The 72,089-nt window shown below is 37.0% G+C and overlaps 1 long non-coding RNA gene across 2 annotated transcripts; it reads right to left on the bottom strand.

The window, feature by feature from the left end:
- Positions 1–18,544: 18,544 nt before the first annotated feature.
- On the bottom strand, positions 18,545–62,464 carry LOC129658507 (uncharacterized). Of its 2 annotated transcripts, XR_008717375.1 has the most exons (4): positions 61,978–62,464; positions 23,393–23,466; positions 21,575–21,684; positions 18,545–18,923 (listed from the first exon to the last, which is right to left on the bottom strand). It is a non-coding gene; the product is annotated as an uncharacterized LOC129658507 (long non-coding RNA). The 2 variants fall into 2 exon arrangements; XR_008717374.1 differs by lacking the exons at positions 23,393–23,466; positions 61,978–62,464 and adding an exon at positions 21,939–22,193.
- Positions 62,465–72,089: the final 9,625 nt, after the last annotated feature.

The raw sequence follows: 72,089 nt of genomic DNA, 5'->3' as shown, positions 1-72,089 counted from the left end.
TGTCCATGTTTCTCAGATTAAATGGAAGGGAGGTTTGCAGTGATTTTTGATTCAATGTGAGTTACTTAATAATTAACACATAAAAATCAAGTACACAATAAAATACAGAGTAATAACTCATGAATAAAGTTAGATTTTTTGAAAACTAGTTAAAAATCCTTAAATTTCTGAGTTTATCTTACAATAATCCAGGTTTATTATGGCACATTTCTGAGGATTACTGGATGCTCTTTGTAAGAAATATCTGGCAATAAAGACTAGCTAACTCTCATGAATGTCTCTTGAATGCTCCCCTCCATAGGAAAATGATAGAATATATAGTAATTTAGAAATGGCTCTGTGAATTTACAAAAATAAGCAATTTTCATATGAAAGAATTGAGGACAATAATGAAAGCAAAAGTAGCAAGCTTGAACTGATACACTGGAAGCCTCTGGGAATTTTAGACCTGAAGGGAAATGTCATGGACCAAAAAACTCCAGAACTGCACTTTCTATGATGCAGATTAGAACTGTTGTCAGTAACCAAGAAAACTAGCATGTATCTGCCACACTGCATGAGGAGAAATGTTGTTTTCAAGCTAGACAACTGTGATGCATGGGAGTGGGGTAAAAATGAACTTGGCCAAAAGAGGGAAGGCAGTCCAGGCTAGGATATTAAACTAAACACCAGTTTGAGACAACACCAAAGCATACTTCCTTTCTATATAGATATTCATAATCTCTACTGAAGACGAGTTTACAACAATAAATTACTGTGTCATAAATTCTATCACCATGAGAAAAATTCTGAAAATCCAACAAAAGTTAGTATATATCCTGGAGAAACAGTGTTGAAAAAGATTATTAATTTTTTTTCCTCAAAAACCTTAAAGGTATGTTAAAGAGAATAAACATCAAGGTAAAAAACAGCATGAAAAAAAGAACAGGTGAGTTTGAAAAAAAGCAAAATGGAATGTTAGAAATTAGAAGTATGGTCATTGTTATTTTAAAACACTGATTAGATAGACTCCTCTTAGAGTTGAGAAAACAGCATGTGAACTAGAATAAAAATCTGAGGAAATGCATAAAATACAGAACAGAAATATGTGACGCGAAATACATGAACTGTTTTAGTCATGAAGGATAAAATGTTCTGATGCATTTGTTAAAGTGTCTTTCAATTCTATTTGTCAATTACAACTCAATAAAGCTGACAAAAGGTTTTAGAGGGGCTCATGAAGTATATGACTACCCAATCAGCTCAACTCAGTCGCTCAGTCGTGTCCGACTCTTTGCGACCCCATGATCTGCAGCACACCAGGCCTCCCTGTCCATCACCAACTCCCGGATTTCACCCAAACTCATGTCCATCAAGTCGGTGATGCCATCCAACCATCTCATCCTCTGTCGTCCCCTTCTCCTCCTGCCTTCAATCTTTCCCAGCATCAGGGTCTTTTCAAATGAGTCAGCTCTTCGCATCAGGTGGCCAAAGTACTGGAGTTTCAGCTTCATCATCAGTCCCTCCAATGAACACCCAGGACTGATTTCCTTTAGAATGGACTGGTTGGATCTCTTTGCAGTCCAAGGGACTCTCAAGAGTCTTCTCCAACACCACAGTTCAAAACATCAATTCTGTGTTGATTCTTCTCAGCTTTCTTCACAGTCCAACTCTCACATCCATACATGACCACTGGAAAAACCATAGCCTTGACTAGATGGACCTTTGTTGGCAAAGTGATGTCTCTGCTTTTCAATATGCTCTCTAGGTTGGTCATAACTTTCCTTCCAAGGAATAAGCATCTTTTAGTTTCATGGCTGCAGTCACCATCTGCAGTGAATTTGGAGCCCAGATAACTTAATTAGGGGTCTAGTTAAGAGAAGAGAGGGGTATAAAATGACTCTTTTTTTAACCTGCTGTCATTTCTTTTTTTAAATTTATTTTTAATTGGAGAATAATTGTTTTACAATTTTAATAGAAGTGTCAGAAGAGTAGGCTAAATAAAGATGCAATTTTCAATAGAAAAGTGGCAGAGAATTTTCAAGAATTAAGGAAAGAAATGATTATTCTGACTAAACTATCACATATTATACTTTTAAAAAGAGTAGCTCTTCAATTAAACATACTGTAAAAATTGAAGAAAATATTTCATGTGTATTTTATTTATTTTGGTAAAAGTAGTTCAATAAAAATATGTAAGGATAAGAATCTTTAATATATCTAATAACACTTTGAACTATATGAGTAAAAATCTGATAAAAGTTAATTTTAAAAAGACAAAAACTCAATGACATTCTTTTGTCACATTTCTGTCAACAATGGACAGATTAAAAAGGCCAGATTGGGAGTTTGGGATTGATATGTACACACTGCTGTATTTAAAACAGGTGACCAACAATGAACCACTTTAAAAAAAAAAAAATGCCATTCCCCAGCAAAAAATAAAATAAAGATAAATAAACAAACAATTAAAAGGCTAAAAGAAAAAAAATACTGATAATTTGGACATCACAATTGATAAACTTGTGATGGTTTATATGTCAGGGGCTAGTGTGTATAAGTGTGTATGTTTACCAAGGAAGAGAGGTAGAGTAGGAGAGAGAGAGCAGAGAGAGAAAGAGAGAGAATGAAAAATGAGAACTTTATGTCTAATATTCTGCAATCAAATATAAATCGAAGAGTCACTAAAGCTGACTGTGCATTATGAAAAAAGAATTTCAATAGATTTAAAAATTTGGAAAATAATATATCACATTATTTGATCAGATTCAATTTAAAAATTATTTTTAAGGATTAGAAAGCAAAAATCTACAACTGTCCACTTTAAAAAATTGAAACACATTTATAAAACTCAGATTTAGTATAATATTAAAATCAAAATCCTAAGTAATATAGAAAAGTATGAGTATGTTATAATTTGAAAATTGTGAGATGCAAACATGTGTACTCAGTAAAATTTGTATTCAAAATATAGATTGTATAAGGAATAGGTACAAAATAAATAAATGAGCATATAATAAAACAAATTCAGGGAAAGTTAAAAAATAAAACATAAGTTTTTAAGATGACAAAATTAATGTATTTCTTGCAATGTGAACAAGAAAGAGAGCAGAGATAAAAGGTAAGAAGACATAACTATAGAGATGTCTACATTATCAGAATATTCAACATATAATTTTATGTGCATATATTTAAGTATCTAAATGATATGGATTATGTTGCAAAATATTATTATCTAAACTGTTAGAAAAAAATATAAATGCTACCATATAATAAGTATGTTAATGGTTAGTTGAATAAATTTTTAAAAATTCCAAAGAAAAAGAAAATGTTACAGATTCTTTATAGAAATTGTTTATAGAAACATGTCAAGAAATTTAAAATTTCTATGTGTAAATATCTAGAACACAGAAAAATAAAACATACTTTCATGTTTATATACTTAGTAGAACACTTATAAAAAAATACATATACATTAGTTTCTTTCTAATCCTGCATCTAAATGTAAAGGCAAAATTCTAAATAAAGTATTACCAAATGAAAACAAGTGATTTACAGAAAGAGTAAGTATAGCTTGCATTATTAGAATAATAATTCCAATTTTCACAAGTGTCATTCATATAATTGAATTATAGCACAAGTAAGGAAACATAAAATAAAAATACATAAAATTAAATATATTAAATTAAATACATTAAATTAAAATATTTAAGGAGGAAAACATGATAATTTTAATATTTAAAAAATTATTAATTCATCAATGAAGTGAAATATAAGGCTTTAGGAAGTTAGAAAGTTTTAGAAAATTACTTCTGGAATTAAGAATATCTAGTAGCACATAGATTAGATATCAAAATAATTCCTATTAAATATAATATACAATTAAGACTGCTGTTACTGTTTCACATCATATAGCAGATGCTTGCCAAAGTTAATAAAACATGAAAAAGAGTGTAAAGGGCAGCACTGTTATCACTTTGCAGACAGTACGATTATCTTCTGGGGCAATCAACACTAAAACATTTTAAACTATTAAGATGATTCAATAACTTGTTTATATACAAAAATTTTCAAAGAAATAGCTTTTTAATATAACAGTGATAAACAGCAAAAAAATATCATTTAATGAAAACTATAGGATTCCTGGGCTTCCCAGGTGTCTCAGAGGTAAATAATTCACCTGCGATTTAGAAGATGGAGGAGATGGCATGGGATTGACCCCCGGGTTGCAAAGATCCCCTGGAGGAGAGCACAGAAACTCACTCCAGTATTCTTGCCTGGAGAATCCCATGGACAGAGGAAACTGGCAAGCTATACAGTCCATAGGGTCACACAGAGTCGGACAGGACAAACACAACTGAAGCTGCTGAGCCTGCCTGCATGTATAGGATTCTTAATAAAAACCATGTAATGTCTAGCCGCAAACCTGAGAAGAAATACACAACATCTGCATTAATACAAGTATGGAGGATTTTATAAGAAATTTAAAAGCTAATTCTAAATTTGATAGAAGGAGAAAGTCCCCAGTAATTTAAAAGTATAGATTTGTCGGAGAAGCATATATTATCCCACCAGATAGCAAACATGTCAAATATATTTCTCAGAAATAGCAATTAAAATGTGTACTGTAGATACAGCTAAAAATATTAGGTCAAAGATAAATAAAGTGTATGAAAACTCATTTCTATTTGTATAGGGTAAATTTAGATTTTGATAAATTTGACTTTATGATTGAGAGTGCTGCTGCTTCAGTCATGTCCAACTTTTTGTGACTCCATGATCTGTAGCCCACCAGGTTCCCCTGTCCATGGATTCTCCAGGCAAGAATACTGGAGTGGGTTGACTTGCCCTTCTCCAGGGGATCTTCCCCACCCAGGGATCAAAACCAGGTCTCCTGCTTTGCAGGCAGATTCTTTACCATCTGAGCCACCAGAGAAGCTGAATAAATGGATTATTCAACAAGTAGCCTAAAGTAATTTGACAGCTATATGAATAGACAACCTCATGTCATGAACAAAGATTTCCTACACATTTCTTCAGTTCAGTTCAGTTCAGTCACTCAGTAGTGTCCGACTCTTTGCAACCCCGTGGACTGCAGTACAGAGGCCTCCCTGTCCATCACCAACTCCCGGAGCTTACTCCAACTATGTCCATTGAGTTGGTGATGGCATCCAACCATCCCATCCTCTGTCATCCCCTTCTCCTCCCGCCTTCAATCTTTCCCAGCATCAGGGTCTTTTCAGATGAGTCAGTTCTTCACATCAGGTGGCTAAAGTATTGGAGTTTCAGCTTCAGCATCAGTCCTTCAAATGAATATTCAGGATTGATTTCCTTTAGGATGGACTAGTTGGATCTCCTTGCAGACACATTTCTTAAATAGTTTTAAATTATTTTAAAATAGCCTTGAAAATATTCAAAGAAAATATAAGAATTTTCTCTTTCTTTTAAATGAGGAAGATATTTTGATTTAGAAGGAAATTGACAAATGTACACTTATGAGACAAAACAAACAAACCTTCATAAAAGCAGAAATGATCAAAAAAATTTTAAAAATCCTATCATTAAAATGTAAAAGTTAATGAAATATTGGGGTAAAACAACAAAAAATAAACAAAATACTTAAAGAGCTGTTAAGAGCAATTTAGAAAAAGATAACTATATAGGCAAAAAGGCAAAGGACATAAAAAAAGACAAAGAAAAAATCTGAGAAACATTTAAATTATGCTCAATCTCACTAGCAATGAAAGAAATGCAAATTAAAAGCAATTAGTTATTTTTCACATGAGACAAAATATTAAGAAAATTACAATCTCAGTATTATCAAGAATTCAGGGAAATAAGAATTCTTCATATAGCAGGAAATCAAAAAATGGTGAAATGTTTTTAGAAAACTTTTTGGTTGAATATTCTAATGTTTAAGTTTTAACTACTTTGATCAATTAATTCTGCTTTTAAAGATGTCTCTTAAACTAATATGCAAAAGTAACTCCAAATACTTTGGATGGTTAGTGCAAAATTATTTAATGAAAAAAATGTATCAATTTAAATGACCATATATATGATAGTAGTAAAATTCATTTTTATATGGATTTTTCATAGAAGTCTATGTATCAATAAAAAGGATAGAGTGATCTGTATATATAATGTCATGAATCTTATGTATGTTAAAAGAAAAAAGATCACAAAGTATTCTATTATTGAAAAAATATAGTTTATGAAAGGATGCACTCTTGAGTATGGTTGCCTCTTAAGTGAGGACAGGAATTTATTCAAAGGAAAAATCATTTTGTTTTAATATATTTTACATTGTTAGGAAAAATAATGGTATTTATGCTATAAAAATGAAAAAACAAAAAAGGTATATAACTTTGACATTCATTTAAATCATTGCTTTAAAGACAACATGAACTATTCTTATTTTTATTTCCTGTCAGTATACAATCTTGAAAATACCTTTAAAAAGTAGAACAAGATTTTTCATTTTACCAAAGCAATGTAGAAACAAAATTAACAACAGAAAATGAAAGAACTTTTGATCAATAAATTTAGTCTCTTTAATGATCTGTTTGGACAAAAAGTAGATACTTTAAGAGATTATGAGAGAGTAGAGGCTCTGAGTCAGAGAAAAAAATACCCGTAAGTAAAATCTTACATAAGAATATCAGTTGTGGTTTCATGTATTATCTGCTTTGAAGCCAATAATATGTATAAGTAGTTGGTTGTTTAGTTGCTAAGTTGTGTCTGACTCTTGCAACCCCGTGGACTGTAGCCTGTAAGGCTCCCCTGTCCATGGGATTTTCCAGGCAAGAATACTGGAGTGGATTGCCATTTCCTTCTCCAGGGGATCTTCCCAACCCAGGAATCGAACCCAGGTCTCCTGCATTGCGGGCAGATTCTTTACCAACTGAGCTATGAGGGAAGCCCATAAGTAGGTAGAAAATATGAATATTAAATTTATAAAATGTTAACTTGTTAACTTTATAAACAAATCTGAATGTATTAATTCAGTAGTATCTTGGGTCTTGTATTTAAGAAGACTGTTTATAACTACATTTAAGCAGATTCTTTAGAAGTACTGTGTAAACTTTGGTCATATGAAAATTCTGCTCTGACAAAACAGTCAAGTGAAATGTCAAACTATCTCTAGATGGTCTTAAGAAATCTAGAAACAAGAAAGTAAAAAAAAAAAAATTTATATATATATATACACACACACACACAAACCAGATTTTAAAGCTAGAAAGAGAGACTCAATAGAAAACTCTTGGCCAGTGGTTTTAAACTAGGATTTACAGACCTCTCATGGGGGTCCTTGAACAAAACTGAACATACTAACCTAAAATTAATGAGCTCATCAAAATTTCTAGTTGGAAATTTATACAACTAGACCTCTTAAGATATGTGCAGTTGTATATTTCATTTTGCAGGTATTCAGTTTCTAAGATCGGAGAAGGCAATGGCAGCCCACTCCAGTACTCTTGCCTGGAAAATCCCATGGGCGGAGGTGCCTGGTAGGCTGCAGTCCATGGGGACGCTAAGAATCAGACACGAATGAGCGACCTCACTTTCACTTCTCACTTTCATGCATTGGAGAAGGAAACGGCAACCCACTCCAGTGTTCTTGCCTGGAGAATCCCAGGGACAAGGGAGCCTGATGGGCTGCCATCTATGGGGTCGCACAGAGTCGAACACGATTGAAGTGACTTAGCAGCAGCAGCAGTTTCTAAGATACATCAAACTCATCAGGTAATTAAATCATGGAATTTGAACATTTGAAGATAGTAACAATCAACTGAACATTTACTGTGCCCTTTGAGGGGAGAATAGTACCTTTCTAATTTGTGGTAGATCAAATAATTAGATATGGTAATATATTAAAAACAATTCCTTTGCTGAAATATCTTAATTAAATTGTTTGAATGATTATCAGTGGCATTTCAATGATCTAATAAGAAAGTGATAGTGAGGGTCATGATTAGAGAATTCCATAAAGAACTAGCTGCTGGCCACCAGTCTAGGTGAAAAGTACGAAACGTAATCATACTTACGGGAAAAGAAAAGAGTAAGGCTGCTTTTTATACCAAGTTTCTGTTTGAACGAAAGAAATCCAAAAGTTAGCATGCTTATACTTGATTAATAATTCATATTTATAAAGTGCTTTCACACACTTAATCTTGTTTGATCTGAGCAAGATTTTGAGGCAGGCAGGGCTTATTGGCCCAGAGTACCAGCAAGGAAGCTGGATCAGAAATGTCAAACAACCTGTCCAAATTCACAGTCCTCCTAGGAAATGGTGAAACCAGAATAGCACTCATACGTCCTGAGACTTAATCTCTTGTTTCCCAGCTGTTTGTGTTGTGAGGCTTGATGAAGAAAGACACTGGGAAAAGTGTAAGAACAGTTACAAATGAGAGTAAATTCACATTTACTTCTCTCTTCTGTTTGTTCAAATATCAAATTTGAGGGCCTACTAGGCAGGCATGCTTAGGTGCTCAGTCATGTCCGACTCCTTGCAACCCCATGGACTGTAGCCGGCCAGTCTCCTCTGACAAAGGGGTTCTTCAGACAGTACTGGAGTGTGTAGTCATTTCCTTCTCCAGGGGATTTTCCTGACTTAGGGATCGAACCCACATCTCCTGTCTCTCCTGCATTGCAGGCAGGTTCTTGATATTCAGAGCGATTAGTGAAGCCATAACAGGATGTCAAAATAAGACTCTTTCAGTTTTGGTTTTGTTGAATTCCCAAGAAAATATGCACCAGTTACTCCTCCATTGCAAAGCAAGGTGCTAAATAACCATGTGATAATGACAAAACAAATATCCCAAAAGCTGTTTTAAGTCTCCTAATAACTTGTTCTCATAAATGATTTACATGAAGTGATGTCAACGGGGTCAGGAGGTTTGCTGGATGTTGGCTGGCCCTTGAGAAAATTATGTTTAAGAGCTGATGGAGGCTATACCAGCTTCTCTGTAATCTTGACTATGTCAGAAAACACAACTGCTCCAGGGTGGAGAGGAGTGAATGAGGGAGAGAGAGAACGCAGCCACACATTCATCCTTTCATTGCTGGGTTGATATGGTGGAACAAGAAGCTGGAAGTTTGAAAGAAGTTTAGTGTTTTGAATATTATCTTGTAGTGTGCTTGTGTGTGTGTTTGAAGCACTCAGAGGATTTGCTTTTAAGTCTGAGAGTGACTAGCAAAGTTTTAAAAATCTCTGGCAAATAGTGGGTTAAAAAAAAAAAACTTGGAGTGTGTTTGAACAGGTAGATATTTGCTGCAGGTTATTGTGGGAAAATGAATGTTTCTTTCTGATGATGTCTTACGAACCTTTGAACTCAAGGCAATGGTTATGATTACTTTACAGGCTCAAAGGCAAAATAGCAGACCTGCCTTCCATCATCCCTAAATCTTTTTTTCCCTTTAGTCTCTCCCATCATTAATATTGATCAAATTTCTCAGTTCTAAAAGCATAAGTGTATACCTTTACTCCTTATTTTCAATACCGCATGCTATCAGAAAGCCACATAGTTACCTAAAATTTGAATCCTAACTTCTCACCACCTAAGTCACTGATGCCCTATTCTGAGGCCTCCCAACACTGTCCAACGACTGGAATAGCCTCCTCCCTGGGATCTTTCTTTCAGCTAAAGGCCTTTTCTGTATGTACATTCACCAAAATTACCTCTTGAAACACAAACCACATCACAGCACCACTTCACTTAAAGATCTCCAGCTGTTTTTTTAATTTTACTTCAGTAAGTCCCTACATTTTTCCCCATTGCTTACAACCTCCTTATGAGATCTTTGTCCTGCTCTCTAACCTTGTTTCTAACCCTCCCCTTCATACCTACCCTTTAGTCACACTGGCCTCCTTCCTGTTCCTTTGACAGACTAAACCCATTACATCCTCAGGCACTTCCCATTTGCTATTTTTCTCTGCCTGAGTTTGTTTTACTAAAATATTCTTATTGTTGGGTGCTATTCACATCTCGGGCTTCCCTGGTGGCTCAGTGGTAAAGAATCTGCCTGCAATGCAGGAGACATGGGTTTGATCCCTAGGTCTGGAAGATCACCTGGAAAAGGGAATGACAACCCACTCCAATAAGCTTGCCTGGGAAATCTCAGGGACAGAGTAGCCTGGAGGGCTATAGTCCATGGGGTTGCAAAAGAGTAGGACACGACTGAGCAACGCATAAACAACACATTCACGTCTATGTTCAAATCTCATCTGCTTAATGGAGCTGCTTTGACCACCCTCTTTCATAGTCATTCTTTATCCACTTGAACAGTGTTCTTCTCATACCACTTGCCATTGTATTAAGCATAATTTTTTTTAAAGTATATTGTTGCATATAATCTTACTTCCATGCTAGAATGTAAGTTCCATGGAGGCAGAAAATTATTCACTGATCAGAGTAAACCTGGCTTACAGTTTAATAATCAAAAATAATTTTTTGTTTTTAAAGGCATGACCAATGATAAGTAGTGATTTTTGAAGTCACATTGGATCACAATGGAATTTTAACATATCAATGGAAATCTTAACAGGACATTGGACTATAACTACACAAAGTAATATAAGTTAATTTTCATAGAATTGGTGCTTCATAATCTACAAAAATTCCAGATAACTTGTTTTGGCTAATTAATGACAGAAGAAATATTTGTTAACCTTCCAGTTGGCTATGAAATTTACAAATTCTTCAATAAATTTATTCTTTGCCTAAAACAGAGGAACTCCTTGGTAATCCTGTATTTCTAATATGTCATTTGGATTTGTCAAACATCTGAAATTATACCTTGATATTCCATGGTGCAAAACAATGGAGTATATTGAGATAAACAGAGGTCTACTGTTTCTCTTAAACTTGTGTCCTTGAAAAACCAGAAAAATGTTGGCAATCCTGCCATCAAAGTGCCATAGAACACTCTGACAATTAAGTTACTCAGGGCTGAGAGTACAGTGAAAGCTGACCCATTCAACAAATACACACTCTTCCTGGGAAAAGCAGGTGTGACCACAGTAAGAATTGCTGCAAATCTGCTGAAGAAGACATCTTTTTGGTATTGTCTCAGAGTGAGGAGATGGATAAGAAATTCAATAGTCTAGATAAAGGATAATGGTTTAGTTACATTTAGAAAATCTTATAGTCCTGCCAGGAAGTAAGCTCCTACTTTAAGATTACACAAAGTTAACCCATTACCTGATCAAGGGAGTAATTTCAAATTCTGACATAACAAATTTACTTTGTGAAGTATTAACTCTCCATGTGATACAGAAATACACAATATATGTATTAGAGAAACCCACTCCATTTTTATGCGCCCAAAACTTAGTGAAGTTGGCTCTAGTTTCAGTTCAGTTCAGTTCAGTCGCTCAGTCGTGTCCGACATCTTGTGACCCCATGAATCGCAGCACACCAGGCCTCCCTGTCCATCACAAACTCCCGGAGTTCACTCAGACTCATAACCATCAAGTCAGTGATGCCATCCAGCCATCTCATCCTCTGTTGTCTCCTTCTCCTCCTGCCCCCAATCCCTCCCAGCATCACAGTCTTTTCCAGTGAGTCAGCTCTTTGCATGAGGTGGCCAAAGTACTGGAGTTTCAGCTTCAGCATCATTCCCTCCAAAGAAATCCCAGGGCTTATCTCCTTCAGAATGGACTGGTTGGATCTCCTTGCAGTCCAAGGGACTCTCAAGAGTCTTCTCCAACACCACAGTTCAAAAGCATCAATTCTTCGGCACTCAGCCTTCTTCACAGTCCAAATCTCACATCCATACATGACCACAGGAAAAACCACAGCCTTGACTAGACAGATCTTTGTTGGCAAAGTAATGTCTCTGCTTTTGAATATGCTATCTAGGTTGGTCATAACTTTCCTTCCAAGGAGTAAGCGTCTTTTAATTTCATGGCTGCAATCACCATCTGCAGTGATTTTGGAGCCCAGAAAAATAAAGTCTGACACTGTTTCCACTGTTTCCCCATCTATTTCCCATGAAGTGATGGGACCGGATGCCATGATTTTCGTTTTCTGAATGTTGAGCTTTAAGCCAACTTTTTCACTCTCCACTTTCACTTTCATCAAGAGGCTTTTTAGTTCCTCTTCACTTTCTGCCATAAGGGTGGCTCTAGTTAGGTAAGGCAATTTCAGTTCACCATATATCTCTCAAGTGTCCACTGTTCTAGGCCTTGAGGATACAGGGGCAAATAATGCCATGTCCTTGCCCTGGGGGAGTCTTTCAAAAGGGGCCATTTAACTATAGTACAGTGAATATTAAAATAAAAATTTGACTCTTCCAAGGAACAATAGGCCTGCAATGGAGGGCTCACAAAAGACATCCTGAAAGAGTGGCTATGGAAAATATGCAACACTGGAGTTGAACTTAACATCCGTGAATACAACGTTAGTCTTGAGGCATAAATCAACAAAGAAGGAAAAGGATATTATAGGATGTGCAGATGATATGATTAGATGCCTTGTTGTGTCAAATGTGTGATGCCAGGAAATTAAAAGCCTCCAAGGTATTGAAGTATACAGTTCTAAGGAGAGTTCTGTGGAAGATGAGCCCTTGACTGGTAATCTCAGGTCAGTTCCAAAAGGCCACTTCACAGTAGTTGGGATCAGTGGGAGAATCAGAAAACCCTTCACTTTGGAACTTCTGTATGCATCCACTTGTAATGCTGTATTCTAACAACTGTTGCCAAAGACAAAGCTGCATAGAAGAAGAGGGTCTTAATTTAGAGCAAAAGGAGTAGAAAGAACAGGCAGTCATAGTTGGAAAAGCAGGAGACAACAGGGAGGGACTAAGATTCAAAGGCATAACTCCCTCCTACTATTCTGTTGGTTACTAGCAAGTTGAGTTCCCCACCAAAGAATTATACAGTCAGCACAGATTTTATAAGATAGTATTTCCAGAAGACTCAATATTGGCAAATATAGAAAATGCTATATTCTTTAAGAGGAATGAAAAGTCATTGAGAGCAGAGACTGTGAATACTTTGATCACTATTATATGACCCCAAACTACAATATCTAGCATATTTTAGTTGCTTAAGGATTGTTGAATGAATGAGTGAATTGAAGTGAATTGAATGAGTGAATTGAATGAATGAGTGAATTGAAGACTTTCTAGTTTAAACTAATTTAAAGTTATAGGCTATATAAAGAGACAGATGACTCTATGGTAAGAAACAAACCATGAGTAAATTTCTGGAGGTGAGAGACAAAATCTTATTGATGGAACTGTGAGAGCAGTTCGGTTTCAGCGGCCTTGAGCACTGTAGGTGAAGGTGAACTTAGTCACTCAGTCACGTCTGGCTCTTTGCGATCTGATGGACTGCAGCCTACCAGGCTCCTCTGTGGAATTCTCCAGGCAAGAACACTGGAGTGGGTAAACATTCCCTTCTCCAGGGGATCTTCCCAACCCAGGGATTGAATCTGGGTCTCCCTCATTGCAGGAAGATTCTTTAGCGTCTGAGCCACCAGGGAAACCCTGGTGGGAGAAGTTAGTATGTTTGAAATAGCCCATGTGGAAGGAAGAAGAAAGCTTCACTAAGGAACAGAGAGGGGTTGGGACTGCTGTGTTATAGTGGAGGGCTCCAGGAGATAGCAAGTATGGATATGAACTAATCCTCATAGATATATTACTTTTTCCATAATGCTCATAAGCCTAGATATGGAGCAGAGAGATATTATCACTAACGGTTTGACCTTGTTCTAATACTGCTTGCATTTTACAATTCTAAAATGTGATTATCAGAAACATTTAAATGGAAATATAATTTTACAATCATGTGTTTTCAGTTGATCAAATTATAAAATAACTCAGAAAAAATTAATTACTTCTTTACAGGTGATTTACTATTAAAAATAATTTTTAGGGGTAAGAAATTCATCATTAAAGATCTTAAAGATTTCCTTGTACTTTTATTTTGCTTATTTGTTTTTAATCTATGGTTTTATTCTTTGGAATAAAAAAATAATATTTCCTTGAAAAATTTGAAATATTTTTATATATGATAGATATACAAAATATAACCTTGTTTATAATTATTTGGGTGCAACATTTTTTATCCAAATGATATATTTATTTTATATACTGTAAAAATAGACATAATGATAGGAAGATGTATATGAGGGTTTTATGTATTTTTTATGCAATTGTATTTGTACTTTGATAGTTTTTAAAAAGTTGTCCTGTGGCTTACTCATCTCATAAGATTTAATAGTGAATTAATCATTTGTATACCAGGGGAAGATGGTTTGATCAATATCAGAAATATAGTCTCTATAAGGAGAATGTTTTGATGAGTACACTTTGAATAAACCTCTTTTATGAACTGAGTCATATTTCTTAAACCGTTAAACCAATAAGCATTAGATTTGGTTTGGAATAAGAGTGATCTCAGAAGTACATTTGACCAGCCTAACCTAAAGCATGTCCATCTATACATCCGTATCTATCCAGTAAGCCCATCTAATACATTATTAACACAAACTGCAAAAAATAATGGACCAAGGATTAATTTTTTATGTGCAATATGAATCTTTGATCTTGTAAGGCCAAGAAGTAAATGAATTTATCCAAGCTGGAGAAGAGTTTGGAGGCAAAACTAATGGTAAAAAAACAATCTAATTTCAAATAATTTACTGATTTAAGTCAAATTATCAAAATGGTTCAGAACAATAACTTTTAAAAATTTATGACAAATAGGACAATAAGCACAGAAACATCATTCCATGAACACTGATTTGCTTCTTGAGTAATTCACTACGCTGTGCTTTATTGAATCTTTTATCTTTCTAATACAATGTCTATTTCTCAAAGTTCTTCACGGAAGTAATATAGACATTGGAAGGAAGCTCAGAAATTTCAACTAGGTAGTTGTCTGCTATTTTAAAAAGAGTATTTTGAAAACACATCTCTCTCTGTATTTATTTTTTAGCAAAGTAATAAGTAGCACATGTGGCATAACCCAAATCACCACTGTGGCACACTTCTTGAAACACAGCAGATATTGCTTTGCATTGTGAACTGAGAACTATCTCCATTGTCTAAACAAGAAAAATACATGCATACACAGAAAACGAAACCCCTAAACACATATACAGAGCTTCCCCCATAGCTCAGCAGGAGAGAATCCGCCTACATTGTAGGAGACACAGGAGATGTGTGTTCAATTCCCGGGTTGAAAAGATCCCAGGAGAAGGAAATGGCAAGCCACTCCAGTGTTCTTGCTTGGGAAATCCCAAGGACAGATAAGCCTGGTGGGCTACAGTCCATGGATCCAAGAGCTGGACACAACTGAGCAACTGAGCGGAGAAGGAAATGGCAACCCACTCCAATATTCTTGCCTGGAGAGTCCCGTGGACAGAGGAGCCTGGAGGGCTGCTGTCCATGGGGTTGAAAGAGTCGACACGACTAAAGCGACTTAGCATGCATGCATGCATTGGAGAAGGAAATGGCAACCCACTCCAGTGTTCTTGCCTGGAGAATTCCAGGGACGGGGGAGCCTGGTGGGCTGCCGTCTATGGGGTTGAACAAAGTTGGACACTGAAGCGACTTAGCAGCAGCAGCAGCACAGCAACTGAGCACACATCATCGTCATAAACATATATGCAGGCTACTTAGGCAAGTTACCATTTAACCTTTTAGAGCCTTGGTGTTCTATTTTTAAAATAAGAAAATATGGAGACTTGTTGTTGTTGTTCAGTCACTCAGTCAGATCTGATTTTTTGCGACCCCATGAACTGCAGCACACCAGACTTCCTTGTCTTTCACCATGTCCCAAAGATTGTTCAAACTCAGGTCCATTGAATTAATGATGCCATCCAACCATCTCATCCTCTGTCTTCCCCTTCTCCTTCTGCCTTCAATCTTTCTCAGCATCAGGGTCTTTTCCAGTGAGTTAGTTCTTCCCATCAGGTGGCCAAAGTATTGGAGCTTCATCTTCAGAACCAGTCCTTCCATTAATATTCAGGGTTGATTTCCTTTAGGACTGATTGGTTTGATCTCCTTGCAGTTCAAGGGATTCTCAAGAGTCTTCTCCAGCACCACAGTTCAAAGACATCAATTCTTTGGTGCTCAGTCTTTTTTATTGTCCACTCCTCACATCTGTACATGACCACTGGAAAAACCGTAGCTTTGACTATATGGACCTTTGTAGGCAAAGTAATGTCTCTGTTTTGTAATATGCTGTCTAGGTTTGTTATAGCTTTTCTTCCAAGGAGCAAGCGTCTTTTAATTTCATGGGTGCAGTCACCATCTACAGTGATTTTGGAGCCCCCCCAAAAAAAGTCTGTCAACAATAGATTGTTTCTCCATCTATTTTCCATGAAGTGATGGGACTGATCCAATGATCTTAGTTTTTTGAATGTTGAGTTTTAAGCCAGCTTTTTTACTCTCTTCTTTAAACTTCAACAGACTTTTTAATTCCTCTTTGCTTTCTGCCATAAGAGTGCTGTCATCTGCATATCTGAGGTTATTGATATTTCTCCCCACCATCTTGATTCCAGCTTGTGCTTCCTCTAGCTCAGCATTTCGCATGATGTCCTCTGCATATAAGTTAAATAAGCACGGTGGCAATATACAGCCTTGACCTACTCCTTTCCCAATTTTGAACCAGTCTGTTGTTCCATGTCCAGTTCTAACTGTTGCTTCCTGACCTGCATACAAGTTTCGCAGGAGGCAGGTAAGGTGGTCTGGTATTCCCATCTCTTTCAGAATTTTCCAGAGTTTATTGTGCTCTACACAGTCAAAAGCTTTAGCAATAGTCAGTGAAGCAGAAGTAGATGATTTTCTGGAATTCTCTAGCTTTTTCTATGATCCAACAGATGTTGGCAATTGCATCTCTTGTTCCTCTGCCTTTTCTAAATCTAGCTGGTACATCTGGAAGTTCTTGGTTCACAGACTAATTATTAGCTCATTTTTTTTTTAAATACATGCCATGTACTTTGTACCATTTTCAATAAAAATTAGCTATCCTTTTTCAGTTTTACCACAAATTTTCCTCCTATTTATGTTCTGTGTTGCTAAACCTTCTCTGATGATTCAGAAGATGAATTATGATAAAACCTGATGATGAGTGTCATATTAACTAAAATGTGATATGTATTCTTTGTTCTAATGGATGTTTCTATGATTATTAATGAGAATATTTTACATACTTATTTTTGTATGTCTATATATGTTTTTATTTTAAATTAATTTTTTCTTTCTGTGAGCTTTTTTTCAATACTAAATTTATATGATTTACAGTGCATATCTCTGTGTTAATGATATTGAAAAGTTGCCTGCTTTTTAATTAGCTTCGCATTCTCTTTGCTTTTATACATAGTCAAAAATTTTTGAGTGAAAACATGAGCATATTTTATGCCACCAAATCCACTTCTGTCTGTCTTTACTGTCACTTGGGAAGGCACTCTCTAACCTAAAGGTCCCCAACCTCCAGGATGTAATGCAGTTGAATAATCCCAAAACCATCCCCCCACTAATCTGTAGAAAAATTGTCTTCCACAAAACCAGCCCCTGATGCCACAAAGGTTGTAGACCACTGCTGTAATTTCTATACTTCCTTCTAGTGAGTTTATTATTTCTTTTTAAATATTTAATATTTAAATCTTTATCTTCCTAAAAGTTTTTTAGTATATGTACCATATAAGTATGATAAGTCATTTTTGGTATAAATATGATTTAACTTTGTTTTTAAAATTGTCAGTCATTGTTTTAATACCATACGAAAATCATATTTTCCCATGAATTTGAAAAAAACACATTTTCTTATAATAAAATCTTTAAATTGTAACTGCTTTTGTACTTTAGAAATTTTTTTTTTGGCTGTATCTCTGACTATGCTGGATATGTTTTATTTTCATTCTGATAACTGTTAGAATATGCCATTTTCTAATTTCTCTTTTCAAAATGTATTTGATGCTGTTTGTATATTTCAATTAAATCTTAGTTATCCTACTACATTTCAGTAAAACTATGATTATTTTAACTAGTTTTGCAAATATTCATAGCTTTACCTGAGATAAATTAATATTTTTATAAGGTTGTGCCTTCTCAAAGGAAAGAATTGATCATACTTCTCTATACATGTATTTTATAAATAGGATATTGGTTCTTAATTATTAACTAAACTTTGGAAGAGTTTTCTTTAAAAAATGATACATTTTTGGCTCATGTATACTAATATGTTCATTATATGCTTAATTTTGATTTAGTATATTTTGTTCCCAAAGAGAAACTTGCTATAAAGCTAAAGGTTATATTATTTTTTTGAGGAATATAATTGTTTTCATATCTTTAATAAAACTAAAATTTTAATAAACTAAATCATAGAATTTTTAAAAGTTATTAAGAAAAGAGTGAATCAATTCACAAACACTGTTTAAAATGTCGCTCATCAATTTTTTTCCAATATTAAAAATTTAAATCCTTATTCTAGGAAACAGTAGGCTAAGAGACATAAATATGTGTTATTTAAGATGTTACTCTCCAGACTACTTTCTGATCATTGATTCAAGAAGGATTCTGGGTCTTGCTTTTTTAGTCTTATTAATGTCAGTGATCTCATTATCAAATACACTTGTATTAACAAAAACTTCCTACTATTTGCTATATGAGACTGTCTAAATAAAAAGTATAATACAAATAATTCACCAATAACTTTACCATAGAACATTTAAACACAATCTTTTATTCACTGATTCCATCCTTATTATACAGAAACATAAAATGGGTGTGGCTTGTCCTATTTGTAAGATTTGTAACTTCTGAACTACCCATGCTTTTTCTGATTATAAGGATGATTGAAGAATTTGTATTTTGAAAAGCAATGTTATTACACCCATGAAACTATCTGCTCTTCAGGGATTGCTTTGAAATGCTTGATTATTTCATGTTCCAGCCATAGTTTCATTTTTTCAATGAAGTTCATCCTTAGAATTAAGGAAAAAAAACAAAAAAAGATGTTCAATACTAAAATTTGGGGATCCATGTAATCTTGTATATATCTGCTATCTTGTATATATATATTGTATAGAATCTGCTATAGTCTTGTCCTTGGAGATGAATTCACAAATAGATATAACCAACTTAATCTGAAGTGTTTTAACCAATTCCATGTTTCCTGCCTTATTTATCTTTTCCCAAGTTTATATGAAGCCATTTGGTGGCTACAGATTTTAAATTCACAAACCACAAAGTTCACTCTGGTGTACACATATTATCACTTCATAAAACTCATTCCGCTCCATCCTTCCAGTAAAGATATGACAAGGCTGTTTATCAGTAGGTAATAAGACAGATAATTTAACTGTACAAGCTCTAATTGGTCTAATTCACTAACTGACCTCTCACCACTTGATTCACTAGTACAATTGAGCTCTGATAAAGCCTTTAATTGTAAATTGCACACAGCTGTGAGCTGCTTCTCACGCTGGCACAAAAACACTATCATCGACTGTTTCATCTCGGCGACCTGCTAATTTGGAGCATATGTAACTGTTTTTAATGCTGAAGGCTTGACATACCACAAACAGCAGATGTTGCAGCTGCCCCTGAGACGCTTTATTTAATTCAATTACGTCTTTTGGAGATATGTAAAAAAGCCAGGCGAGATGAGAGAGGGCAGGAGAATGTTAAAAATGGAGCCCCTGGTTGAGGCCCAGGTGGCTCGATAGGCAAATGATTGGGTGAATGTCTAAATGATCTTTTTAATTGAGTAGACTGACGGCTAATCAGGGTCATGAAGTGTTATCACACTGATGAGCTGAGTGGAGCCCTGGGCTGCTCTGCAATTAATGCCGCTTTTGTGAAAGGAGGAAAAAGAAAGATAATATATACCATCTGGCAATTGTTTATGATCAAAGCAGCAGTTTGCTGCAAATTCAAGTTAAATGCTATTCATAACATTATTTTTGCTGCTGCTGAGGGCAAGGACATGAAGCCCAGGCCTTTGTCTGACTTCTCATTCTCCTTCTCAACCAAAACATTCATTTTCTTCCACGTGTGTTATTATTAATTACTTGGCTGCTTGCTAACGTATGGCCTGAATGGCTCCCTGTTTGATATGCCAATAAAAAGCCCAGCATATACTCCTTGGAATCTACTTCAACTTTCATGCCAGTGTATCTGATTACAATAAAACAAAGCGAGGGCTAAAGTCACAGCCAAAACCCAGAGAAAACAAACCAGTTTTGCTTGTCTCTTTGGCATCTCTGGGATTAAAAAGAAGGTGGGTGGAGTTCTTGACAGCAGTGGCAAAATGAGTGATTTTTTCCCCCTGCCTCCAGGAGATCAGCATTTGCAAACTTTAAAGCAGCTAGAGATTATTCCAGAGATCCCTAATATTTTCATTGTTTGTCACCTAAGGTCATCAAAATTAATATAAAGGTATAAACTGAAAATAAAACCTGAAGATAATTGTTAACATGAGGGCTGTTTACAGGTTTCTCAGACACAATCACACAAAATATAGTCTTGCTTTTCATCCTGAGTCACTGGCAAGACTATAAAAGGTAAATAAGCAAAAATGGAGACTTCCAGTGAAAGCTTTGAAAAGCTCGCCTATGATTTAGGAAAGGAAGAAAAATATAATTTCTTTTAAGTGCATAAAAATAAAGTGTCACTCTCACTTTAAATTATTGAAGCACGCAGGGACATACATATTCAGGAGTATGTAGTGTGAAAATAAAACACAGCCGAAAATCAAGGAATTAGCTTTAGAGTAGTAAAGTGAACTTAGAAGGCAAAGCCATAAATATGGTTTATGCAGCCAGATTCCATCACTTTGAACTTTTTGATCACTTTAGATGTAGTTGAGATGAATGCTGACCTTAACTCTTATTTACTAGTAGTACCTGATCCAGAATCTACTTTTGGAACTACAAAGGTATCACCTAGTATAATGTATCAGGCATTTTTGGAAACTTACTACATTCTGGGCCCTGTGCTAGGTGCTGGGAATACAATGATCATAAAGACATCGAAACTCCCCTTAATGACATTAAAGTCTACTGAAAGAGACAGATACATAAGTGGAATTTACCATGGAGTGTTGAAGACAAATGCTGTAACTTACAGGTGGGAAACCCAACCCAGACATTGGGGAGGCACAGGTGGCTGTTATAAGGTCCTTCTGGGACAAGTTCTTTGTTATTGTTTAGTCACTAAGTTGTGTCTGACTCTTTTGCAACCCCAAGGACTGGAGCCTACCAGGCTCCTCTGTCCATGGAATTTCCCAGGCAAGAATACTGGAGTGGGTTGCCATGCCTTTCTCCAAGGGATCTTCTCGCCCTAAGGATCAAACCTGCATCTCCAGCCTTGGCAAGCATATTCTTTACCTCTGAGCTACCTGGGAAGGCTTAATAAATATTTTTGCTGAATAAACATGGATACATTATATAAGTGCAACAGTCATGTGACTTAGTCATGTGAGGAGTATTTCTACCCACAGTCCTCATCTAGGTATGGAGAAACACATACCCCAGAAAGATGACAAATAGATTAGTGAACGTAATTACTCGACAAGCAGAATTATTATAGATATGCAGTGAGTTAGTTGTCTTGTCTGTGTCAGTGTTGTTACCTTAAGTGCAGATCATGGCCTTATTGAAAGCAAGGATGATACTTCCATTTCTTCAGTTGTTTCTGAAAGAATTTCCAAAATATCAAGGTTGCAGACCAATGTCAGGGAACCTAGTTGATGAAGGAGCAGAACACTGTTTAGCCAAGTAAAGGTTTTTCTCAAGGAAGTGTTTTTATTTGATAATAAAATGGAAAGTGAAAGGAAAAGGTACAAATAAAGAACTTGTATAATGATTGCAAAGTTAACTAAGACAAATCAGATCTACCATTGTAAGAGCATTGTAATAGAGCATTTTTAGAAGACTCTCTATCCAGCTAAAATTTAACAATCACAACAAAACACACACACACATATGCATACTCACACTAAAAAGTCACTTTAGTTTGAAGGAAGCATTTAAGCTACCATTTTGTATGTAGAGATGAAGGAAAACTAAATTTGACTTTCCTAGAAAAGCATGCTGAACAGGCCCTGATTATTAGTAGCAGAGTCAGCTTATAGACCTCAAACACTCTTTATACAACAGGATGTCAAAGGAAAAAGTTCTAGAATAAAAGGTATTGAGGTTAGAAATCAACTTTCAGTGTCTGAACTTTAAAAAGACTAGTTTATTTTAAACATTCTGAGAAAATGTAATTCTAATAAAAAATAATTGGTCCTTATCATTTGCCAAGGATTGTGCTAAGTGCATTTTACATATATTATCTAATTTGATCTTTACAATAGTCTGTCAGATGAATGTTATTATTTCTATATTTCTAATGCAGAAACAGGGACACAGGAAGGTCCTATAACTCAGTCAAATTTATAGTTAGCAAGGGAAGAATACAGGATTTAAGCCAACTGCTGACTCTAAAAATCTCATGCTCTTCAGTGATAATCTTTACCTCTCATCCTGGGAAAAGTTTAGGGACAAGAGAATTATTCTTGAGATAAAAGTCATTTTTGTTCACTTTATACTGGTTTAAATGAATAGTCTGTAAATTCTTTTAATAGTTTACTTTATAATGGGGCTTCCCAGGTGGTGCTAGTGGTAAAGAACCTGTTTACCAATGCAGGAGACATAAAAGATGAGGGTTTATTATATTCTTTTATTATAACTTTTGGTAATAATTATAGGCTAACTGTAAAACACTAATTTATTAATAGTATTCAATAGAATACTATTTAATATAAATAGTATTTCTCAGGCAATAAAACTTCCAATACAAGGTAACTCAAAGACTATCAAAGAATCCACTCTCCCCCACCTTACCACATTTATAAAAGGCTTTTTAAAAAGTCTTCTGATGAGGAGTTGGAATACTTATTCTTTCACTGATAAAACCCAATAAATTTTATTCTACATTTCTTCATACCATCACATATTTATTAAATATTTATTATGTAGTAGATGTGGAGAGTCCAGGTAAATAAATGAAGAATTTTTTTCCTATTTTCAAGGAGCATCTAGTATAGTTTAGGAGACAGATGCCTGAAGTAATCACAGTGATTACAAAGTTTATCAGTTTTTCTTGCCTAAATTAATTTGATCCCTGGGTAGGGAAGATCCCGTGAAGGAGCATCTCCTTCACACACTCCAGTATTCCAACCTGGAGGGTCCCTTGGACAGAGGAGCTTGGTGGGCCACAGACCACAGGGTCATAGAGAGTGGGACATGACTGAAGTGACTGAGCACTCATACAAATTCATTTGAAAATCTAATGGGAGACAAGATTCCCCTATGAGCTGATTTTGCTCTTCAAGCAAAGTTCCTGAGCCCTGCTGGAGGAAATGTCAGAGCTGTGCTCAAAGCAAGCAACTAGCAATGAAGCACACCTGCAGAAAGAGTAGAGCTGGAGAAGGCTCCAGAACAGCATCCAAAAACAAACAAGCGGCCAGTCCAAGGCAACCTGTATGGGAAAAGTACATGAAAATAGATTTCATGAATCGCAGGGTCAGTCAACCAGGTGATAGAAAGAAGGAGGAAAGGAAAGAGAATTTACACAACATTTTAATGTTATAGTTCACTGCAGAGCATTGACAGGGGAGCACAATATTGAATGTCTCAATGAAACATCACAATAACAATGGAGACTCTATGAGAAAATCATCTCAATTGAGACCTAATGACAGAAGACTCTTCTCACCTTTATATTACCCTTCTGGCATTACTAATCCTAACCAACAGTACTGACTGTCAATAGGCACATTATGTTCAAACACAACAGGGTTTCTTTCTCTCTCTTCTCTTGTTAATCTTTACGCGAATTTGAGGTGACTCTGAAAGACTTACATTTTGTTCATAAAAAATACTGTGGGAATTAACCAAGACTCAACTCTGGTAGAATGGTATTAACATCTCAGGAAGCAGGTAATTATTTTTAGGCTATGCAATATACAGAGCCCTTTGACACTGGGAAAGAAGATGAGAAAAGGTCTTACTCATGTGGAGTAAAGTTCAAAGGGGAGGTAGATTTGGGGTTTGCTTTGGAAGACTGGTAGCACAGTGGGGAAGACCAAAGGGTTTCAAAGTATCGAGTTGGCCAAAAAGTTCATTCAGGTTTTTCCATAATATCTTATGGCAAATCTGAATGAACATTTTGGCCAACCCAATATTCTTGCCTACCTTCACATTGGTTCTGCTACACCCATGCTGAGTAACTTTGAACTGGACATCAAATCACCTTTGTCTCAATTTCCTGGTCAATAAAGTAGAAAAGATAAAATACCAACCTCACAAAGTTGTCTCAAGGATTAAAGATACGGAGGCATTAAGACTTAGCACAGAGGCTGGCAAATGTTAAAATTCAAATATTAGTGCTTATTTTTTTCTTTCTATGGAACAACATGAAAAAAAAAGAGGCTGGTGGAGGTGGCACAAATCATACATGCAAAATTGTTAGTGCAGAATGAGATTATGATCTATAAAATTCAGAAAGACCAGAAAAACTAGTAGAGGGACTTTGAGATAGATTAAAAGAGTAAGCATATTGAGACTTTATCCTAGATAAATCTTAAAGACATAAAGTTATCATAAAAGTAAGTACTAGGGACTCCTTGTCTCATAGCAACATGGGGAGAAATGGAGCTCATTGTACTCATGCAACACGTACTGAGTGAAGATTATGTATGAAGTATTTGGAGTTCAGTAGAAACTAGTTGAGCAGATAGGAAAATTAAGAGTTTGGAGATCTTATGGCTACAGGAACATTTGGCTATATGAGAGTGATTTAAAGTCTTTAAAAATCTAAGTGTGTCTTTTCCAAAGAACCAGGTATCCAAGAAAGAACCTTAGATGTTCACAAATCCCAAGTGCTAATAGCTTTCTACAAATGAGATTACAGTAACTGTGATTATATGTTGTAGGATATCAATAATTACCAATAACAAGCCAGAGGGTATCAAGGCGGTAAGATTAACAATAAAGGAGAAAAGAATAGGATTAAACTTGGGTACAATGGGTTGGTAGATGCCAAGAGCAAGAGAAGCCAAAAGAGTATTATTCAGAAAGGAATTAAAAAATAGAGGTATACACTTTCAAAGCAACAAGGGAATAAAGCATTATTTTAAAGATGGAAGGGAAAATTAACAGTCTTATGTCTACATTTGAAAGGGAAGATTAAATGCAACCAACAAATAAAAGAGGATGGGAATTGAAAGATCCCTTGCATTTGGAAAAAATGAAGGAAATGTTAAGTTCCCAGGGAACAGTTTCCATAAATACAGGAATCCATGAAATCTGCTACCATAGAGCAATAATGTTGATTTGTGATACTGTTTGAAGACTATTTCTCTCCAAAACTCCCTCTTCCTCACACAGCTCGAGACCTCGGTGTCCTCCTTTCTTATTTTACCCATCCTCTCAACTCACTTCCCCACTTATGGCCAGGAAGCTAGAATATAAGGTCTTGAAAATCAAGGCTGCTTTTTTTTCTTTTCATTATGCTTGCTGCATCTAGTAGACATTTAACCTAGAAATGAATTCAAAAAAGGAAGTCTTAACTTGAAAAAAAAAACTTTCATGATCTCTTTATACAGAAGACTATTCATCTTAATCATGGGAAACCAGCCAAATTATGACAATGTTAATTTTATCTTCAATGTAGAGTCAATGTATCTACTATAATTATATTAAAAATAAATGTAAATATCAGGTTTTTCAGATGTTGTACAGACAGAGTCCCTGGCCAAGGGTTCTAGACACTGAAACTCCTCTTCCTTCTATCCCTTTTTCCCTAACCCTAACCTTGAAGATACAGTTTCACTAGTGGTATATTTTTTCATGAACTAGGAGAGCCTAACATATTTAATGATTCCCCTAAATGGAACCCATAGTTTATAGTGTGAAATTTTCTGGAATGGTTACATAACTTTGAGAATAAAAAAGCAGTGGTTAGCAAGAATTTAGTTCCTAGACACAGGAAGACCTTCTCTTGCACTGGCAGGTGTATTTCAGGCTATTAATAGAAGACCTGAGGCCAAGAGAAGCTATAGTGAGACAGGCTGCATTTTCTCCTGCCATAGTCACACTTCCTGATATCCATATCCTTTGGGCACTGTGCTTAGTCAGTCACGTGATTTGTTTGACCAATGAGATATGAACAAGTGTGCCATAAGCTGAGGCCTACATGTTGAGGCTGGCTTCACTAAACCCCTGCCAGTTGTCACATGAAAAAATCTGGTTAACTTCCTAGAGGATGAAAACTTTATTTGTATTCATAGGTAATGAGCATTCTGAGTTCATGCATTAGAGTCCAGTGTACCCATAAACTTGAGAGAAATAACGTTTAAAATCACTGAATTTGGGTAAGACTTGCCAGCTAGCAGTAGACAGCTAACAGAAAAGTGGCCATTTCTCTTTAAATATTTTATATGTCAAGCTATTTAAAGTAGACACGTTCAGTGGGCAAACTCACAACCCACCCTAAACTCTCTAACAGCTGTCCAAATGGACTTTTCCTTTATGAAGGACTGCGAGGAAATTTTACAATATTTCAAGAATGTCTCAATCCTCCATTTATTTGAGACAATCATTTATTTTACACCACATATATTTTAGATACTGTAACTACAAAAATGAATGAGACTTTACATTTAACAATGGCCAGATACATAAATAAAATAACTTCAGAGAGTGGCAACCGCTATGAAGGAAATAGAGGTTATTGAAAATAGGGTAACTGGCAAATGAGGGGAAGCTAGGTAAAGTAGTATGGTCAGGGGAGATGCTTTTGAAGAACCCATTCTCAACTTACATCTGAATAATGAGAAAGATCCAGCCATAGAATTATCTGGAGGGTGAACAATGCAGGAAGATGGGTCAATAAGAGCAAATGCCTGGAAGGGAGAAAAAACTTAATATGTGAATAAATAGATCAATGTGGTGTCTGAAGAAAATGAATAACCCGGAGCGTTGAATGAGATAAGGTAAAAAGAGGTAGGCAGGGATCAGTTTATATGATATTTTTATGTATACAGGAGGGATTGGGGGCAGAAGGAAAAAGGGAGGACAGAGGATGAGATGGCTGGATGGCATCACTGACTCGATGGACGTGAGTCTGAGTGAACTCCTGGAGTTGGTGTTGGGCAGGGAGGCCTGGCGTGCCGCAATTCATGGGGTCGCAAAGAGTCGGACACGACTGAGCGACTGAACTGAACTGAACTGATATGTAAAATATATATCTATAGATTATAAATACATACACATGTAAAGACAGACGGATAGAGAAAGAGAGCCAGAAACCAGAGAGAGCAAACAGACACATACATACACACATACATACAGTGGGGGAGACCTTAAACATTCGAAAAACTAGGATGAGAAAAAATATATATAAATTTCATTTACTGAGCTGTCACCATCTGACAGTCAATCTACAAATGTCTCATGGAAGCTTTTTCATATATATATCATATCAACACCATGAGGTAGTATTATTTTCCTTCTTTTACAGTTGAGAAAACTCACCATGTAAGCAAATTTTGTAAGCAGATTTTCTAAAGTTACATGTTTACTTCCAAATCCATTTCTCCAAACCAGGTTCATTTGACTCAACCTATAGGCAAAGAGTAGCACATCCTTTTTGATTAGTTGCAAACAGTTTAATCTGCTCCCTTCTGGAAGAGTTCCCAACTAGCATAAGTCACCAAATGTTGATGTGGTTGTGATATGACTTTAGGGAACAAAGTGATACCACAAGCATGTTTTATGTCAATTACAACAAAGGTGTAAGGCACAACATAATCTCAGAGGTGCAGTCACGGAGCATGTGGGCCTATTGATATGCTAAACCTTGCCAGCTACCTAAGAGATCTTGCTGACCTGATGGAGCCATGATCCCAAATATTTCTGACACTTTTACATTAACCAGGGACTGAAAGAAGTTTGAATTAATCCAACCTATGTTAATCTGGTTTGGGCCATAAGACAGAAATTTGGTAATACATATTTTCGGTTCCCCAAATAACAAGGAGCACAAGTAGGTTTTAAAAGTCCTTGAGAAACCAACACGAGGTCTCTCATCTTACACTTGTAAAGTGTTAGTCGCTCAGTCATATTCAACTCTTTGCAACCCTATGGACTGTAGCCTACCATGTTCCTCTGTTCAGGAGATTCTCCAGGCAAGAATACTGAAGTGCGTTGCCATGCCCTCCTCCATGGGAATCTTCCCAACCCGGGGATCAAACCCACTCTCCTGCAGGTCCTGCATCATAGGTGGATTCCTTACTACTGAGCCACCAGGGAAGTCCCCACCCCCCAGCCCAGTACCACCCCCCCTCCCGCCCCCACCAAGAACTAAGTTTTTTCAAGTCAAAATCACATAAGCTTTTCATTTTATCATTTTACTGAATAAGCTTTATCAGGACTTTTATTAAAACTGGAAATCTTTCTCACTGTTTTTTGTTGTTGTTCTTTTTGGTTTTGTCCTGTAAGAACAGAAAGCCACCACTTAATTCTGCTATTAAGGCAACAAAATGTGATTATAATTTGAATTGATATCAGGAAGATTGTACTAATTATCAATTTATTGCCCCTGAGCTCCAATTCACCCCTTTTGCCTGCTCTGTAAAAATGGATTTGGGCCTTTTTACTGCTTCTTCATAGCAAGATGCACAATGCCGGGCATTGACAGTAGAGGGCGATGGAGAGACACTGAAGAAGAAAAGGATTTTCTCCGTGGTTCTGATATGTTCACTTCTTCAGCCTCAGACTCTTACTGAGTAGGGGGGTTGACAGTCTCAGGCTCCTGCAGCTTCCCCAGGGCCCTGCTCCTGCAGTGCATAGCAGCCAGCAATACCCAGATTCCAGAAGTTCTCTAAGTCACCTCATTAAGGTTTTGTGAGATGCGACAGCGCCACGTGGACACTTTTCTCAGTACCCTCGGGAGCTGAATTCCCACATGGTCTGGTGGGCAGGTTTCCAGCAAGTCCTGTCAGTCACCCCAGAGTGGTTTCTCTGTGGCTAGTACGTCATGACTGTGTCCTCAATGTCAAGGCCTTAATCTCAGTCCTGGGCCAGGGTGGGGAGGGGCTTTTTCCCAGGGGTAATATCTGCTCCTTATAATCAGCTCTTCCTGTAATCTATATGGAAATAGATTTTTCCCTATTTCTTACTAGCCAGTCTCTCATTACTCTAGTTGTGTGCTATAGTCATTAATTCTTTATAGTGCACTTTCCTTTTTGTTTACTCTTTTCAAATTTCACCCAGCCTGATTTGACTCAGACTAATACAGATACATATGTGTATCTGGTGTGTGTGTATGTGCTCAGTCACTCAGTCCTGTCTGACTCTGTGACCCCATGGACTTCAGCCCACCAGGCTCCTCTGTCCATGGAATTTTCCAGGCAAGAATACTGGAGTGGCTTGCCATTTTCTACTCCAGAGGAACTTCCCCACCCTACCTGGGAAGCCCATACACACACACACACACACATAAGTTTTAAAATTGAACTGTCAATGTAATTTTAAATTCTCTTGCTAACTAGAGTAAGTAGAGTGTTCCTAAGCATTGCTCCGTACATCACAGACATCCTCTTATTTACTCATCACAATATACAGTTGTTACTTTGGAGTGGATCTATGTCCCTAATTGCTATACTTCTAAACTCAAAGAGGGACATAGATTTACCCCCAGAGTAACAATTTTGTATTGTGATAAGTACTATAGGAAAATCATATAAATTTTTATGCTACTTAAGTGACTTAAGTTTTATTATTGGTTTGCTTAAGCATATCACCTATAGGATATGAGAGGTAGTCTGGACTAATGGAGAAGCCCTGAACTTGGTGACCGAATACCTGAGTTCTAGCTCCAGACTGTGTCAACTTAGGTAAGTTTTATTATTCTCTGGCTTCCCTTATGGCTCAGCTGGTAAAGCCTACAATGCAGGAGATCTAAGTTTGATGTCTGGGTTGGGAAGATACCCTGGAGAAGAGAAAGGCTACCCATTCCAGTATTCTGGCCTGGAGAATTCCATGGACTCTACAGTTCATGGGTCACAAAGAGCTGGACATGGCTGACCGACTTTCACACTGGCTCTTTACTAGGTAAGGGACAGGGTGAACAATACATCAAGAAAATAAAATCAACGTGATATCATACAAAATAGAAATTACCTACCACAGTGTCTGCCTGCATCTTCAGTAAATGTTCACAGACCTATCATTCCTTATTCACATTCACTTTTGTGAGGCTCAAACTAAAAATAATGATAATATATATCAAAGTACTTTGAGTAGTATGAAACACTCTATGAAGGACAAATGTAGTTATTTCATTTTCTCTCTCTCTTTTTTTTTTGTTACCCCCCCCACCCCCCGTATTTTGAAAAGCCATTTTTAATGTTAAATAAAATCCAGTGAGCACATGGCTGTGGCAGGACAAGCATAGGGGACAGATGAGAGCAAGATTAACTGGTAACTGCCGCATGACAAGTTAAAGTGTCGTGACAGAAAAGAGGTTAGAGAATTTGTTCAAAGGCACACTGAAGTGCAGCTTCAAAGACAGAACAGGGATGTGAGTGGCCAGGAAAAACAGCAGCGACAGACAGCTCACCCTGGCATTTGGCAATCAGTGATGGGTGACTGAGAACAAGGGCTCTGAAGAGAACAGGAGGCAGAGGCATAAATAGTGCCATGCTCTGCAAATAGCAGCTGCAGCTGCAAACCCACGTGCACCTTGTCGAAAAGATGATGTGTTGCATGTCAGTCCCTCAAGTCCGCGTGCACTGGCTGTTACCATCGTAGTTCCACACAGCAACATAACGGTGCTGCTTCTTATGCGCTAACATTATTTTCAATGATTTTTAAAAAAATGATATCCTTTAATATTGAACATTTTACATGAAACTTGAGGACTGATTAAACTTCTCTTAGTATTTTGGGAGAAGTCAAGAAATGTGTTGCCTGTTTAAATAAATTTGTGGTTTGACCCTATGCTTCTATTTTTGATGTGAACATGAAAGTGAATTTGTAGAGGAGTTGGTTTCTTACATATATACATCATGTATGTTTGTGTACATAATACAAATATGTTGGTTGAGTATAATAAAAAATGCTCTGTGTGTGTGTGTGTGTGTTTAAATGACATAAAAGTTACTTTGGAGATAAAACACTGATACAAATACAATCAATGATTTTCAAATTTGGTAAATCTCATTTTCATGAAGAAATATAATTTTCTACTATTTAAGAAAAAACAATAGAATATAGATGAATTACCTGAATAATATAAGGTAAGTTTTTTTTTAAAAAAATAGGAAACTCAAAAAGGGGCTCTGTAACAACCTAGAGAGGCGGGATGGGGAGGGAGATGGAAGGGGAGTTCAAGAGGGAGGGGATATGGTTGAATCAATCATATCGATCAACCATACGTATGGTTGATTCATGTTGATATTTAGCAGGCAATGGCAAAATTCCATAAAGCAATTATCCTTCAATTAAAAAATAAATAAATTTAAAAAGAAAATAACAATACAAAATCTACCTTTTGTAATTTAATAAAAAATGGAATCACGCACTCATACACAAAATAAGCTTTATTATTGAATCACTTCTTTGGATATCCTTTGCACTAAAATAGCCATCTCAAAAGTCACTAAAGAACCCCGATGTGTGTGTGTGCATGCACATACTCAGTCATGTCTGACTCTTCGCAACCCCATGGACTCTAGCCCCCCAGGCTCCTCCGTCCATGGGATTCTCCAGTCAAGAATACTGGAGTGGGTTGCCACTTTATTCTCCAGGGGATTGCCTTGATCCAGGGATGGAACCCATGTCTCTTGAGTCTGTATCCTGCATTGGCAGGCAGATTCTTTACCAGATGCACCACTTGGGAAGCCCCAAAGAATTCCTAATCCACATATTAAGTGTGATGTTGCCACCTATCCCTATAAGACTTTCTGCTACATGTAAAATTCTTGAAAATCACCATCCACTCTACATCCCCCTCCTCCAACCCATTTTGATTTATGCTCTATGACCTTTGACGTTAACATTAACATTTCCTAGTTTCCCAAGACAAACTGTCTGAAACAAAGCTTTCATCTGAAGTATTGGTGGATATGATTCTAGAGCAAAAAGGTTAAGAGGAAAGACTTGTCAGGTTTAAATGAGGGAAAGTAAAACCAGAGAGTGTTTTACCAAGTTAACTACAGCTTCAAATGTGAACACAGCTGGTCATGCAGCCATCTTAGATGTCTGTGAAAACTATTATACTTCTGAGTCTTGGAGCAGACCATCAGAGAACAGGCAGAGAAGGATAAGAGTGCTATCCTGTTTCCTATCCCTTACTGGTCATATTTTGACCATGGGAACATTAAATTGTCCACATTTCCTGCTATGCTGCTGTACTCTCCCTAGAAGATAAACCAGATCCTCAATAGTGAGTGCTGTGATTCACATGGGTCCATACGGATGGAGGAAACTTCCACAAGTCTGGTCAAGAGGAGCCTGTACACTAGGCCTGTCCCATTTCCTTCTATGATAGTTGAGGTGGTGCTGTACCACAGGCCAGCCCTCACACAGGGGCAGGCTAAGACTTCAGTGACATCAGAAAATGAGGCAGTGTGCTGTCTAATAACCCTTCCTTTAGCAAGTGGCCACCTGCAATGCAGGAGACCTGGGTTTGATCCCTGGGTTGGGAAGATCCTCTGGAGGAGGGCAAGGCAACCCACTCCAGTATTCTTGCTTGGAGAATCCCCATGGACAGAAGAGCTTGGCGTACTATGTCCATGGTGTCACAAACAGTTGGACATGACTGAACAGCTAAGCACAGCACAGCACAGCAAGTGGTTGAGGACCTAGAGATAAGTGGATTTGGTAACTGAGACAGAGGAGGAGGAAGTTACTTAAATGTGGTCTAGTTCAGATGTCTATTCTTCATGCACTCTTTCTCTAAAAGAATCTCATCAAGGTTTAATGTTACAACTATCAAATCTATATAAAAACAAAGCAAATAGATAAATAACAGCACAAATCACTACCATTAAAGCAGCTTATAATCTTAAAATTTCTAACTGCTTGAAATCTCTGCCAGTATATCAAACTGACCTCTTAAATTCCATAAATGACTCAATATACCAGTCTGTGGAATGGATATAGCATCCTCGGAAATCTACACAGTATTAAATGACTGTTGAAAATAAATAAAAATTGTATTAAATGAGATAATATATATAGTATAATAGCACAATGTAAGGACATGTTATGTATTCAATGAATGCTAATTTCCTATGTTCTCATGTTTCATTCTCCTTCAGAATATGTCTTAAAATTATGATTATCTTCCCAGTTCATAAAGAGGAATGAGCACTTTTGTTTTCTATTTCAACCATACTCATATCTGAATAACACTAAAATAAGATCTGGCATTCTTAGAATCTTAATCTTAACTTGACAAAAGACCCTGTTACTGTAGTACTCTAGGTGGGAGAAACAGTACACTTTGGCTTGAAGTAACCCAATTGTGGAAAATGTTTTCCTTTATAGCTTTATCAGCAATCTCTATACAGCTGTTTAAATGGTCATTATGGAAGAATCAAGGAAGGTTTTGAAGACAGAAATAAAAAGTCTCCTGTTACATGTGCTCTGTTTTCTATGCAACCCTCAGAGGTAGAGCTTGTAAAAATAGTTTCTTTACAAAGATACATGGAACAACTGATTTGAACCAGATGTTGCTGTAACTGTTAGTTTCATTACAAAGAAATAAATATGATTAAGAATTGGGAAATATATATGTGAAACATTTAATTAAACTTAATCAATTCCAGTTAAAGGGTTTTACTTATTATTTTCTTGATTATTTTAATGCTTTGGCAGTCTTTATAGCCTAGAAAAATACTAGGTAAAGAAATTATCTCACTTTTAATACATTTTGAACAAAGAATCCTGCAAATATCAATTTAATATTGAATTGGATAGGCAGATTTGAAAAATAATGAATAAAGCATGCCAATAATGAGAACTGCAATAAATGAATTTTTTAAAATGGTCAGCCATGCAGCATATTAGACATAACTGAAGACTTAGTGATCTGAAAGATAAAGAGAAATACTCAGGATGTTACAAGAGAGATAAAAAAATAGTTAATATGAAGGGGAAGATTATAAACATATATAAATAGATGACAGGTTTAAAAAGTCTAACAGATGTCTAATCAGAATGAGATTATAGAGAGGATGGAGGTAAGCAAAAAGGACTGTGGCTAAAAATATTCCAAAATTGGTGGATGATCTAAAATCATGAATTGAAGAAAACCTGTAAAACACAAATATTGTTCAAAAAAGAAACTCACACTTAAACACATTATAATGAAACTCTTAGAGTTCTAAGAGAAAGAGAATATCTTAAAAACAACCTGAATATAAAAGATGTCCAACAGATGATTGGATGTTAGACTAAAAGCTTTTTTGTCAACAGCTATGCATATTAGATGGAGAAGGCAATGGCACCCCACTCCAGTACTCTTGCCTGGAAAATCCCATGGACGGAGGGGCCTGGTGGGCTGTGGTCTATGGGGTCGCTAAGAGTTGGACACGACTGAGCAACTTCACTTTCACTTTTCACTTTCATGCATTGGAGAAGGAAACGGCAACCCATTCCAGTGTTCTTGCCTGGAGAATCCCAGGGACGGGGGAGCCTGGTCGGCTGCCATCTATGGGGTCGGACAGAGTCGGACACGACTGAAGCGACTTAGCAGCAGCATGCATATTAGAAGTTTATATACGAGGAGAAAACATAACTGTCATTGGAAAATTTTACAACCTATGAAATAACTTTTCATGAATGATGTCAGAATCAAGATTCTTTAGAACAACAAATTGAAAGGATATATTACTAAGAGATCAACTGAAGAGTCTGCTAAAGGTTGCACTTCAGGAAACTGGAAAATGAACCTAAAAAGTGTTCTGAAGATGCAGAAAGGAATATTAGCAAAAATAATCATAAACAAATTAATCTATAAATATCAATAAATATTGCCTGCTTTAACCAAGAACAGTAATATTTAATGATCTTTATTTTCAATGATTAAAAAATCATGATCAAACTAAAATCCTGTACACGAAAACGTATTTGAGAGAAAGATAAGTTGAACCAAAGAATTCTTCAGTTCAGTTCAGTCGCTCAGTCATGTCCAACTCTTCGAGACCCCATGAATCGCAGCACGCCAGGCCTCCCTGTCCATCACCAACTCCTGGAGTTCACTCAGACTCACGTCCATCGAGTGGGTGATGCCATCCAGCCATCTCATCCTCTGTCGTCCCCTTCTCCTCTTTCCCCCAATCCCTCCCAGCATCAGAGTCTTTTCCAATGAGTCAACTCTTCGCATGAGGTGGCCAAAGTACTGGAGTTGCAGCTTCAGCATCATTCCTTCTAAAGAAATCCCAGGGCTGATCTCCTTCAGAATGGACTGGTTGGATCTCTTTGTAGTCCAAGGGACTCTCAAGAGTCTTCTCCAACACCACAGTTCAAAAGCATCAATTCTTCGGCGCTCAGCCTTCTTCACAGTCCAACTCTCACACCATACATGACCACAGGAAAAACCATAGCCTTGACTAGACGGACCTTTGTTGGCAAAGTAATGTTTCTGCTTTTGAATATGCTCTCTAGGTTGGTCATGACTTTCCTTCCAAGGAGTAAGCGTCTTTTAATTTCATGGCTGCAGTCACCATCTGCAGTGATTTTGGAGCCCAGAAAAATAAAGTCTGACACTGTTTCCACTGTTTCCCCATCTATTTCCCATGAAGTGATGGGACTGGATGCCATGATCTTTGTTTTCTGGATGTTGAGCTTTAAAAAGCCAACTTTTTCACTCTCCTCTTTCACTTTCATCAAGAGGCTTTTTAGTTCCTCTTCATTTTCTGCCATAAGGGTGGTGTCATCTGCATATCTGAGGTTATTGATATTTCTCCCGGCAATCTTGATTCCAGTTTGTGTTTCTTCCAGTCCAGTGTTTCTCATGATGTACTCTGCATAGAAGTTAAATAAACAGGGTGACAATATACAGCCTTGATGTACTCCTTTTCCTATTTGGAACCAGTCTGTTGTTCCATGTCCAGTTCTAACTGTTGCTTCCTGACCTGCATACAAATTTCTCAAGAGGCAGGTCAGGTGGTCTGGTATTCCCATCTCTTTCAGAATTTCCCACAGTTTATTGTGATCCACACAGTCAAAGGCTTTGGCATAGTCAATAAAGCAGAAATAGATGTTTTTCTGGAACTCTCTGGCTTTTTCTATGATCCAGCGATGTTGGCAATTTGATCTCTGGTTCCTCTGCCTTTTCTAAAACCAGCTTGAACATCAGGAAGTTCACGGTTCACATATTGCTGAAGCCTGGCTTGGAGAATTTTGAGCATTACTTTACTAGCATGTGAGATGAGTGCAAGCCTTTCTTTGGGATTGGAATGAAAACTGACCTTTTCCAGTCCTGTGGCCACTGCTGAGTTTTCCAAATTTGCTGGCATATTGAGTGCAGCACTTTCCCAGCATCATCTTTCAGGATTTGAAATAGCTCAACAGGAATTCCATCACCTCCACTAGCTTTGTTCGTAGTGATGTTTTCTAAGGCCCACTTGACTTCACATTCAAGGATGTCTGTCTCTAGGTCAGTGATCACACCATTGTGATTATCTGGGTCATGAAGCTCTTTTTTTTACAGTTCTTCTGTGTATTCTTGCCATCTCTTCTTAATATCTTCTGCTTCTGTTAGGTCTATACCATTTCTGTCCTTTATCAAGCCCATCTTTGCATGAAATGTCCTCTTGGTATCTCTAATTTTCTTGAAGAGATCTCTAGTCTTTTTCATTCTGTTGTTTTTCTCTATATCTTTGCATTGATTGCTGAAGAAGTCTTTCTTATCTCTTCTTGCTATTCTTTGGATCTCTGCATTCAGATGCTTATATCTTTCCTTTTCTCCTTTGCTTTTTGCTTCTCTTCTTTTCACAGCTATTTGTAAGGCCTCCCCAGACAGCGATTTTGCTTTTTTGCATTTCTTTTCCATGGTGATGGTCTTGATGCCTGTCTCCTGTACAATGTCATGAACCTCCATCCATATTTCTTCAGGCACTCTGTCTATCAGATCTAGGCCCTTAAATCTATTTCTCACTTCCACTGTATAATCATAAGGGATTTGACTTAGGTCGTACCTGACTGGTCTAGTGGTTTTCCCTATTTTCTTCAATTTAAGTCTGAATTTGGCAATAAGGAGTTCATGATCTGAGCCACAGTCAGCTCCTGGTCTTGTTTTTGTTGACTGTATAGAGCTTCTCCATCTTTGGCTGCAAAGAATATAATCAATCTGATTTCAGTGTTGACCATCTGGTGATGTCCATGTGTAGAGTCTTCTCTTGTGTTGTTGGAAGAGGGTGTTTGCTATGACCAGTGCATTTTCTTGGCAAAACTCTGTTAGTCTTTGCCCTGCTTCATTCCGTATTCCAAGGCCAAATTTGCCTGTTACTCCAAACTTTTGTCACCTCCAAGTCAAGGTGTTTCTTGACTTCTTACTTTTGCATTCCAGTCCCCTATAATGAAAAGGACATCTGTTTTGGGTGTTAGTTCTAAAAGGTCTTGTAGGTCTCCATAGAACCGTTCAACTTCAGCTTCTTCAGCGTTACTGGTTGGGGCATAGACTTGGATACTGTGATATTGAATGGTTTGCCTTGGAAACAAACAGATCATTCTGTTGTTTTTGAGATTGCATCCAAGTACTACATTTCAGACTCTTTTGTTGACCATGATGGCGACTCCATTTCTTCTGAGGGATTCCTGCCCGCAGTAGTAGATATAATGGTCATCTGAGTTAAATTCACCCATTCCAGTCCATTTCAGTTCGCTGATTACTAGAATGTTGACATTCACTCTTGCCATCTCTTGTTTGACCACTTTCAATTTGCCTTGATTCATGGACCTAACATTCCAGGTTCCTATGCAATATTGCTCTTTACAGCATCAGATCTTGCTTCTATCACCAGTCACATCCACAGCTGGGTATTGTTTTTGCTTTGTCTGCATCCCTTCATTCTTTCTGGAATTATTTCTCCACTGATCTCCAGTAGCAATTGGGCCCCTACTGACCTGGGGAGTTCTTCTTTCAGTATCCTATCATTTTGCCTTTTCATACTGTTCATGGGGTTCTCAAGGCAAGAATACTGAAGTTGTTTGCCATTCTCTTCTTAAGGTCCCTGTATTATTCCACAAAGTATATAATATTGGCTCATATTAAATTTAGATTAAATGCTCATTTGCATTTCAGCAAAGCCACTGAAAGAATAAAAATACACTATTAGAAAAATTGTAAGGAAAGAAAAGGAATGTGAAAATATTCAACTTAAAAGAATTTACAAAAAAGAAAAGCTACATTAAAATATATTAGAAAAACAGCAGGCACTCTAATGCTCAAAATTAATCCAAATATACAAACATCATAATCAATTAAATGAACTGAACACTGCTTAAAATACACAGGATATCAGTCAATCTAAGGACACACAAAGGTTGTGTGTGTGTTTTCAGCCATCTGACATTGCAATAAGTTAACTTATCGTGTGTGGCCCAATTGAATGTAATTACAGGTGACAGGATGTGGTATCCGAGCCCAGGCTTAAACAGTACTCGTGTTATACTACTATTGCTACTTTCCCATTGGCATAATAATTGGTTTTTTAGGCTGGATCCCAATAAGGCACTGATACGTAGAGCAGAGCCTTGTAGCAGGACCACAGTTGCCTGGTAGTCAGTAGGCAACATGAATGAGAAACATGTCTATTCTCCACTGCATATTCTTGCCTCTTGTGTTGTTGATTAATTGGCCATGATGTCAAGAGGAGCCTGCTAGGCTCCTCTGTCCATAGACTTCCATTCCTTTCTCCAGGAATCTTCCCAAACCGGGGTCTTCTCCATTGCAGGTGGATTCTTTACCAGATGAGCTACCAGGGAAGCCCATCACATATATATAGAATCTAAAACATACAAGCTAGTGAATATAATAAAAAAGAGACAGATTGACAGAAAACAAATTAATGGTTACCGGTGGGGAGAGGAAAGGGAGGAGGGACAAAACAGGGGTAGAGGTACAAATTATTATGTATAAAATAAGCTACACAGATAAATTGTACAACACAGAGAATATAACCAATGTTTTATAATAACTATACATGGAGTATAACTTTTACAAATTGTGAATCACTATTTTGTACATACAATATATACTATGTGCAATATATTCATACAATATATACTATACAATACTATGTATTGTGTAATACAATACTATATAGTCTATACAATAGTATGTAAGTTATATAGTGTAACTTACATAGTATTACACACCAACCATATTTCAAGAAAAAAGATTAAGAAATCACAACAGACATCAGAAGACTTAGGTTTAAATCTATGACATTACTTATAACTTGGGGGTGTAGGCAAATTTATAGCTTTAAATGGTGTATGCTTAATTCAAGGTGCCTTAACTGACTCACACCAGAACCTACCAAATAAATAAAAAATAAAAATCCCTTCCCATGGCTCTTTCCTATATTTAAAGGAGGTTATTTGTTATGCCTATGTATATGAAAACTCATTATGCATGCGGCCCTTTAATAATGTCTTCCTCTTTCCTTACAGATCTTTGCTTCTTCCCCATCTCATAAGAACTGGAGGCTAAATAAATGACATATACTCCCCTGGGATCCATTAACCATAGACTATCCTAAGGGCCAGACACCTGCACATTTGGTATAGGACCGATTTGAGCCTGAACTTTTGCCACCCAAAAGACTTCCTCAACATTTAAGTTAAAAGGGGTGGACAGTTAATCCACATTTCTCTTTGATCCAATCTCTCTTTGACCTCTTCTACTAAATTGAAATTAGTAGTCAGGCCATTTTTCCCAGACAACCTGGTCTGCTAAGAAGAGAAATAGAAAACCCCACTTACTAAATAAAAATCATATTTGAAGATAATAGTAAAATCAATACCATAATCCATAATGATGAAACCAGGCACTTCCCACTTTGATAATCATTCAAGGAGAATCAGCATTAGGCAACAAAGATCTGTCAGGCACAGCCACAGACCATTATGTTGACTGTTGGTCTTCTTACTATCTGTCTGGGTTCTTTCACTGGTTAGTAAACCAGAGGCTCAAACACTTCAGGTCAGATCAGATCAGATGAGTCACTCAGTCGTGTCCAACTCTTTGCGACCCCATGAATCACAGCACGCCAGGCCTCCCTGTCCATCACCAACTCCTGGAGTTCACTCAGACTCATGTCCATCGAGTCAGTGATGCCATCCAGCCATCTCATCCTCTGTTTTCCCCTTCTCCTCCTGCCCCCAATCCCTCCCAGCATCAGAGTCTTTTCCAATGAGTCAAGTCTTCGCATGAGGTGGCCAAAGTACTGGAGTTTCAGCTTTAGCATCATTCCTTCCAAAGAAATCCCAGGGCTGATCTCCTTCAGAGTGGACTGGTTGGATCTCCTTGCAGTCCAAGGGACTCTCAAGATCTTCTCCAACACCACAGTTCAAAAGCATCAATTCTTCGGTGTTCAGCCTTCTTCACAGTCCAACTCTCACATCCATACATGACCACAGGAAAAACCATAGCCTTGACTAGATGGACCTTTGTTGGCAAAGTAATATCTCTGCTTTTGAATATGCTCTCTAGGTTGGTCATAATCTTCCTTCCAAGGCGTAAGCGTCTTTTAATTTCATGGCTGCAGTCACCATCTGCAGTGATTTTGGAGCCCCCCAAAATTAAGTCTGACGCTGTTTCCACTGTTTCCCCATCTATTTCCCATGAAGTGATGGGACCAGATGCCATGATCTTCATTTTCTGAATGTTGAGCTTTAAGCCAACTTTTTCACTCTCCTCTTTCACTTTCATCAAGAGGCTTTTTAGTTCCTCTTCACTTTCTGCCATACGGGTAGTGTCATCTGCATATCTGAGGTTATTGATATTTCTCCCGGCAATCTTGATTCCAGCTTCTGTTTCTTCCAGTCCAGCGTTTCTCATGATGTACTCTCCATATAAGTTAAATAAACAGGGTGACAATATACAGCCTTGACATACTCCTTTTCCTATTTGGAACCAGTCTGTTGTTCCATGTCCAGTTCTAACTGTTGCTTCCTGACCTGCATACAAATTTCTCAAGAGGCAGATCAGGTGGTCTGGTATTCCCATCTCTTTCAGAATTTTCCATAGTTTATTGTGATCCACACATTCAAAGGCTTTGGCATAGTCAATAAAGCAGAAATAGATGTTTTTCTGGAACTCTCTTGCTTTTTCTATGATCCAGCGGATGTTGGCAATTTGATTTCTGGTTCCTCTGCCTTTTCTAAAATCAGCTTGAACATCAGGAAGTTCACAGTTCACATATTGCTGATGCCTGGCTTGGAGAATTTTCAGTATTGCTTTATTAGCGTGTGAGATGAGTGCATTTGTGCAGTAGTTTGAGCATTCCAGGTAAGTCATTGTTTAAATCAAGCATGGCAAATTCTGAGGCCTAGATGCCACGGACTTTGGCTAATTCAAGCCCAGGAGCCCAAAGAACTTGATTGCTGGCCAGTCATCGACTGAACGAACAACTTAGGCAAATAACCCATTATAATCATCTAAATTGGAGGACTTGCCTACAAAGACTGGAGCTCCAGGCTCAGATACAGACATTTTAATTGGCAAACCCAGTACCCTATTAATATTTATATCATGCACCCAAATTAGACCATGTCATTTAAAACCTTTTCCAGCATAATTCTCTCTTCCCTCACTGAGGTAAAACCTTGAACTATTGGAAGCCTTTAGACTTGATCACCAGAGAAGGCAATGGCACCCCACTCCAGTACTCTTGCCTGGAAAACCCCATAGATAGAGGAGCCTGTTAGGCTGCAATCCATGGGGTCACTACGAGTCGGACACGACTGAACGACTTCACTTTCACTTTTCACTTTCATGCATTGGAGAGGGAAATGGCAACCCACTCCAGTGTTCTTGCCTGGAGAATCCCAGGGATGGGGGAGCCTGGTGGGCTGCCGTCTATGGAGTCGCACAGAGTCGGACATGACTGAAGTGACTTAGCACAGACTTTATCACCCTTACTTAGGTCAGTTGGGTTCTGGCACTTTTGTTCAATTACTGCAGTACCCCTGATACAGGTATCACCTTTGTCGGGTGTATATTCATAAATCCCCTCGACTTAGAGATATTTTTAAGTCAAGCTCCAAGATCCAAAAATGTTATCTTCAAATTCCAAGAGTAGCTATATAATAACACAGAGCCCCCCAAAACATACTTATATCAACTCAAGTTGATATTTACTTGGAAACATACCTCAGTCCCGCATCCCAAATAACATAGCCCCAGCCCAGGATCACCCACTCCAGTATTCTTGCCTGGAGAATCCCAGGGACAGGGGAGCCTGGTGGGCTGCTGTCTACGGGGTCGCACAGAGTCGGACACGACTGAAGTGACTTAGCAGTAGCAGCACTAGCCCAAGATCTTGCCTTGGAGATGACTTCAGGTCAGCACCAAGACCACTGTCCTAGCAACGTCCATTGACTCTTTCCCCTAAGGTGCTGACAAATTGGACAAAGAGCATTTATTATTTTTCTTCCTGCCAAGTTAGGGATTATGTTACATTTCCTGAGCTTGCTATTTGCTTGGTCTATAATCCTGGTATGCTCCTTGTTCTCTGCTCAAACATATATCCCTACACTCCATGCCTAGAAGGACATCTTTAAAGATTATTACTACTATTTGTGCTGTCCTAAAAATTAATGTAGACATTTGCTTTCCCCAGGAGACAACTGCCTCCTGTTGGTCTAGCTCTTGATCCATGAAGATAAGACCACCTGTCCCATAGTGCTTTCTACTCCCCTCATCCCACTTGCCACCATGACCATTTGCCTTGTGTCTGTGACCATAACCTCCACAATAACCCCTTCCTCTTTGTTTTAAATAAATACCACTAATGTTTAGATACACTTTACTGGGCTATAAGTTTACAACGTCCAATAATTTAATGGCAGGATCTTCCACCCTGATCCAAGGACTATACCAAGATACTGTCATAAAGAAGTACCTCATACTTTTAACATACTTTACAACTTCACTGTGATATTGTTAGGGACCCTGAACATTTTCAGTGCTTTTTTTGTTTTTTTTTTTTCATGTAAATAGCATGTTAGTGGGGAATCTGGTTATAGGACCAGCCTCCAAAGTCTTCTAATACTTGTTTTACTCCTTTTTACTCTCATAATAGAATGTTGTCTATGCTATTAAGGGCAATGTATACCCTACTCACTAAAATTCTCCTCTACTCTTTACGCTACACAAATACTTTACATATTTAAAACTGAAAACTCACATCAAGACATCAAGGGATCAATTGTAATATAGCTTTTTCTTAATGCTGCCTGGACCCAATTTTGATGTCCTGTCAGTTGATGTCCTAGAGACCAGTCAGTTTCTTATCTTTGGCAGCTGATTAAGTCCACAGTCCAACCATTTCCGTTATTTGAGTCTCACTCTCCAGGTCACTATGCAATGCCCTAACTGTCCCAGGACCAGATACCAGACAGCTGGGAACACTAACCCTAGAGAGTGAACACTTATTCAAATTAGCCAATGTAGGGAAGTCCCTGGTTGTCCAGTGGTTAGAACTCAGTACTTTCAGTACAATGGCCTGGGTTCAGTCCCTGGTTAGGAAAATAAGATCCCACAAGCCATGCAGTGAAAACAAAGAAAAACAAGAATAATAAATTAGCCAATCTACTGGGAGCCTGTGAAACATAGCTAACCTTCCTTTTTGCCTCCTCCCCTTCCCACCACCATACACAAGCTCTTCCCAGTGACTCTGGTTTGCTGTCGTCCTGTCCCATATATAGGTCCCTGGATAGCCCTGTTAGCCACCTTCTTTTCTTTGGAGTAGTAAACAGAGTTCTGCCTTCCATTGAGCCAAGCGTCAGTGTTTTGTGTCCTGCCACCAAAAGAAACCTGCACACACACAAAAAATACCCCTGGGTTATCTCCTCAACCAGACTTGGCTTCATCTAGATGTGGTCCATGCACACCAAAACTAAGGGAATCTAAGTCAAACCACACGAAAAAGCCTGCCACTCTCAGGTTTTCACAAATGATGCTTTATCTCAGGTTGGTATCCTAAAAGATGATCCTCCTCCAGAGTCTCAAATGGCTTGGATATATCTGGATGGTTCTAAATCCTACTATCTGACTGGAGCTCCCATTATCTGACTGGAGGTCAGCTCAAGCTTCTGGAGTGGTAGGGGACAGGATGGGAAGGAGAGGTGGGCATCTACCTACCGCTTCCTTCTTTGATGTCTTCCTTGATGTCTACTTCTGTCTCTTGTCTAATTGCTATTCCCATTATTAGTCCAGAAGTGGGAAGTTCTCCTTTGTTTTCAATTAACTTTGGGAATGCACTCAAAAATATACATTTAGGAGTCACCTGGACGTGATATTGTAGTTCTTTGAAGCTTGAACTAGTCAAGAGAGGGCTAATTTGAAGTGTTGTATTCTGTGTCGTGCATTAGTTGCTCAGTCTTGTTCAACTAATTATGGAAAAATTGAGCAACCTCACAATCTTCTTATACTGAAGAATCATCCTGAACTATATTCATACCAATTTTATTCTGTCCAAGAAAGGCAGCTAATTTTAAAGCCATGATCAAAAACTCATCTTTTTCTATCTTAAAGGTCATATCCTTTGGCTGAGCAGGTATATTTTAAAGGAACTCAAAAAGAATATTGAGCAAGGCAGCCAAAACAAACAGGGTGATCTCTGGACAAGAAATATCTCAGACAGATCACTTTCAAACAAATTTGATTGACTTGAGGCCTATCTCGTTTCTTTTCTTTAGATGAGCTGTTAATAAGCAACAACAACAAAAAAACAACAAAAAAAAACACAACAACAAAAACAAATTCAAAGTATAGTAAATCCTCAATGCAGATAAAATAAATGTTTAAGTAGCTGGAACCTGATTGTTCTTTCTATTGAAAAATAAAAATCAGGTTTACTAAAGTATTAGCAAATCATAACAAGTGTTAGCACAGAGATCTTAAAAACATCCATTCAAGACTTTGGAGTTTGGTGCTATAATTAATCTCCTGTATCCTCTATTCCAAATATTAAATACACATTGTGAACTTAGTTTAAAAACTTTGAAACGTATCACAAGATAATTCTTAATAGATTCCTGGAAACAAGTTGAATTTATCCACTTATGTATATAAAATATGTCACAATGAAAATAACCACCTAAGAGATCATGTTTATCTCTGAAATCTGTGGTCGCACCACAGGTTTATGTGACCATCTAAATCTCTTGCAAGTCATGTAGGATTATGTTGAAATACATTTCCAGAAAAGATATTTACATAACCACATGTTCATTGTAAATCTGCAAAGAAAAAAATTCATTTGGCAGTCAATAAAGTTTAATTTTAAAAGTTTAACTTTTAAATATTTCTTAATTCTTTGTAAAAATGAAAGCATAAGAATAGGAAATAGACCAAATTTATCTGCAACATCTCAGTGAAAGACTCCGTTTGCTTGTAACTTGATACATTGGTCTTCTATCATATAAACTGGATAGTGATTATATTATAAGCTTCTCCATGAACAGAGAATTATTTCTAATCAAAGCATTCACAAATATTTATAACCAGTAGCTCTGATTGGAAACTAAAGTTGTGGATTTTAGAGTGCAATCTGTAGAATTCTGATTAAATTGAGAAAAAAAGAATCTCATAATGCATAATAGTCTTATTTGTGGAGTCTCCAGACTTATTTTGGCTTGACTCTTTTTTAGCCTAACTGAATGTGGCTATAATTAAAAAGATGGAACACTTAACTACAATACTATAAAATGTTTACTGTGAGTATTATTCTTTAGAGAAATATGTAAGAAGGGAAGAAACTTCCTTAACTATTTCTTGTAGAATTTATTAATATTTATGCCCTTGAATAAAGAAGGACTTATGGACAACTATGCTGATCTGAGCTATATTGCACTCCAACTATTAAAAACAACAGCACCAATTTACTGTCTTTGATTTACAAAGTACATTAATAAATGTTGCCTCAGTTACTTTCACGGAGAAGGCAATGGCACCCCACTCCAGTGTTCTTGCTTGGAGAATCCCAGGGACGGTGGTCTGATGGGCTGCTGTCTATGGGGTCACACAGAGTCGGACACGACTGAAGTGACTTAGCAGCACCAGCAGCAGCAGTTACTTTCAAGGCAGACAAGATAGTCTGAAAAGTCCTCATTACTGTCATTTTTATAAAGAGTAAACTGAAATTAAGGTGAGATTAATATGAACCAAAGGTCACAACCTCATCTGTGATGGAACCAAGAATATAAGCTTTGTAAACTCTGTAATTTTACCCCTTTTGTCTGTCCTACCTTTGTGCCTTAGGACACCCTCTGTGGCATGAGTATAGAATATATCTGTGTTTGTATATCTATTTCCTTCTTTCATTTTCCCTCTCTCTCTCTCTTCTATATGCTGCTAAGTAGCTTCAGTCATGTCCAATGCTGTGCGACCCCATAGATGGCAGCCCACCAGGCTCCCCCATCCCTGGGATTCTCCAGGCAAGAACACTGGAGTGGTTGCTCAGTCATACATACATATGTATGTGTATACACATATACCAGGGCTTCCCTGGTAGCTTAGATGGTAAAGAATCTGCGTGCAATGCAGGAGACCTAGGTTTGATCCCTGGGTCCAGAAGATCCCCTGGAGAAAGGAATGACAACCCACTCCAGTATTCTTGCCTGGAGAATTCCATGGACAGAGGAGTCTGGTGGTCCATGGGGTCACAAAGATCAGACACAACTGAGCAACTAACACACACACACACACACACACACACACACATTTATATAGCTATGCTTAATATATTTAGAAAATATGAGCAAATATTGCACCAGATATTATGTACATATATACATATATATGGAGAAGGTACTCACTCTTGACTGGAAAATCCCATGGACAGAGAAGCCTAGTAGGCTGCAGTCCATGGGATTGATAAGGGTCGGACACGACTGAGCAAATTCACTTTCATTTTTCACTTTCATGCATTGGAGAAGGAAATGGCAACCCACTCCAGTGTTCTTGCCTGGAGAATCCCAGGGACAGGGGAGTCTGGTGGGCTGCCGTCTATGGGGTCCCACAGAGTCGGACACGACTGAAGCGACTTAGCAGCAGCAGCATATATATATATGTATTTATATTTTTTGTTCACTATCATTTGACAAACCATGAGAAAATGTTTAATAACCTTTTTTAATTCTATAGGATTAAAATTTAAAATGTGATAGAACTCATAGAGATCTAGAGAGGCTAGGTGAGTCATTCAAGGTTCCATTGCTGTAGAAACATCAGCTCCAGAAACACTTCTTCATCTCCACCTGATGTTCCCTATTCATACATTTCTTGTTTTCAAATGCTACTAAAAACTGTGATTAGGTTCATTTCTTTCTTTAAATCTTAAATTGTTTTTGGTTTTCAAACTGTATGGCATGAATTAGTGTATTATTTTATATAATCACATTGAGAAAGGTAGACCACATGAAATGTCTCCTTTTCAGTGTAAAATACGGAGGTTCCAGCACATTAATGTCAGCTGTAAACAGCAGTCCTCTTGGGAAAGAATTGAAGGTTCTTTCAGTTATTATAACAATGATCTCTGAAGTAAGTTTTGTGAGCAAATCATTGCTTTAATTATATTGTGTACATAATAGTCAGCCTCCAAATTTGTTGTTTAGTTGCTCAGTCCTGTCTGACTCTTTGCAACCTCATGGACTGTAGCACACCAGCCTTCCCTGTCCATTACAAACTCCCAGAGCTTGCTCAAACTCATGCCCATTGAGTTAGTGATGCCATTCAACCATCTCACCCTCTATCATTCCCTTCTCCTCCTGTCTTCAATCTTTCTCTGCATCAGGGTCTTTTCCAATGAGACAGTTCTTCGCATTAGGTAGCCGAAGTATTGGAACTTTGGCTTCAGCATCAGTCCCTCCAGTGAAGATTCAGTATTTATTTCGTTTAGAATTGACTGGTTTGAGCTTCTTGCAGTCCAGTTCATCTCAGTTCAGTCACTCAGCCATGTCCGACTCTGTAACCCCATGGACTGTAGCACGCCAGGCTTCCCTCTCCATCACCAACTCTTGGAGCTTGCTCAAACTCAAGTCCATCAAGTCAGTGATGTCATCCAAATATCTCATCCTCTGTCATCTCCTTCTCTTCCTGCGTTCAATCTTTCCCAGCATTAGGGTCTTTTCCAATGATTTGGCTCTTCCCATCAGGTGGCCAAAGTATTGGAGTCTGAGTATTGGAGCCAAAGAATTGCTGTCCAATGGACTCTCAAGAATATTCTCTGGCACCACAGTTCAAAAGTATCAATTCTTCAGTGCTCAACTATGTTTATGATCCAACTCTCACACCCACACATAACTACTGGAAAAGCGATAGCGTTGACTAGATGGACCTTTGTCAGCAAAGTAATGTCTCTGCTTTTTAATATGCTGTCTAGGTTTGTTATAACTTTTCTTCTTGTTATAATTTTTTTTTGTTATAACTTTCTTCTCCAAGAAGCAAGTGTCTTTTAATTTCATGGCTGCAGTCACCATCTCCAGTGATTTTGGAGCCTGAGAAAATAAATTCTGTTACTATTTCCACTGTTTCCCTAACTATTTGCCATGAAGTGATGGGACCCAAATCTGTGGTTTATTAATCTCACTGTTATTTGTGTTGGCTGGGGCTTCACTGATCTGAACTGATCTCAACTGGGCAACTGTTTTTTTTCAATAATGATTAATAATAAATGAGTGGCTCTGTTCCAGGTTCTTCCCATTGTCTTCGTCCCAGCTGCTTACAGGAGGGGTGTTCCTTCTATGATGGTGGCAGAGGTGAGAGAGAACAAGCCTGATTGCACAAGCATTGTTCAGGCCTCCATTAGCTTCACATTCATTAAATTCATTGAACAAAGATGTTGCATGGCCAGGCCAAGAGTCAAGGGGCTGAGATGAATACCCTACTGACAATGGTAGATTCCTTCACAGTTAATGTGGCAAAAGAAATGGATGCCTAACAGTATTACTGAGGAGGGAGTAAAGAGTTGGAACACTAACCCATTCTACCATTTATTTGAAGAACTGTGTTCAGGTGTGATACATCACTCAGTGTATATCCCTGAATTTCTCATCCGTATTTTGAGAGATATTTTTCTCCTAAGATAAGGAAAAGTTTCCTATGAGATCTTTCAATTCTTACTTGAAATGAGCGCAGCTTACCAAATAACTTCTAGATTCATGATTTCATCAAAACTCCTGGATTTGCTTACTCTGGTCAGAGAGTGCACTACTCCCATACTAGAAATACGGTTATCTCACAACATCATCTTATTGGAAAACTTTGTTTTTTACCATGATAATTTTGTAGGTTACTTCTGCAAAGCTTTGGGAAATATATCATTAAATATCCACTACGGTGCTCCATATCAGCCTCTTTGGAAGGCAGAATACTCATCGAGGCACTTGTAAAATAAAAATTTGCACAGGACCAGTTAAATAGGCAAGGAAGACTACACTTAAGATTGTTGCAATTGGGGCTGGTGCACTGGGACGACCCAGAGGGATGGAATGGGGAGGGAGGAGGGAGGAGGGTTCAGGATGGGGAACACATGTATACCTGTGGCGGATTCATTTTGATATTTGGCAAAACTAATACAATTATGTAAAGTTTAAAAAAAAAAAAGATTGTTGCAATTGGAGAGAGAGAATAAACTCAAGTCAGTTGAAACAAAAGGCTGGAGAGATTTTAAAACCTTGAGTGAGTTAGTGGAAAAGTACTGGAGGATGTTAAGTGGGGAGGCTGGCTAAAATGATTAGACTCTGTGTTTGCTAATTGTCACTTAGGGAAGCCAGGCTCCCATTTCCTGAAGAGACTGGGAGAGAGGGGTTCTATCACCTTTGCTGATTATGTTCAAAGAAATGAATTCCAGGTCCTAGAGAAAGGTATTTTTGAGTTGTAAAACTGGTAGGAGGCTATGAGAAGATTCTCATCTCAAATGGGCAGAGTAGAATGTGAAATTACAAGTTTTCTGAGATAAATGCTCTAAGAAAAGGGAGATCAAAAGCCTAGAGATATGAAGAAAGATGTCTAAAATTCTGTGAAGCTGATTTAGACTTTTAGACCTTTTGTTCACACTCAAGTTTGGCAAAGAAGAGAAAGAAGACTAAGAATTTGAAGCAGAATCTGACAATTTAATGGCTCAAGACCTCAGGATTTTCTTTGACTGTATCTGTTAACATTTGTAGAGAATACATATATATATATGTGTGTGTATGTGTGTGTGTATTAATATATATGTGTGCATATATATTATGCACACATTATGAGCTTCTCTGATAGCTCAGTTGGTAAAGAATCTACCTGCAATGCAGGAGACCTTTGTTTGATACCTGGGTCAGGAAGATCCTCTGGAGAAGGGAATGGCTACTTACTCTAGTATTCTTGCATTTTCCTTGTGGCTCAGCGGGTAAAGAATACGTCTGCAATGTGGGAGACCTAGGATCGATCCTTAGGTTGGGAAGATCTTCTGGAGAAGGGAAAAGCTACCCACTCCAGTATTATGGGTATATATATATACATAAATTCTGCTCTTTAGCGTAGTTATCAGGTAAATATAAGGGTATTTTGATGAAATCAGACTTTTGGTTCAGTAATTTTAAAATTTATGTCCTAAATGCAAACAAGTTGCCTGAAAAATCAACAAGACCACATATTTCAATTCTTGGGGAATTCAAAAATTATCATTCTTTATCTCCATGTCTCAGTCCTGAACTACCTGTTAAGACGGAGATAAATTATTTCTCAAGGCAAGTTAGACCTTGGGAAATCTTGGGTCATATCTGCAGGGACCTGGGCTTCCTAATACTAAACCCAGACCCAGAAAGACTTATCCACTGTGTCCCGTATGGACTCTTGACACAGGGCAGCGATGACCCAGTAAGACTGATGATGGCATGGAAGAGCAGAGGAGAATGTGTGCTCCCTCCTCACCAAAGAGTGAAGAAAAGAGACAAGGCTGGCCTGTTTACTCCTCTTTCTAAACCAGCCAATCAGATTAGGTGACTTGGCCTCCCCTTGGAGAGATGCAAGTGAGGAGATTGAGAGGACCTGGAAAATGAAACAGGGAGAATTCATTCTAACTATCATAGGAGGAAAAAAAATTGCTCAGTGACCTTAGCTGACCCACAACCACACACTAATAGATGTTTACTTGTGAACTTTTTGTAACTGGAGTGGTCATATGCCTGATGGGGCTTCCCAGGTGGTACTAGTAGTGAAGAACCCACCAGCCAGTGCAGGAGACGTAGAGGTGGGTTCGATCCCTGGGTTGGGAAGATCCCCTGGAGAAGGGCATGGCAACCCACTCCAGTATTCTTTCCTGGAGAATCCCGTGGACAGGGGAGCCTGGCGGGCTACAGTCCATGGGTTTGCAAAGAGTTGGACAAGACTGAAGCAGCTTAGCGCAGCATGGCACATATGATTAGTGGCTCATAGTCCTGGTATATTACCTTATATGTACATATACATTCTGGGAGAAGGAAGTTCTTTAAAAGTGTAAGTGTACACCTGAAACTAATATGTTGTAAATCAACCATAATTCAATAAAAATAATATTTTTTAAAAAGAAATTATATTTGGAGTATTTCATTAGTTGTCCTCTATTATGTAATTTTCCTCTCCAAGGGAGGAATTAGGCTTGATTTTAACCTATGAAATTCCTAACTGGGAAGACAAATCTGATGAAAAAATACACTAAGTTCAAAGCTAAAGATATAATTCCATTCATTCACTGTTTTTTATTTGGAGTTTCATAACTATCTGCTGTTATTTTCTTGGATAATTTAGGATAGACAGGGATGTTGGATAAAGTATATGATTATTAAACAAGAGTAAGTATTGATATGTTCTCCTCTGGTAAACAATCTGGGGTTTTCTCAGATCATCAACAGAAATACTGGTACTTGATGAAAGATACCCTAAAGTGACTTATGGTTATAATTTCGATATTGTAACACTTTAGTAAAATAGAAATAACAAAGCTGATTTTTCTCTCAGATATGATATTTCTTAAGTAGTGAGTCAGACAGCCATACAGTAATTTTTTAGGACCAAAGTCTGGACCCTTAGAAAATCTTCCCCATGTATAAAAGTTTTCAAGGAGAAGGAAATAAAAGTTGAGAGAACTTTCAGACAGAGTCAAAAGTAATAACACTATTCTTGGTACATAACCCATCATTAGTTTAACAATAGTAGAGAAAAAGAATTCCCAAAAGCACTAGAAGAGTGTTGTCATTATGGGAGTCATGAATTGATGTGAAAACACAGGTCTCAGGATATAAGGATGCACTGTTGGAAAATCACATGGTAGAGTGTTACAAGAGAGTGTTTCAAGAGATGGAGCTTGGAGTTGAACAGTATTTCTAAAGGTACATATTGATTTAGTAATGGATATCTGGATGTATGCTGTGTCCATGTTTATTTAAGTAACTATATTTAAGTCTACACTCAGAGTTATTATCTATATATCTATACTTGTGCATATATTAATTTCCTAAATTGAAAGTTATTTACTAAGGATTTTTGTACTGTTATTTTAAGTAGCATTATTAAAATAGTTTTGCTCATAGATCTAAAGTGAGCACATTCATGAAGCATTTTTAAATAGCTCTTTTAAATTTTACTTTTATTTTTTGGCCTCACTGGGTCTTCTTTGCTGCACGCGGGCTTTTCTCTTTTAATAGTTGCGGCAAGAGGGGCTACTCTCTAATTGTGGTACACAGGCTTCTCCTTGTGGTAGCTTCTTATTGCGGCTCATGGGCTCCTGCAAGGGCTTCGTCCCGTGGCATGTGGTTCAGAATTGGATTGGATGGCATCACTGACTCAGTGCACACAAGTCTGAGCAAACTCAGGGAGATAATGAAGGGAAGTCTGGTGTGCTGAAGTTCGTGGGGGTCGCAAAGTGTCGGACATGACTTAGCAACTGAACAACAATAGCAAATGTGGAATCTTCCTGCACCAGGGATTGAACCTGTGTTCCCTGCATTGCAAGGCAGATTCTTTACCACTGGATCACCAGGGAAGTCCCATGAAGCATAATATTCTGCATCTGGGTGAGGAAAATCATTACTCCAAGTGGCATATATTTTATATTTAATGAGGAAACAGGGATTTATGCAACTCCTTGGCTGTTTCTATTATTCAAGTAGTTGATATTATCTTGAAAATGGTGCTCAGAAAAAAATCATGTGTTAAAATTACCTTGTTTATTTCATGATATCTACATCATTTACTTTAAATTTTACTTTGCTATGAAATATTGGGAACCTCACACTGGCAGAATTCAAGTGGTGGTATTTTAAATGCAGACACATTGCATCATTAGTCTACACAGTGAGTCTTACACCCAAAGATGCAGATTTCTTCTGGCTGGACCCCCTGGGCGATTGGCATTCTCTTTGTGATGCTTGCTATTAATGAGAAGGGCTCTTGTGGAGCTGTGTACCTCCCACTAATCAGTGTAAGACAGTTGAACAAACCATCTTCAAATTTTCTATTCTTTAGCATTTTATAAAAATAAGGATAAGATATCACTTTCTTATACAGAATTTATTTTTTTGGAGTCAAACAGGTAAAATGGATTTAAAATGAACAAACTAAAAAGGTACTGGCATATGGCTCATTAGTGAAATAAAATCAGCTGTTTCAAAACCTCAATTTCATGTTGTGCAGAAGATATTTTCTTAGTAAAGAACAAACAATGTTAACTAACCCAGCTGGAAAGTACATTCTAGAAGACATTTGGATATTTGGTTACTTTTCAGTTACCACTGACTCATTTGTTATCTGGAACTTTGAATCTGACTTTCCCATCTAAATGTTTAAAAACCACTTTTGGAAAAACTGGAAATAGACATGCCTTATGATCCAGCAATCCCACTGCTGGGCATACACACTGAGAAAACCAGAAGGGAAAGAGACACGAGTACCCCAATGTTCATCGCAGCACTGTTTATAATAGCCAGGACATGGAAGCAACCTAGATGTCCATCAGCAGATGAATGGATAAGAAAGCTGTGGTACATATACACAATGGAGTATTATTCAGCCATTAAAAAGAATACATTTGAATCAGTTCTAATGAGGTGGATGAAACTGGAGCCTATTATCCAGAGTGAAGTAAGCCAGAAAGAAAAACACCAATACAGTATACTAACGCATATATATGGAATTTAGAAAGATGGTAACAATAACCCTGTGTACGAGACAGCAAAAGAGACACCGATGTATAGAACAGTCTTATGGACTCTGTGGGAGAGGGAGAGGGTGGGAAGATTTGGGAGAATGGCATTGAAGCATGTAAAATATCATGTATGAAATGAGTTGCCAGTCCAGGTTCGATGCACGATACTGGATGCTTGGGGCTGGTGCACTGGGACGACCCAGAGGGATGGAATGGGGAGGGAGGAGGGAGGAGGGTTCAGGATGGGGAACACATGCATACCTGTGGCGGATTCATTTTGATATTTGGCAAATCTAATACAGTTATGTTAAGTTTAAAAATAAAATAAAATTTAAAAAAAAAAAAATAAAAGGTAACTAAATCTGTGGGATAAATGCCACAGGAGATAATAAGTAAGATTACTTTCTAAATCCCCCTCAAGAGACTAGAATTACTAGGAATGTTTCTTTCCCTATTGGCAGAGGATGGGGGAGATAGCAAGATGATGATGACATCACTGATAACACAAACAAAGTGATATCATCATATAGACATTGAAGACACATCTGAGAAAACCATATGCCAGTCTCTTGGAAGGTTTCAATTATTTTTCTTTTTTTAAATTTATTTTTAATTGGGGTATATTTGTTTCACAATATTCTGTTGGCTTCTGCAGGTTTCAGTTATATGTGAACAGTCTATATCAAGTGAAAAAAGCTCACTTGTTCCTAGAAAAACTATAAAATTGTCTTGGAAAACGGTGATAAATCTTTTGAGAGAAGAGAAAGTATAGTGTGTACCTAAAAATAGCAAGAAAGAGGATGAAAACAGGAAGGAAGAAAACAGACAAGATACTTTCAATACTTGGTAAAAGTTCTTTTTGCTTCTTTCACCATGATAGCAGTCTTTGCTTCTCCTTCACAACATTTGATACTAATAATTATCCAGGCATTTATAATTAATTGAAGTAATTTGTCCTTGGGTTTCACCACCAAAGGACAGACTTTTTGAGAGTATGATATTATATTTGCTCATATACTATACCTTTTCTTTGCTACAGTGTGAAATGTACAGCTGTATTATATCCAGTAAATATTTGTTAACTAAAAAAAAAAAAAAAAAAAAAAAAAAATAAAAACCACTTTTGATGATTAAACAAAAAAATCTGTAACTGATAGAAGAAAAGTAGGAAATTTTTGCTATTTTATTGTGGTGGCTGACCAGATATAATAATAAGCTCTTAAAATTATAGGAATCTGAGATTTCAAAGTAGCCTTCCAGGCTCCCCTGTCCATAGAATTCTCCAGGCAAAAATACTGGAGTGGGTTGCCATTCCCATCTCCAGGGAATCTTCCCAACCTGGGGATCAAACCTGGGTCTCCTGCACTGCAGGCAGATTCTTTACCATCTGAGCCACCAGGGAAGCCATATATATATATATATATGTCATAAATATAAAACATCTACTTATGTAATTTAATTTGAATTATCATACAGCATAATCATAAAACCAATCCAATAAGATAGGCATTGTTTGCATTATTAGTGATACTTGACTAAAGTTGAAGTTATTTAACCAAGAATACAAAAGCAATCATTAATAAAACTAATACCATAATCTCAATCTCATGGCTCCCAGTCCTTTTTCATTAATATGCTTTTGCCTTATTAACAGTTTAATTTTCCTTCATTTACCAGGTATTTATTGAGTATTTGTATTATATAATCCCATTGCTTATGTAGTTATGAAACCAAAATATGAGTCATATTTAAAAATCATTATTTATTTGGGGACACTGATAATGAAAGAACATTAATGCCTGGAATGATTGGTGTGAAAATAGAGAAAGATGTCAGTAAATGTGATGGTTGAAGGGAGGAAGTAATGAACTCTGAAGGACTGGACTAAGGAGAATTTTCAGGGGGAAAGCAATTGGACAAGGTATCAAAGGATGAGCACACGTTTCCTATGGAAAGGAAAGCAGAAGGACTTTCCACTTACACAAGAATCATCATGGGCTTATGAAGCAACTCAGGGTCTACAGAATTATCAGTAATTCTCTGGCTGGCTGGACAAACAGGAAGGGGCTGGTAATGAAGGGCTCTCTCTTTTGAGGAATTATTTAGAAAGCAATACACTTGGAGCATTATAGAACTGCAGGAGATTACTCAGATCACAGAATCCAATTTCTTTATTTTACCCATGAAAAATCTAAGCTCCTAGGAAAAAAAAAATAACCAACTGCCTAAGACTAAACTAGTTAAAAGAGAGGCAAAACTGACCCCCTGAACAGAGATTGGCTTATTCTAGTTGGAGAATCATATCCAACTAGAATCATACCTGGGTCTTTTTGAATCATATCTGAAGGCATGTTTCTAAGGAGATGTGAAAAAATTAGATGACAAAAATAATCTGTGTGAAATAGAAACTTAAGAAAAAAACCAACTTACTAATTCTGAATTCCTGACTCTTAGGGAAATAGCCAGATATTCTACCTCTGGCTAAGTGGATTCTACTACACAGAGGACCAGTATATTAATATTTTTTTGTATTTACACTAAAGAGATTGGGTAGCAACTATTTAAAATAATAGACTTCACCCCACATGGAAAAATTCAAAAATTAATTCATGGCTTAAAAACATTAAATTTCTAATCATCTTCTAATACCTTCAAGGGCAGTTCAGTTGCTGAGAATTCTCAGGATGTCATTATTATCATTATGCTGAATTATTTACAAACTTGTATCAAAGCACCAGATTAAATTGCTTTGGTCTTATGTAAAATTCCTCTGATCTTTGGCAATCATTACTTATTTACAGCTTCCATAATTTTCCCTCTTTGCAGAAAAAAGAAAGTTTCTTAACTATAGCTAAAAGGCCCTATTTTACTTTTATAGTAAAAACTGTCTCTAATATGAAAAAAGTTAAAATGAAAAGCTATAGTCACTACGATTTAGAAGCATGATTTTCTATGTGAAAAGCAGATTGTCTAAACAGTTTCTTTCCCTGAGAGAGATATTCATAATATTTATTATAAAATATAAATATTAGGTTTCTTGCTTCGTGTGAACTATTTGTAGGTATAGTAAATATAATACTTTTAAAATAAAACTAGGATAATAGCAACAGTTAATGTTTACATTTATTGGAACACACGTGAAGAGTACTTCAAGAAAATGTTAGAAAATTAAATAAAAATTTCCCATATGACTGGAAAAATATTCAGCATGTGATCTTGACCTGAAATTGGCTGTCGTTTCATACTGTGGCTTTAAACAGAAAGGGTCTATGTTTAATATGGATGTTTTCCTAAAACCTGGAGTTGAGTAAGTTTGTACAAGAAAAATTGATGCTGAATGTTCTAGTTTACATATTGATCTCTAGCAACCAATTTGTCTTTGACTTAGACCTGTCTACTATTACCTTGACAGCCTTAAGCAACTTAAGGAACAGCTTAGATAAATAAAATGAATTTTTTTTTTGTATTTTTGATTCATCATTGTTGCTAAAGCCTCACAAAAAGTCTCTATAAGACTAAGCATTTTTTCTAAAGAATTAAATGAAAATGTCTATGACAATTACAATTCAGAACCTTTTACTTAAACAGAAAACCAGATTTCTTAGGATAAAATTAGTCCCAGAAATTAAAATACTGTTAATATCCAATTACTTTGTAATATATATGATTTTAGACCAGCAGAACACCATTTACAAATGTAACTTATTAATAACTAAAGTTGACCTTTAAATATTTGGAGAAATTTGTGGTTGTTCAGTAGGGATAATTAACAGGAATAAACTATGAATCAAATGTCTAAAATATTCAGAGTAGTATGAAATGAGAGTTTGCTACAGTATTTTCTATTTTGTCCTTCCTCCCTGCCTGGATATGAGAATAACGTAGTAGGAACAGCATTCAGGTGAAAACAACAAAATTTAAGTCCAGCTTTGTCCATAATTAGTAATTTGATTTTGAATAATTGAATGAACTCTCTGAGTACACTTCTTCATCAGTAATTTGGAGAACAATACTAATAATAGCTAGTAGCTGGTGGAATGAGCACTATTATTAGCTTCCTTAGAAAGATGAATAAACTGAGGCTCAGAAGAAATGCTGGCATTGGTTTCATATCAAGCAGAGCATTTGTCCTTAGACCCTATGAAGTACTGACACCCTGGCTGATTTGTTCATTTGCACTTGGTTGTCAATTATTTATTATCAGGGCTTGATGAATTAGAAAGATTTTGGTGAATTGAAAATCATATTCCACGTGTTTCCTAGATCATTTTCTTATTTTTCCAAATGGAGGATGAGCTCATTTTGTTCATAATATATCTATTTGGGACAGGGTAGATAGAGTGAGTAATCTCTAGTCAACTGTAGATTGTCAATGTCATTTCCTGGTTTAGCTCTGTAAGATGTTATTAGTAAGAGAAACTGGATGAAGGGTAGACAGGAACTTCTCTTTACTATTTTATGTAATTTCTTGTGAGCTTATAATTCTTTTAAAATAGAGTTTAAAAAAGAATTGGTTTTCCAGGTTGTTTTTATAGAAAAGTGCACAAAATATTTCAGCAACATAAAGCAAAAAAATATTAGAACCTCTATTTCTATCTTTTCTGTCTTTATTCCTTCAAATTTTCTGTTTTTATGTTTATTTTGTAATGTACATAACATATTGCAGAAATACATTCAACTTTAGAAGTTAAAATACAACTGGGCATCCTAAATCAAAACTATTATTTTCTTTTTACTATTATGTATGTGTTATGCAATGAAAAATGTAAAGATCTCTTTAGAGTAGAAAATCAGATACTTTGGAGCTAAATTGGGGTTATAAATCAGGCTCTTTCAGTTATTAACTAAATAATTCAAGACAGGGTTCTTGAGTCTCAATTTCCTCATCTAGTTAAAAAAGATAAGAATAGTACTCCTTGTATTGAAATATTCACATGAGATTTTTTTTTTTTGCTTAGCATATAAAGACCCCAATAAATATTAGCTTGCTTTCCCCTCTCTTTGAGAAAACTAAGACTTCTGCAATACGTATTTGTGCTATGTCTCCATTCATTACAATGAGTGGTTGAAGAATCTAGAGGTAATTAGAGAGTATCTTTAAAATTAACCAAAATTCCCAAATATCATGGAATTCCTGCTTTGGGCAAATCACTGTTTTAAGTCTGTATTGCAATATTATTGAATGGTCCTCAGTTAATACTTTCCTCCCAAATGAAAGACAATTCTATTGAGGAGGAAAAAAAAAAGAGACTTGCCAAGTTTTCTAGTGTTGCTTTATTTTTTAGTTTCCCCATCTTATTTTATTTTAAAGTGGTTGGAACTGACAGAGTAGCATGTTAAATTCTAAAAGAACTGAACTTTGTAATGTAAACTGTGTTTACACAATGATGAATGTGTTGACTTAAGAAGTGACAGGTTACTCTTCCAGGCAGATGACAACAAAATCAGTGAATGCAATCTTTCAAAATATTGAATTCAATACTTCTGTCTCTCTTATTAGGCCCAATAACTTACAATGTTTAATTGCATTTGTGGAGTTAGGTACCACATTCTTTTTTGATGAAAACTTTTCAATGAAGGTATAGCTTTGGTGGAAAAAAGAAAGACTTTCAATGTTGAAGTTTCACAGTCAGTTACATGCATTCATTTGTGTTCCCCAGCTAACCTTAGAGTTAATTTGGGGCCATAAAAGTACTTCTGACCAATGAAAAGTAGAGAAGGGGCATGTGTCACCTCTGGGCTGAGTCAATTAAAAGCCACTGTGCCTCTAGCACCAGGCTCAGGATACCATGAGTTTCAGAAGACATGGCAAACAGGAGGAGGACCAGCTGCCTGAATCAGACTTCATCTCAGGAGAGCCACTGAGGTTTCAGAGTTTAGTTATTACAGCAGCGAGCTACCCTGATTTGAACTATGGTTTGGCTGTTGTAAAATTTATATTTTGAGAAGTTAGCAGGTTTTTTGAACCATTTAAAGGAACTGATTTTTGGTTCTTTTTAGAAAATGTAGTAGTTTTTGTTAGGACAAAAATATTTTTTGAGTAAAATGTGATGCAAGGTGGAACTCAAAAATATATTCCAAATTATCAGTAAACATGGCATGATTCAAAATATCTCTACATACAGCCCACACCTCTCAGAGATTTGCTAAATTTCTCCAGAATGCTCAAATTGAGAACAGATCATCACAGGAATGAAAGAGGAATTCTGCATATATTTGCTATTTTCCACTTAAGATGAATTATCTTCTCCAAATAAATACATATTTATTGGGCTTCCTTGGTGGCTCAGCTGGTAAAGAATCCATCTGTGTCTATGGCCATATCACCCTGAACTTGCCCGATCTTGTCTGATCTCAGAACCTAAGCAGGGTCGGGCCTGGTTAGCACTGGATAGGAGAATCCGCCTGCAGTGTGTGTAGACCTGCGTTTGATCCCTGGGTTGGGAAGATCCACTGGAGGAGGGCATGGCTACCCACTCCAGTAAGGCTTCCCTGGTGGCTCAGATGGTAAAGAGTCTGCCTGCAATGTGAGAGATCTGGCTTTGACCCCTGGCTAGGGAAGATCCCCTGGAGGAGGGCATGGAAACCCACTCCAGTATTCTTGCCTAGAGAATCCCTGTGAACAGAGGAGCCTGGTGGGCTAAAGTCCATGGGGTTGCAAAGAGTCGGACATGACTGACTAAGCAAAGATTCTCTATGACAAATTTTATTTTTTAATAATGAATAAATGAAAAAGTCATTTTCACTTGCAGATATGTTATTAGCCGTTTTTGATATCTTCATCAAAGTACTATAAAATAATTCTATTTAAAATATATTTTCTGACAGGCATAGTATATATTGTACTTTGAGATAGAAATATAATCACTTTGTTATGAAAAATGCTTCTCTTAGTTACAAACAGCAAGATTCATCCTTATGCCCTAAAAACCAATCCCAGGAAGTAAGTTTTAAGCTCAAAGACCTGGGTAAAAATTGCATCTCTAGGCAACTAGACTAAAACATTTTTTCTATAGAAATATATAGCATATCTTTGGAGTTTATAAATCTGAGACTCATCAGGAAACTAAATGAATAATGTGTCTCTACAAAAAAAATACTCAATATGTAGAGCCAATTGCTATGAATGATAGCAAATGAAATACCATTTAATTCTTTTCTAGTTCAATTTGGCTTCAAAAACAGGTGAAAAAGTTATTTTCCAAAGGAAAAGTTCAGAAAAGCCTCTAGAAAATCATTTGGTTTTAGATGCATTCTCTTTACCAAATCTGCCTAGCTCCCCAAGGTAAACATTCTGAGAGTTTTGTAAATAGCCAAGGAACCTCTGATGCTCTAAAGCAATCAGAACCTCAGCTATGCAACTGATTCCAAATAAAACAGATTTTCATGGAGAAGAGCAAAATAACAATTCTTACAAGGATACACGTTCTGAAAGCATAACTTCTGTACAACTGAATATTAAAAGCTGACCCATTTACTTTATTACCTAAAAGTTTCTGAGATGATTCAATTCAGTTCAGTCACTCAGTCAGGTTTGACTATTTGCAACCCCATGGACTGCAGCATGCCAGGCTTACCTGTCCATCACCAACTCCTGGAGTTTGTTCAAACTTGTGCCCATTGAGTCAGTGATGCCATCCAACCATCTCATCCTCTGTCATCCCCTTCTCCTCCTGCCTTTAATATTTCCCAGCATTGGGGTCTTTTCCAGTGAGTCAGTTCTTCACATCAGGTGGCCAAAGTATTGGAGTTTCAGCTTCAGCATCAAGTCCTTCCAATGAATGTTCAGGACTGATTTCCTCTAGGATTGTTTGGTTTGATTTCCTTGCTGTTCAAGGGACTTTCAGGAGTCTTCTCCAACACCACAGTTCAAAAGCATCAATTCTTCAGTGCTCTGCTTTCTTTATAGTCCAACTCTCTCGTTCATACATGACTACTGGAAAAACCATAGCTTTGACTAAATGGACTTTGTTGGTAAAGTAATGTCTCTGCTTATTAATATGCTGTCTGGGTGTGTTATAGCTTTTATTTCCAGGAGCAAGTGTCTTTTCATTTCATGGCTGCAGTCACCATCTGAGATGCTAAAAATAAACAAATGATACATATTGAGACTTAATAAAGGAAGGTATTCCCTCATTTTTCACCCTGAAACAAACCTAACAGAAAGGAATATTATGGAATGTGATTTTTCAGAAAGTACCTCTGCTTACATTTTCTTTTTAATACTAGATTATGCATTATTTTAAATTTACAATAGAGCTGCAAATAGTTTGAATGTTTTACCATGCACTATTTCAGAGATAAGTCTCAACCTCCAGGAAGAGAAAGTAACACTAACTTAAGCAAAAGGTACCCATTAGGAGTATATTGTTGCCTCAAAAGTCAATTGAACTTCAAGCTAAGAAATGGTTAAAGTATTAATATAATAGACATCTGGAAGCCTAGTGAGCATGAGCCACAACAGTGAGTTTATAGAACAAACAAGCTGGTGAGAATGCAGTATTTGTAAAGACTGACCTCAGCCTTATTTTGCCTTTGCCTCACTGTCCTCATTTTGGTAAAAGCTGTTCAGCAGGCTTAACTTGTGGCATAATCCACCCTCTGGATGAACTCATATTCTGATTAGTTTGGAGTGTGTGAGCTTGCACATATACATGTGTCTATGGAGTGAGCAGAGGGGAGGGAATTGTCCAACACATTCTACCCCTTTGACTACCCAACATTTTTATAAACCCTTCTACACATTTATATTCTCAAAAGTGTCCCTGTTCAATATAATGGGGCTTCCCTGGTGGCTCAGATGGTAAAGTGTCTGCCTGCAATGCAGGAGAACTGGGTTCAATCCCTGGGTTAGGAAGATTCCCTGGAGGAGAAAATGGCAATTTTCCAGTACTCTTGCCTGGAAAATTCCATGGACAGAGGAGCCTGGTAGGCTACAGTCCAAGGGGTTGCAAAGAGTCAGACATGACTGAGCAACTTCACTTTCACTTCACTTCAATATAATGAAAAAGTCATATTGAGCTAAAGTATACTTGTATCATCCATTTCCACATTATTCTTCAAGTTCAGATAGTTCATTCCTACAGTAGTGATATCTTCAGATAGTTCATTCCTACAGTAGTGATATCTTCTCATTTAGTATTATTTTCAAGTAAACTGGGTGTGCATCTTCCTACCTGAGCCAACAAGAACATACACATACTAATTTTATATATATGGAATAAGATCATCAACACCAAAGAGAAGTCTTGGTGGCACTAATGCTAAAGAATTGGCCTGCCAGAAAAGGAGATGCAAGAGACACAGGTTCAATCCCTGGGTTGGGATGATCCCTGAAGGAGAAAATGGCAAACTACTCCAGTATTCTTGCCTGGGAAATCTATGGACAGGGGAGCCTGACAGGCTACAGTCCATGGGGTTGCAAAGAGTTGAACACATCTAAGCAACTGAGCATACACACCTTAGCCAACAAGAACATACACATGTATACCTGTGGCGGATTCATTTTGATATTTGACAAAACTAATACAATTTTGTAAAGTTTTAAAAATAAAATAAAATTAAAAAAAAAAAGAACATACACATCTAATTTTGGATATGTGGAATAAGTTTATCAACACCAAGATAAGTGTTGAAAAATAGATGACTCATACAGAGATACATTTACTAAAATTAATATTGCTGCCCTGGGCAGCATTCAGTTCAGTTAAGTTCAGTTCAGTCGCTCAGTCGTGTCCGACTCTTTGCAACCCCATGAATCGCAACACACCATCCCTGTCCATCACCAACTCCCGGAGTTTACCCAAACTCATGTCCATCGAGTCAGTGATGCCATCCAGCCATCTCATCCTCTGTCGTCCCCTTCTCCTCCTGCCCCCAATCCCTCCCAGCATCAGAGGCTTTTCCAATGGGTCACCTCTTTGCATGAGGTGGCCAAAATATTGGAGTTTCAGCTTCAGCATCAGTCCTTCCAATGAACATCCAGGACTGATCTCCTTTAGGATGGACTGGTTGGATCTCCTTGCAGTCCAAGGGACTGTCAAGAGTCTTCTTCAACACCACAGTTCAAAAGCATCAATTCCTCAGCACTCAGCTTTCTTCACAGTCCAACTCTCACATCCATACATGACCACTGGAAAAACCATAGCCTTGACTAAACGGACCTTTGTTGGCAAAGCAATGTCTCTGCTTTTCAATATGCTATCTAGGTTGGTCATAACTTTCTTTCAGAGGAGTAAGCATCTTTTAATTTCATGGCTGCAATCACCATCTGCAGTGATTTTGGAACCCAAAAAAAGTTTGACACTGTTTCCACTGTTTCACAGCATTACCAAATTTTTAAACATCATTTTAATAAGACTTCTTTATTCATGTATTAGATAGTTCATTGTTACTTTACAAATGTATTAATTTACAAATTAATTTCATACTACACCAGTATACTACACCTAAATTTTATACTACACCAGTATTATTTTGTTAGCTAAATTCTTGATTATTAAGACTTTTCCTTTGACTACCATAGAATATTCAGTTATTGATCAAGTAACTTTTCTAGTACCTCACAAAAACTGACACTCATTTTTTTTTTAGAATAATGTTGGGTTAATCAATAAGGAGCACATGATTGACATGAGATAGCCTGTCTTAGCAAGGATATAACAATGCGGTCCATCCTTGATGTTATTCTATTCTCACTCTGTGGTTACTGGGTGAGTTCCTAAAAACTTGACTTCAACTACCATTTTTATTTTGATGTCTTCTAATTCCAAAATAAAATCATATCTTTTTTTCCCCTCAAACTTGAAATAGTTTATATTCACAACAGTGTCCTGTTCATTTTCCAGGCTCTTTTGAAGTCAATTAATCTAAAGAAGAATTCATCTACTTTCTAAATCTGCCATTTTTCCTGATGTATTTTTATATTGGTGAGTGGAATTATTATTAAACAAGACATACTTATCAGAAATTTGTAAATTAATACTTCTCATGTTTTCTTATTCAATCTATATCTAATATATCAAATATAATTGATTTTAACTCAACTATTTTTCAACTTGTTTCTGTCTTTTTCAAGTATGTTGTCATTAACTTAATTCAAGACTAAATATTTTCACCTTATTTTAATAAATCATATTTAATATTTAAATTTATCATATTTAATAAATCATATTTATTTAATAAATCATATTTCAGATTCCATTATTTCATACTTAAATTCCATTTTCCGGCACAGTAATTTTTTAATAAATTATTGAATGAGGTTATGATTTTCTCTGGCTTAAACCATTCAGTGGTCCTCCCTTACATTAAGGACAAATTTAGAATGTTTGGGGAAAACCATATAAAAATCTTTATAAAATAGTCCATGCCTAACATTCTAGGTTCCTTTGCTATCATCACTATATATCCTTTCCTTTAATTATAACAATTTTAGGTCTTATGATATATTCTGTCTTTGCTCATTATCTATCCTCTATTTTTTTTAATTTTATTTTATTTATCTTTACAATATTGTATTGGTTTTGCCATATATCAAAATGAATCTGCCACAGGTATACATGTGTTCCCCATCCTGAACCCTCCTCCCTCCCCATACCATCCCTCTGGGTCGTCCCAGTGCACCAGCCCCAAGCATCCAGTTCTAAAATCAAGTGAATAATTTCCCCTTCAAGGGAAGGAGTACCTGCATCCTTTGGAAATGACAGGCTGCGATAGGCACACCCTCTCTATTTTTTCTGTCTCTTATATTGAATGTGGATGTGGATTTCCACAAATTTTATTCAACTGAATGTCATCAGGATCAATCACATTATATGAATTAACCCTGACAACAGAATAACACCAGCCTTTGCTGACAAAGGTCTGTCTAGTCAAGGCTATGGTTTTTCCAGTAGTCATGTATTGATATGAGAGTTGGACTATAAAGAAAGCTGAGCACTGAAGAATTGATGCTTTTGAACTGTGGTGTTGGAGAAGACTCTTAAGAGTCCCTTGGATGGCAAGGAAATCAAACCAGTCAATCGTAAAGGAAATCAGTCCTGAATATTCACTGGAAGGACTGATGCTGAAGCTGAAACTCCAATACTTTGGCCACCTGAAGTGACAAACTGACTCACTGCAAAAGAGTGAAGGCAGGAGGAGAAGGGGACAACAGAGGATGAGATGGTTGGATGGCATCACCAACTTGACAGACATGAGTTTGAGCAGGCTCCAGGAGTTGGTGATGGACAGGGAAGCCTGGCGTGCTGCAGTCCATGGGATAGCAAAGAGTTGGACATGACTGAGCAAATGAATTGAACTGAACAAAATAATAATACTAAACATTTATTGTATTCCCATGAACTAAATATTAGGCTTATTGGTTTACTTGTCATGTCATGTATCCTCACAAGAATATTTATAAACTGGTCATTGTTATTATTATTGATGGCTCTGTCTGTCTTTCTTTGCATTTTCTGGCAGCATTTAGTATAAGTGACCACAACCTCCTTTTTGAAGTACTTTTTCACTTGAATTCCAGACACCACTAACTGTTTATTCCATTTCTTCTTACTAGAGCTAGAAAGTAAGAACCTTCCTTTCTGTCTCTCTTTCGACTCCCTTTCTCCTTATACTGTTATATTTTGGAATATATGAGCCTTGCTTATCAAATATTTCTCTAATTTTCAATCACTTCCCAAGGTACCTTATTCAGTTTCAGGGATTTAGATTTATTAGAAATGCAGGTGATTCCATATATTTATCTTAGCATAGATCTTCCATTTTAACTTCAGACTTAAAAATCCAGCAACTTACTCTAACTCTTCACTTAGATAGCTATTCAACCTTTCAAACAGCACTTGTCCAAAATGCAACCATTCATTCCCAACCTTTCACCCTACTTCTCCAACTCAATAAAGAAACAACTACATTCTTTCATCTTATCACAAAACATTTTTCATTACTCTCTTACTTGAACATCCTGATACATTTGGAAATTTTGTGGTCCATAGCTTATAAATACATTCAGAACTAGTCTACTGCCTACCACTTATCTCTACCATTCATCCTAGAATAATTTTCAATTGCTTCTTGCCTGATTTCTTACAACAGCTTCTTATTCCACCTTCTATTCTCACTGCCAAAATCTATACTCCACACAGCAAGGGTGATCCTTTTAAAATTTTGGTCAGCATTTCCCTGGTGGTACAGTGGTAAATCATGTGTTTGTCAATGCAGGAGACATGGATTCGATCCCTGGTCTGGGAAGTCTCCACATGCCACAGGGCAACTAACTTGGCACACCACAACTAATGGAAGCCATGCTCTAAAACCCACACACCACAGCTAAAGGGTAGCCTCCACTCACCACAACTAGAAGAAGCCTGCACGCAGCAATAAAGACCCAGTACAGCCAAGAAAAGTCAGTCAAATCATACCATTTTTCTGCCCAAATTCTTGACTTTACTCAAAGCTTTGCACTTGCCAAGACCTTTGAGGCCTTACAAGCACTCACCTCTCTCTGACACTCTGAACTCTTTGTATTTATGTTCCTGCTGACTCATTTCTAGCAACTATGCCTACATATTTGCTTCTTGATATTCTAAGCCACAGTCTTATGTTCCACATAAGCCATTAAGCTGCACAAAAAATAAAATCATAAGCACCTACTGCCAGCTGCATCTTTCATTTTCTATCCAAGTTATCCTAATTTCTTTTCCCCCATAATGCTTAGCACCTTGTGATTTATTGTACATATGTTTATCTTCTGTTAGCCTTGCCCTCACCACTATGACTACAAGATTCATGGTCTTAAATTTATACTTTTCTGTTCATAGTTCTAACTGTTGAGTTAATAATGGCATCTGACACCTTAATGGTGATTGTGGTGAGCACTTTTACAGCCTAATGAGAGCCAGTCCATTCTTTTGTCAGATGGAGGAACAACTATTTCCTAACACTCTGAAGTTAGAGGAAGACATATCACATAATTATTAGTCTCCCAGTCATGTCCAACTCTTTATGACCCCATAGGCTATACAGCCCACCAGGCTCCTCTGCCCATGGAATTCTCCAGGTAAGAATACTGAAATGGGTAGCCATTTCCTTCTCCCGGAGATCTTCCCAACCCAGGGGTCAAACCCAGGTTTCCTGCATAGCAGGCAGATTCTTTACTGTCTGAGCCACAGACAGTAAAGGGAAGCCCAGACATATCATGTGCTCACATTTTTTGAGCAAGACATATCACTGCTTTCCCCCAAAACCATGAATGAAGATGCTGAATGTCTCTTCTAGGTGGTTGCTTGTAATCGTTGACTCTTGACTCTTCAGTCCCTTTTATTTCCTCCTTGCATAAAGATCTTGGAAGCTCATGTTCATAATGGAGACGCCAAAAAACTGAAGCAGCTTGGAATGCTGAGTGGATTCATGGTGGACAGCTGTTCTAGAGAACTGCCCAAACCCTGAGTGGATTTTCGGGGCAGTGAAGTAAACTAGTGGTATGTAACCACTGAGAATTCGGGAGTTTATTACCACAGCATAACCCATCCTATGTTGACAGGTGTAATAATCAATAAATATGTGTAGAATGAAGGCATAAATGATCCCTATTTTGCAGAGGGGGAAGCAGAGTCACTGTAAAAGTATGTTATTAGCTCAGTATCATCAAGGGCAACCTGGAGTCAAAGTCAGGCCACATATAACATGTAAAACATGCAGTGATCATTTTTAACCAAGAAAGATAAACTGTGTATTTTACAGTTACTTCTAATATAAATCAGTGACAAATAAATCATGATCTAATAACTTACTTAAGGCGATGTTGACAGAGACATACTATAGGACAATTATCTGGCATTTTCAAGCTTTTTCTTTGTATGCTTAAGTCATTGGAAAGTACATGTGTAAGCCTTTAGCCTAGCGCCCTGGTGGCTCAGAGGTTAAAGTGTCTGCCTGGAATGCAGGAGACCTGGTTTGATCCCTGGGTCAGGAAGGTCCCCTGGAAAAGGAAATGGCAACCCACTCCAGTACTCTTGCCTGGAGAATCCCATGGAGGGAGGAGCCTGGTAGGCTACAGCCCATGGGGTCACAAAGAGTCGGACACGACTGAATGACTTCAAAGAGTAGCGAAGCGCCGTAAGGTTTAGATAAGTATACATCACTCTGTCTTTACAGGTCTGTGAAATACTCATAAGATGGTAGTTACTTGTTTCATATATCTACTTTATCTATTTTTGAGTGGAATGTGTTGTACATTATTGTTTCTCTTGTAAGGATTTAATAATTCTTACATGAGGCTAATTCTAGGAAAAGTTTGTATGTACTAACAAAAACGTTTGCTTTCTTTTAGAAAAAGAAAAAAATAGATAAGACAATATATCTCTAACAACTTTAGCTTTTAGCTCTTGAAGCCAATTTATTATTTAATTATAGAAAAGAAAGCTCTTGGTGGTGTTTATGTTTCTCTTAATCTTATATTCCAGCAGCCTTTTTCTTTATTTCTCTCTCTTTTTCTTTCTCCTTTGTTCCTTTAAAAATCCCTATTTGACTTCCTTTGGACTAAATTCTACATTTTAAGCACTTGATTTCAAAATGAACAGAATCTTCATTCCAAATGAATTGAAAATTCTTTAGCGCTTATCAATGAATTCAGTAAAGTTGCAGGATATAAAATTAATACACAGAAATCTGTTGCATTTATACATAGAGCAAAAGATCAGAAAGCAAAATTAAAGAAACAATTTCACTTACCATCACATCAAAAAGAATAAAATACCTAGGAATAAAACTGCCTAAGGAGACAAAAGACCTGTATTCTGAAACCTGTAAGACATTGAAGAAAGAAAACAAAGATGACACAGAGAGATGGAAAGATGTACCATATTATTGAATTGGAAGAGTCAATATTGTCAAAGTGACCATACTACCGAAAGCAATCTATAGATTCAATGCAATCCCTACAAATTACCAATGGCATTTTCACAGAACTAGAACAAAACAATTTTTTAAATTTCTAATGAAACACAAAAGACCCCAAACAGCCAAAGCAATCTTGAGAAAGAAAAAAAGAGCTGGATGAATCACTCTCCCTACTTCAGACTATCCTACAAACCTATAGCCATTAAAACCATATGGTGGTGGCACAAAAACAAAAATATCAATGAATGAACAGGACAGAAACCCTAGAAATAAGCCCACATACCAATGGCCAATTAATCTATGACAAAGAAGGTAAGACCATACAAAGAAGAAAAGATTCTTCAGTATATAGTTCTAGAAAACTGAACATGTGCATGCTCAATCAATTAGTCATGGCTGACTCTGTGTGACTCCCGTGGCTCCTCTATTAGAATTTTCCAGGCAAGAATACTGGAGCGGGTTGCCAAACTGAACTGCTACAAGCAAAAAATGAAACTAGAACAGTCTTTAACACCAAATACAAAAATAAACTAAAATTGAATTAGAGATATAAATGTAAGATAAGATAATAGAAAACTCAGCGGAAAATGTAGGTAGAACACTTTTTGAAATTGTAGCAATATATTTTATCAAGCTATCTTCTAGTGTAATAGAAATAAAAATAAAATTAATAAATTGGACCTAATTAAATTCAAAATCTTTTGCACAGAAAATAAAACCATGAATAAAATAAAAAGACAATCTACAGAATGGGAGAAAATATTTGCAAGCAATGCAACTGATGAGGGATTAATCTCCAACATTTACAAACATCTCATATAGTTCAATATAAAAAAAATCAACAAAAAAATGAGTGGAAAACCCAAATAGATGTTTCTCCAAAAAGAATATATACAGTTGGCTAAGAGTAACATGAAAAGACACTCAACATCATTAATTATAAATGCAAATCAAAACTATCATTAGTTATCACCTCACGCCAGTCAGAATGGCCATTATCAAAAAGTCAATCAACAATAAATACTGAAGAGGGTGTAAAGAAAAGAGAACACTTCTACACTGTTGGTGGGAAAGTAAATTGGTATACCCACTATGGAGAACAGTATGGAGGTTATTTAAAAACTAAAAACAGAACTACCATACTATCTAGCAATCCCACACCTGGGCATATATCCAGACTAACACATTATTCAAAATGATACAAGCACCCTAGTGTTCATTGCAGAGCTGTTTACAATAGCTAAGACATGGAAGCAATCTAAATGTCCACTGACAGATAGATGCATGGCTAAAAACATAATACATATATACAATGGAATATTACTCAGCCAGTAAAGAGAATGAAATAATGCCATTTGCAGCAACATGGATAGACCTGGAGAATACCATACCAAGTGAAGTAAGTCAGGCAGAGAAAGAAATACTGTATATCACTCATATGGAGAATTTAATTTTTAAAATGATACAAATGAACTTACCTACAAAACAGAATCGACTCACAGAGAATGAAACTTATGTTTACCAGGGAGGAAAGATGGGAGAAAGGAATAGATTGGAAGTTTGGGACCGACATAAACACACTACTATATTTAAAATAGGTAATCAACAAAGACCTAATGTAAAGCACAGGAACTCTGCTCATACTCTATAATAAACTTAATGGGAAAAGAATTTTTAAAAGAACAGATATATGCATATACATAACTGAATCACTACTGTACACTTGGAACTAACACAACATTATTAATCTACTATATTCAATATAAAATTAAATAAAGAAAAATGTTCA

The sequence above is a fragment of the Bubalus kerabau genome, chromosome 8 (assembly GCF_029407905.1).
Source record: "Bubalus kerabau isolate K-KA32 ecotype Philippines breed swamp buffalo chromosome 8, PCC_UOA_SB_1v2, whole genome shotgun sequence".
Classification (NCBI taxonomy): Eukaryota; Metazoa; Chordata; class Mammalia; order Artiodactyla; family Bovidae; genus Bubalus; species Bubalus kerabau.
The sequence above is the reverse complement of the archived record's forward strand: the minus strand, read 5'-3'. Positions and strand labels throughout refer to the sequence as shown.